Below are 72,089 nucleotides of genomic sequence, written 5' to 3'. Positions count from 1 at the left end.
CTAACACCACCATGTCTCGCTGTTGGTCCACAAAGCAGTTACGTTTATGCCAGATGCAAGAGTTTGTCCACAGAACGTTTTCTCAACAGTCTTGGGATCATCAAGATGTGTTCTGGGAAAAAAATTGAGATGAGCTTTAATACTCATTTTGCTCAGCAGTGGTTTTCGTCTTGGAACTGTGCCATGCAGGCCGTTTTTGCCCAGTCTCTTATGGTGCAGACATGAACCTTGACCTTAATTGATGCAAGTGAGGCCTGCAGTTCTTTGGATGCTGTTTGCGAGGTCTTTTGCGACCTCCTGGATGAGTCATCACCATGCTCATGGGACCACTACTCACCACCATTTCATGTTTTCTCCATTTGTCGATAATGGCTTTCACTGTGGTTCACAGGATGCCCAAAACCTTTAGAAATGTCTTTGTAACCCTTTACAGACTGATGGATCCCAACTACTTTCTTTCTCATTTATTCCTGGATTTCTTTGGATCTTGGCATGATTTCTACCTTTTGAGTCAGGCAGCTCATATTTAACCGAGGTCTTGATTGAGAACAGGCGTGTGGGTGTGGCTAGAGAGAGTGGACTCAGGTGTGATGAACCACAATTATGTTTTAACAGGACCGCGTGGGCTGGAATCGTTTTCTCCCTTGACAATAAATATCTTCATTTGAAAACTGTATTTTGTGTTGACTTGTGTCGTCTCTAAATAATATTTAAAATGGTTTGGTGTTTTGAAACACTTAAGTGGGACAGCCATGCAAAACAACAACAAAAAAAAGAAGATCAGGAAGGGTCAAAGACTTTGTTGCACCAGTGTAGGTGGGTGATTACACAAGAGTTGAAAAATAGTCTTAGCAAAATAAAAAAAAAAATCCACAACCAAAATTAGACTTTGACCTCAATTTTTGTCACTCACATAATAAGACGTGAAATTGTCACATAACGCAGTTATATTTCCGCATGAGTGCTGTGCCAGGTATGTACGCAAATATATCTGTGCATATTTAAATGGTTTTCTTAATGTGACTTTTGTTAATTATCCACACATTTTGCACTGTAATCAAAAATAACTGATTAACAAAGATTTATCAAATATGAAACGAAATAATTTGCACCAATCAGAATTAATCTAATCTCTCTCGGTTCACAGGTGTCATTTCTTCGAGTTACAGCTCCTCAAGGCTGAGCTTTCTTTAATTTTGTCACATGACCGAGGCTGTTCACTGGTTCAAAATTAGCCCCTGACACGTCAGTTGGGTACAGTATATCACCAGTGCCTCGGACTCTCGAATAGCGCACCCCATGCTGTGAATGTGTCAATGTTATGAAGTGCTGTTATCTGATCTATTGGGGTCCATGTCAGTGGACAAGCTGTGTCTGCACACATTTACACACACACACACGCACACACACACACAAGTGAATGGGAAAACTAGTTACCCTGCCTATTCCTGGTTATTGTTTTAATGAAACTGTTTATCTGCTTGCAATTTGTTGAATGCTGTTTTTCTGTACTGAAAATACATCTGACTTTATTTTCACTACTACACGATCACAGCTCATAGACACTCAAGCTCTGTCAGCGGTATTTGCTTGAAGCCCCCCGGATGTTGCTCTAGTTCTGTTGACTCAAAATCAAGGCCGGAAGGTGTAACGTATCGCAGCCAGTCCTTGACTTGTCTGACGTTTGAAATAAAACATAATGAACACTTGGAACATAGTGTCATTTGAAAAAAAAAAAAAAAAAAAAACTGGTATAAAATTGAAATCTCCTAGCTTCTTCTGTGTTTTCATACTTTCCTGGGCTGTGCATGCAGCTAAATGCCAAAAACACACAAGAGCCATTTCGGGTGAATGCTCGAAGGTAGCCTGTCTACATGATTTCAGCGCTGACAATATTTACAAAATAAGTAGGAGAATGGAAATCCACTATTAGTGATGCTTGTTTTTACTCCAGCTGATGTCATACAGTGTCTGTCATTTATGTTGGCTTACAAAAACTTTCTTTAATCTTTAGGATACAAATCTGTTTAGCTTGGGTGTGGAGGATTCCTTTGGGAGCTTAAAAGAATTTTGCCTATGACCTCATCCAATTTTGACACTTGTCAACTGAAATGAGAGTGTGACAACTCCATGCAGCACATTTTGCTGGAGCATTCTTCATTAAAGCAGATGTAAAAAAAAAAAAAAAAAATGTGAGAAACTTAACAAGGGCTATGTTGACAAAAGAAAAAGGCTGTTTATTTGTATTTGTATTTTTAGAAAATGATGCTCATTGAAGCAATAATTTTGCTTCCATTTAAAACTCGAATGGAAGTTTCTCAAAATATATATAAAGGAGCACCAATACTGAAAATAATAAAGTTATTTATTTTTATTTCAGTAAAAGCTGGTGTGTCAAAAAAATGTTTACAACTTCTGAACAATCAATATAGAAAAATATTTTTTGGGATTGTAGTAATAAAACCAATATTATCATTAGTGGCCGGCTTTTTGAAGGTTTTCCTCTTTGACAGTGTATCTTTGGTGATAAGCTCCCAGTCTTTGAGGTTGGAAGGCAGACTTGCCATCATCCTAATCTTTAGTTCTCAAGTCTTGACTCTGGCAAGGCCTCACCAAAACGAAAGTTTAACTTCCAATCAGAAGCAGCATGTAGATAAATTGAAAGGATTACATTAAATCTAATGCTGGGTTGAATCATTTTTATGTTAGATTTTAAAAATGATCTTTTTTTTTTGTGCTAATTTAGAAGTATGGCAGCTTTAAAATAATACTTAATGCGTAATTGATAACTTTAAAATGGAAATTTGTGGGTCAAACTGGGATCGGGAAAGTCTTTCCATTCAAAAGAAAAGTATTTAAAACCTTGAATGTAAAAACTACTCTAACGAGAAGACAATTTTATTTACAAGGATAGTTTGTCAACATTATGAACACAGTCTAAAGTATAAAACAAGACAAAAAGTAGAACAGCAAGGATTTAGCAATGGGTTCCAAGCCCAGCACATCCTGCCAGGCATAATTATTAATCTATTTAACACAAGGGCAACCTCAAATCTGAATGACATTTGCAGTACTTTATGGGCAGGATGAACTCCTCTGAAGCTCCAGCTCCTGCTGAGCTGCTGGAGCTTTGACTCTCCCAGAGAGAATGAGGAACTGGACTCATCAAAATGCTGCTCCTGGTCAAGCCAGAGGCGGAACTTATCACACTCTTAGTATTGGGTTGCTATGCGTGTTTCTCTTTGATTAGTGCGGAAAAAAAATGCTGAAATGGGTGGATTCTATGGGCTTTCTAGGAGTTTTGCAATTTACTTTTTTTGTGAAGTATGTAGTGTTTGAGTCAGATTTTTTTTTTGCATTTTGGGATCTCAAGTGAACAAGACAAAAATTGCCTTTAGGCCTAACAATCCTAGGCTCTAAAATAATTTATTTAAAATTTTGAGTGAGTGCTAAACTTTTAGACGTTTGATCCTTTTTATTGGAAAATAATCAATTCCTTTAGGGAATTTTGATTTATTTAAAGAATGGGTAATTTCTTTTACATTAGAGACTCTTGTAACTTATCAACAGTACACTGGGAATCAACTCATCAAAGAGGACAAAACTGCTTCTATAGCATTTTTAAGCTTGACTTCACTTACAGTGTCTTTGAAGAATTGCCCAAAAGTCTAACAATCCAATCAATGATTTGCGTAATGTCTGAAATTATTAGACATAATTTAAATCCATGTGTTATTCAAATACAAGCACGCACAATCTTACTTACTCCGCCCGTGTCTGGGACGCGGCGAATATTGCATCGGGGGAAAACCACATTAAAGGTGAGTGTTGTTATTCTGCCTTTGGTCCTGCTAGACTCATCAGTTATCCTCTATGGCCTCCAGGACGTCTGCCATCCCCTCCCCTCCCTTGTGTTTGTTTTAAGAAAAATCCCGCTCCAAGATGGGAACGCGGAGTCTGACACAAAAGTAAAAACACATCTTTCATGGCTAAATAAATCTGACAAAGAAATGCTTTATGGACTGCCACCTGAAGGTAGTCCTAAAAGCCGCGGTGAGCAAAGTGGCCGTAACGTTTAATCCAATTGGCTTCCTCACTCCAAAACAGTCTTAGCAGATGGTAGGGTGTAATATGAAAGTTATTCACCCACTCACTACTGCAGCGCGTCTGTTATATCACCATGTCCTGTTATTCTTTATGGGTTCCATAGGCACTAAAGAGGAGAGAAGTTATTTTCTTTTCATTACTCCTCTCTCTTGGGGACTGCAAGACTTGGTCCAGCTCTTCCCTTTCAGTCCAGAAATTCTTTTCAATTAAAGGCCTATCCTACCAGATGGTAGAGACATTAGACCAGGGCTCTGCTGATGTGCAGTCCCTGCAGCCAATGGACAGCCATTTCATTTACCAGGCAGTAAATCTTATGGCACCTATGCGCCCAGCCGAACAGGCAGGCGGCAACCCGTCAGCTCGCACCAGCCTGACAACAGTGTCACCGACTGAGCTGAACTTTTGCTGTGCAGATTTCCTTGCCCTCAATCACACATGTATTGTCTTTGCTACGGATCAATTAAAAGGAGGAGGTCTAAAAAAAGGGTCCATTTGTAAAATGGACGTCCTCTAAGAACTGAAACAGCAGCAGAGAGCATTGGAAGCGTGAATAATTTATCCCGAAACCCTATCACAGTGTTTGTATCAGTTTCCATCATAAAGCTTTGGCCAGGGAGCGGGGTGGAGGGGCATACATCAGCAAGTGTGACAGGCTCTGCAGGGAGGGTACAGTAGTGGGTTCTTCTGGGCAACCACATACGCATAAATCCATTTGCTGTCACCGGAGGAAGAGGATAGGAGGAAATGGTGCAGTGAAAGTGGTCTTGGCTAAATCACATGCATTCAAAAGATCTCTTTATATAGATAGCTGTTTTACAGCGTTATGCACTGCATGTAATTTATGTTGTCAAGACCTTGGCGTCTGTTATATTGTTTTACTTCTTAATTTTTTTCTTTTTTGTTCATGATCATAAACTATTGCCTTGCAAAAGTGTGAATACTGTGTAAACGTTTCCCCATTTTAAGTCACAACCACAAACATTAATCTGTTTTATTAGGAGTGTATGTGACAGACCAACACAACACAATGCAGAGTAGTCTGTGTGTTTTGTTCAATGTCCGTGTCTTGACAGAACAGCTGGATTTACACGAAGATTAAATTACACACTAGTGGCATTTAAAAGGAACTGGTTGCACCGGATCTTATTTATTCATAGCAGAGTAAAGGGGACACGTTTTAAATTTTCATTTTCAAAGACGTTTTGAAAACAAAGCATAATTTTCTATTTCCGTAACAGTTATGCGCTAACTGTCATGTTGGTCTATCAAATAAATAAATAAAAAATAAAAATAAAATCAAATTTGTGTTTGTAATATGGCTACATTGTAAAAAATATTGAAGGGAAGCAATACGTTTGACACTGCACACATTTACCCGTATGCAACTTCAACAGCTTGCACTGTGTTTTTGCATTTTAAAAGTCTGGGTTCAGCTATAGCATTGCACAAACATGTAAAGGAAGTGGAATCACTCGTCACCCGTCTTCTTTTTGTTTGTTTTCCCTGACATAATGAAACTCAGAGTCAGGGATCAAACCTGCTCCTGCGCCAATTCTGACTCTATACCACTTACATCAAAAATACTGCTTATCGCAGGAATGCGCGAGAGCCGGAAAATTATGCATGTGTTCTGTGTTATTTTAGTTTGGTTAACATTATTTGTGTGTAATGAGAGACAGGCTCCACCCCGCTGGGAAGAGGAAATTCAGTTGGAAGGATTAATGATGACATTTTATTTTCTTTGGCTAAAATGCAATACGTCTGTCAGCTATGCCTAATCTCGTGGTACATCATTACCCATGCTCATTTTTTTTTTCTAAGTAGCCCACATGGTGGGGAATGGTGTATGTCAGACTGAATCCTTATCTATTCTAAGAATAACCACCGCAATCTCCTACCACTCTATCACATTACAGTGGCAAGTTTCACATTTCCTTGGAAGAATCATTTAAAAGCACATTGACACCCATTGACTTGATTACCAGATTGATAAATCTTTTTTTTTTTTGTATGATGATAACTGTGGTTTATCCAGACTATTTATCCCTGTTTCTCTTATTACAGTTAATAGGATCAATCACCATAACTTTGCAGATGACAAACTTCTTTATAATAAAATGTCATCAGTTGACTATGAACCTATTGAAGCACTGAGCGGATGCATAGAACAAATCAATGCTTGGATAAGCCTTCAACTGAACAGGAACAAAACTGAAGTTATTATTTTTGGACAACAGTCAAGAGTCAGCACACACATCTTCAGCTGTAACAACTAAAACTTGCTGATCGGGACTGAAATCTTGGAATAGTGACAGTTTCAAACCTGAACCCCAACAGACACATAAAGGCAATTACAAAGTGAGTCTTTCATCACCTAAAGAACATTTCCAGGACGGAATGTTGTTGATTGTGTTCCCGCTAAATCTAGTAAAATAGAGCACATCACCTAATTTGACACACTGCAGTGTGAAAGTGAACTGCACCAATTGAGTTTTCTGGACTTTCAGGTGAGAAAACACCCTAAAAAACTTTTGATAGTTTATAAATCTATTCTGGCTTAGCAGCAGAATAGATTAAGGATCTTTTGTTGTATCAACTTCCCAGAAGTTGATACAACAAACCGCCTAGGTCTTCTGGTTCAAGTCTATATCCAGAAAAAGAACAAAACATGGAGCAACATCATTTAGTTTTTATGCTCCACTGACCTACTGAAAATAAAACTGTCCAACTGTTTTTCTGTGACTTGTTTGGACAAGAAACCCTCTATTAATATATTCAATGTTTTCATTTTAAGTTGATAGTAAGTCATTTTGGTAACATACTCTATGTGGTCGTTAAGAGTTACGTCAGAATCCAAAACTGTCATACTGAGTGAGGCAGTTGGACACAGGGAGAGCTGGAGCCAGACGTACACTTGAATATTTAATAAAGATACTAAACTTACAGGCAAGAAACTTTATTATCAGGTATAAATCCAGGAAGAACAAAGAACAGAGTGACCCATCCACCTAATCATGTGATGGATTCACTGAGTTAGTAGCCATCTACAGAAAAGCTTTAACCTGTGAAGTTTAAAACTATTCATACTGCTGCCGGTGTTTAAAATTAGCTAATAAATTTGTTTCTGATTAGAAATGACTCAGGGATTTGCTTTCCTCACTTTGTACTTTGAAGCATCAGTAAAGTAAATAACCAAAATGTAGCAAATTACAAATAGCTAATAATTAATGTTTATTAAAATAGCTTACCAGATTTCAGTCAGGACTTTGAAATAATCACAAGGAAAGATGCTTCATGTTAAAATGGTACTGGTAGCCATAGAATGACAAAATACCCCCAAAAATATAAATACTGTAATATGAGAGAGATATGCACTAGCACTGCTTATTAGATTGCAAAATATTAGTACAAATATATAGGAAGTAACAGATACTTGTTCTTATGGTATTCCCCTCAAATGGAGGAACCAGCTTAAGATGCAGATTCATTCTGCTTCTAGTTAGAGCTTCCTTATGACATAAAGCATTTATATAGACAATTCTTGGCTGATAGCTTGGATTGGAAGTATACAAATGAAATATTTTGGCCTTCAAAAAAGATATATATTTGGTCTGAACAGCATCGCAGTTCATTTGCAAAACTGTTTGAGTGTCATAGTTGACATGTTGTAAAAACAGAGCTCCTGGTGAGCGAAAAGCAACTAGTCTGAACTCACATCAGCCCGATCCCCGCCGGTAATCTCAGACTGTAACTCCCACTGGTTTCAGCAGCAGGAAGAAAAAGAGAATAATGATTCCAGTCTGATAGGCTGCTGCTGCCAGAAAACTCTCAGCGGTCAGCATCTGAAGTATTGGCCAAAATTGGCTCGTCTCAGGGAAAAAAGGCTTTTTCTGTAGAACTGGGTTTACATATGGTTTCAAAAGAGAAGCCAGCTTGTTAAGGAGGTGACGTTTTTTTTTTTTTTGCTCAGGTTGATTTACAAGACTCTTGGAATATTTGATGACATTCTGCAGAGTTGAAAAAAAAAATTAATGGTCTCAACCAAAATATGCCGCAACTATTTTCCCAGTGTCTGCAGTTATTTCATTTATACCAAGAATTTATAGACAGGGTAATGAAGGGATGTTTCAAAAGGCACTAGCCTGTAGACTGGTTATATATTTTATATACTTTTGTTTCGCAAGTCCACAGAAAATGTTTCCAAAAAGTGTTAGTGATTGTTTAAGAAAATAGGAAATCTTCATATTATCTTTAGTTAGCAGCAACTTTTGCCAATAACACACACCATAGTTGCTGCTTTTGCCCAGTTTATTTCTTATGATTGAATCATAAGAAATTGAAAAAGCTGCTATTGGAATTTTTGGGCTGGATGTTGAACGTTACCAATAACCGACAACATTTATTGGCTAGAAAAAAGTAGAAAACAAAATACATCTGTACAAGGATGAATACTTATTTACAACACTGTAATGTCCAGGGTTGTCCTTTCAAAAATAGCTTCCTGAATTTATGACTTGACCCATGTTTGCATGTTTCCCCAAAATGCCAGTCAGAATAAAGAAACGTACAAATCCATCCACTGGAATTTATACTCAACCAGTTTATCTTTTCATATATATATTAAAAAAAAGAGAACAGAAGATTTAATATATTTTCTAAATATTCCTCTTTTATCTACTCTGGCTGAATATTTTTTGATGAGCTTAGCACTGCTACGTACGCAAGAACAGCTTGAGTCTGATTTCTACTTCTGCAAGGCTCGTCCCAATATGTCCCACATGTAACATGTGAAACTGGTCTGCATTTCCCCCCCCCCCTGGTTCAACAGCACATTTTGACGGTGAAGTGTCATTTTACTCTACATCCAGAAATAGAACATGCACAGCATATCCCCAATGGAGGTGAATGCATATCATGTTAGCAGGGGCTGAGTAGGTGCTAACCTGCTGCTGGCAACCTCCACGCTAAACAATACTTGTTACAGAGAAACACAGAAATTGGATCACTGTTGTGTGAAAAGTGAACTAATGTTATGTGGAGTAAAACACAAGAAAGTGTAACGCAATCTAATGCTTATTGTTGTCAAGTGCTAGCTCCCTTGACGGAATTATGTTACAAGCAGAAGAAACAACACGGATGTTTTGGGGTTGCACCGTGGGACGTATGTGATTGAAGATAAAGTAAAACTATGAGCGGAAACTGAAAAAGTCACATAAGTACTGGGCTGTCTGGTTTTCAGCTGTGGTCTTTGATGTCAACGTCAGTGGGACAACAGATTGATGCCTTGCCTCATCCTACTGGCACTGCCAGAAAAAAAACGTATTTAAACACAAAAATGTGACATTTGCTATACAACGCAGCAAATATATGGCCATTATAAAGTACTACTTCATCAAGCCTGTGCTGATTAACTCTGGAGAAAAAAACAATGTTGAACTGGCATCTAAATTTTTTATGGGTATGAAAGATTAATTCAACGAGAAAAAGGTATATGCATATGTACACATTTTTTCTAAACAGAAAGAAAATCCATATATATCTGGCTTTCAGCTTTCTTCAATAAAAAATAAATTATTATTTCATGAATCTTAGATCTCAATCCCTACATCTTGTGTAATCTTGTCCATTTTTTCCCCTTTCACTTCAGACCCTAAACTAAAAATTTAGGCTTGTGGTTAGCCAAGTAAAAATGTGTGAGCATCTGATGCAATACGGCAACTTCAATTATAAATACCACAAAATTGCTTTTAAAATAGAGCAGAGACAGCACCATTTTCCATCTTAGACAACACACACAAGCAGGTATTCACCTGAACTACTATTGGAAAGTCATTCATAGCCCAAGATGTAGCCTTAGGCTTAGAACAAGCTGCCTGCAAAACCACAAACAAGTCTGCTTCCTTTCTGAACACCGTCTCTTACCCAGTAAAAGTTTCCAAGCCATTCCACTGACAGAAAGATGTGATAAGTAATATAGTCTTGGCTACCCTAAGCATTCCCAGCAATCACAAGCCTATTGTTGTCACGCTCTTTTGAAGCCTGGGGAAAATATCAAAGTGTTGGAAGCCGAAAGAGCTGTAAACAATTAGTTTCTGGCTGGATGTCAGCAAAATGTTAGACAACGACAGTGAAAAAGAGTGAAACTGGCAGCTGAGGAGAGAAAAACTTGTGTATCTGCGGCAATTTTCTTTTCCCATTTCTGACTGATGAGACGAGGCCTGGGTGTGTGAACTGAGATATTAGCGTCCTAATGCGTGACAGCTTGACAAGGCAGTCTTCAGTTTAAGCTTCACAAGAAGGAGCATGATGTTCACAAGCCCTGGCACATGAGTGGACCGCCACAGATGCAAACATTCAATACTGTCGCACACCAACACACACATAGGTATGTTCAGGAATTTGTCTTCGTATAACAGTATACCGCTACAAGATTGACTTTTCTTTAATGTGTTAAGAGCAGACAGGACAGGATGGATGCCAAGTACCTTGGTTCATCTTGTTTCCAGAAGAAACATGTCTGCCAACTAGGTATCCATCTCATGACAGAGCAAGAGAAGAAGAGGAAGCCCAGCAGCTGAGGAAGGACTGGTCTAGCTGAAGCCTGTGCTGCAACCTGGTTCCCAGCCAGTGCAGGAAATGAAGAAATAGGATCACACCAAAATATGCAAGTGCTATCATCCTCAGTACACGTTTCCAAAGGCCACACACAAGCCAGGCACTTTTAGTGTTTGTCCAGATGAAACAGTTTTATACCACTTATTGAGAAATGTGTTGTACAAATGAGCAAAAATCACTGTCATGATGGTATTATAAACTAATTTTTTCAGTCAGCTTGTCAGAAATGTCCATGAATATTTTTAAATAAAAGGTATTATGAATGGTAAACAAAGAACCTCAGACTGAACATTATGACTAAGACATTTTCAAAAACTTTAGTCACTGAAATCTGACTATAGCTGATCTGAATTCAACGCCAAGTCAAACCAGTGACTTTGTAAAAGAGCAATGGATAATTGTTTAATGTTGTTGCTACGAGCACAAAGTTTTACTTCTATTGAATCAAGACTATTCAACAGTATTATAGCAGAAAGACCAAAATGTACATTAGTCTGAGCAATAAAAATGTTTACTTTAAAAAATATTACTAAATATAACAGTTATAAAAGTAACCTGGAACATTTCTGAAAAAAATGTAAAAGGGGCCGGTTGGAACCCAGCGTTCTGATGCTGGAAATTAGCAACGATGCTAAGGTGAACTAAAATGTAGTCAATACCATGTGACTACATATCATCATAGTGTTCACTAACATGGACTTGCTCCGTATGCCAACATTAGTGTACAAAAATTAGCCCAAATGAAAAGGTTAGCTTGACCGTTGTTAATAGCAACATTTAAGCTAACCTTAGCATTCAGAATGATAAACATAGCTAATAAATTAGCTAAAAAGCTTATTTTAGGTACAAAACTAATGTTAGCATTAGGGCAATCACCAGCATGTAGAGTGAACAGCATGTTGACACTACTTCTTTTTCAGTAGGATGTGAAATTGAAAAGGCATTTCTGGAAAAGAATATCATGCTAACAGTGTGGCAAAGGTGTGATGTTCTGGAGCTGCTTCAGTGGACGACTTGTTGTTCATGGTCCATGAATTCACCTACAGACCACCTCTGAATGGCAAAAAATAAATAAATAAATAAACAAACAAAACAAAACAAAGATGTCATAAATGGCTACTCAAAGTATGGCTTTAAATGTAAGGTCAAACCACAGCATCACAATTAAACATGCGCTTTATAAAACAATTTCATAAAGTGTCTAGATTCCAGCAACAAATAAAACTCATCACCAAATCTCGCAAACACTGGAAGCCAGTTGTTGTCAACAGCAACACAACTAAATACCTTCCCTTCTTTTTACATCGGACCAGGTCAGTTAAATTTTTTTGCACTGAATGAAATTATTGTCAGAACAAGGTATTTTATATGTAACCAAAATATTTTTGTCTGATGTTAAAATTTGGTCCCAATAAAACATTTATCTATTTTCAAACTAAAATCTTTGTTATTGACATTTTTTTGTCAGATTTAAATCATCAGCAAGAATTTGACAGGTTTCAGGACAAAAGACGAAGTCAGTGGAAGGAGTGGTAAGGAGAAGGGTGTGGGGGGGGCACAGGAGATGAAGATGTAAATATATCACTCTGAAGATCTATGAGAGGAGGAAGCTGCATGGAGCGGAGAAGGAGCAGAGGGCTGGGAGGGGGGGGGCTGTTTCTCTCTTAGTGTGCAGTGATTACTGTTGGCTGAGGTCCACCATGCCTGCAGCTAGCAAAACATTATCTATGGCTTGGTGAATTCTGTTTTATTCAGTCTGATTTATTTATTTTCTTTGTCTTGAGGCTAAGAGATGATTTAGCTCCAAGGCAAGGCAGACAACCATGATGCTAAACTTAGAAGTCTATAAGTTCAAAACAAGACTTTTGGTGCTTTCTTAAACTTTCTATCACTTGTAGACAATTGCTAGAACCAAGGGAGCTAGACACAGGCCCCTGATCAGTTTACTGTTCATTAGGAAACACTTACATCCTTTCTCCTGAACATTATCTGTCAGTTCGTGACACACATTCGTAGAACATTTATCAGGATTCCTAATGTCTCCCAGAAGAAACAAAATCTCAGTTGGAGTCCTTAAGCTTAAATATTTGTTATTAAATCCTTGGAAACAATAAATGTTGTCAGGATAAACCCCTAACGGGGTAAAAACTGAGTCATGGGTATCAGCCAGGCTCCCTTCTTCCCCTTTCAGTCAGTCTCTTCATTGAGATGTGGGGAGCTCATAAAGAGACAGCGAGTGGAGGATCCGGGTGATGTAATTTGCTCTTAGCGTCAGTGGAGGAGCAATCCGGTGATTTAGCGGGAGTGCGCTGAAGACATGACAAAGACTAATTGCTTTCATTAATCACGTTTCTACTGGGCCCATTCTGAGGTAAACTAATAGAAATCCTCTTACCTGTCAGGATGCCAAGCATTGTGCACCCGGCAGGAGTCACGGAGGAAAGAGGGGGGCAAAAAGGTGCAAGGGAAAGAGTGCAGCAGAAGGAACAGACAGGAAATGAAGCTCTAACTACAAATAAACCCTGTCTTTGTCTAGACAAATCTCTTTTCAAGCCATAATGCTCTCTGAAATGTGTTAATGTCATGTAAAGTCTTTCAGGGGGCTGTGGAGCTGAGGAGAAGCCAAGCACAAATGTGGCTTGGGAAGAAAGGCTCTTTTCCAGCATAAAATACCAAATCAAATTATTCCCCTGTTCCAGCTGCCAGCGGCAGCGGGAGAGAAAGAGAAAGAGGCTTTAGGTCTTAATACCTTTGTGTGTGACAGGGGCCATTACTAAGACCCCTATATGGAGGAACACAACAGAGACGTCAGGACAGGCAGATCTTAGCAGACAGATGGAAGGTAAGACAGGCAAGACAGAGATGGAAGAGAATGCATTCCCCGGCAAGAAAAGACTGCAAATAGCCTCCAGCAGGAAACTACTTTCACCATCACTTGGTACTTAAAATGAAGCACTCAGAGTGGCTGACTGGTGTCTACGTAAAACGTGAAGAAAAACAGGTTATACATTGGCAAGGACGCATCTAGAAAGAGTTGCAGAGCAAGAACATCATGTGTGATTGGAATGGAAAAAGTCCCTGCATGCTTAAAAAAAAAACAGCTTTAAGAGACAGAACGGGACGTGATGTTACAGGTATCCAGTAGACTACCTTATGATCGGAGAAAATGACTTTCTTTTTTTTTTGTTGTTGATGTGTGCAGTCTGCAAAGCAGTTTCTTTTTTTCACTTTTTTGCCACTATTCTTCAGAACCTAAATAACCAAATCTAATTCCTCAGATCTAATTGAAATTGCACCTTCAATGTAGCAATAACATTAACACATTTGGCTATAACTGGTGCAAATGACTGAACAATAGACATGCCTAACCTAAATCGAGCACAGCATGGATGAGAGGACCAATCACAGCAGGGAAAGGTGTGTTTTGTAAAGTATTGACATGACGCCACCTGTCAATCATTCTAATGGGTTTGTCAGCAACTGACAAATCAGTGGTCGCTATTTGTCCCGAAGTACACAACCCTTATCTGGAACTGACCATCCGTCAACCTGTTGGTTCTCATCGCAGGCGCTGTAGTCATAAAGATTTTGAGGGAAATGACCATGGTAAGTCATGATCAAACGTTGCCAGCCGTTAATCAGAGCGTGTAGAGGGCGGTATATAATTTATTACATTTCCAAAACCTAAATATAGTCAGGAATAATGCAAGAAATGGATCGAGGCCAACACAGCGTTCACACTCACGTCCAATGAGGCTGTGCCAATCATTCCTCCTCTGGCTGCGATAGACCTGGGTTTTAATGTTGATTTCTTCTTCTTTTTGATTTTTAATGTAGGTTGGCAAGAAACGTGAAGCATTTTAGAGTTGATATGTCCGTTTTATCAAATGACCTTACAGACCTGACGTAGGACTCGTTGGAAAATTTTCTTGCCTGTCGTCTTTGCCTCAGTGTTGGCTAATAACGCAAAAGTGACTCAAAAAATGTCTTGAGTAACTAATGGAGTTTCATTACCTCTGCTACTTGTTAGCAGCTTGCTCTACTTCCGCATAGGTTCTTCTTCTTTATTTTTATTGGCGGTTGGCAAAAAACGTGAAGTAGCATTATCGCCACCTACTGGTATGGAGTAGGTACCTACATACCTAACCACCCATCTTAGATAACAGAAAGGTTTATTCCTTCTGTTTGAGTTTGTCCATTTTTGTTTTTGACTTATTAAGAATTATTTCCTTATTCTTTTAAAATAGGCTGTAGCTTCTGCTTATTTTTATGAACAATTTACAATTTTTTGCATTGAAAATGTGTGACTTTGTTGTGCTGTCACTTGGCTAATATGCTCCTACTAATCAAAACAATGCATTCTCCTACACAAGTTGTAAATTAAAAAAGGTACCCCCACCTGCATATGTGTGCACTCTTAGGCACACAAAAAGACACCTTTTTGTCTGGCAGTGGCATTGAGGAGTTGCGTGGAGGACAAATGCAGTAGTGATTGCCGTGTGAAAGGCCCTCCTCCTGCCTTCGGAGTGCGTCTCCAGTTACGAGGTCACAGACAATTAGACAGAAAGGATCAGACAGCTCCAACGTTGTCATGGTGCTGCGTTGTGACTCTGCTGCAACATACTCATGTGAACCAGCAAGCGTGACCATAATGCATAAGCAGCACACAAGCTGACAGCTATTTACAGTGACTTCAGCACTCTATGGTTACACACGAAACAGGGTCATACATGACCACATGAGCTAATATGTAAACATGCGTTTTTACTGTTTGCAACTACTGTCAGCTCACACCATGTCTTGCATTTCCTCTTCCTACTGCACCAGACAGACATTGCCTGTGGCTTTGTGAGGCTTTGAAAGGTGACTGTAATATAAGCATCAGGAATGATTTTATGCACCAAAAAAAAAAAAACATATCTGCTGATTCTGGGGATGTTCCAGAATCAGCTTTCCTCTGAACGCCTCTTGTCAGTAATGTGGTGCCTTCCCTGCTGTTGTACAGAGGTGGAGTAGGGCCTGCAGGGACACGGGCAGACTCAAGATCTTATCGCTGCTACCATCCCGTGTTGGGTTACATCCATTTTTTAATTTAGCATACTGGGAGACAAGTCAGCATTAACAATGAAGCCTTTATGATCCGTGTCACCTCGGTACTAGCTGTGAGTAGCTCTCCTCGCAACCTGTTACTCAAATTATTTAGCTCTCAATCTTGGAAATAAAAAAAAAAAAAAATCTATATATACAAATTTTTGTCTTTTTAAACAGTTAACTATTTCACTTACTTTCTAGACACTATTTACTGATTAATTGGATTGAAGGATATTCAAGAAAAGAGTCACCTTTTGATGATGTAACTTTTTCTCATCTCCTCAAAAATAAATGTTTATTCGCAATTATGTTTATTTTAGAATTTCAAAAGAGTTTTTAATGCTATCAATTGTTAACACAAATCCTATCAATTCTTAGAAATACCCTTGATTGTAGAAGACAACTTCCATCCTGTTGGCTGTTTCCTCTTTTCTTCGTTGTAATTTCTAACTTTATGCGCAAAACTTCTGGATATGTTTTCCAGAGCTTTTAGTCTGATAGGTGGTGATAACATGCTGATTTGCCAGCTGTCCATTTAAAAGTGAAATTCTAAATGATTGTTGAAAATCTGAACCAATTTTTGTCCTTGGAATTGATAAGTGAAAGTGGCGTTAAATCTTCTTAAAGTGTTTTTTTTTTTTTTGCGCCTTTAGTACCAACGTTTAGGTAGAAGTTTCATCACGTAACTATTGAATTACTATACATGAATTGATTGACAGTTAATCCATTTACATTTCAAAGATATAATCCTCTAAGATTGGTCTCAAATCCAAATAAAGTTTTGAAGATGTTGCTTGGCCAACGCTCAGTTTTGTGAGGTAAGACTCAAACTCTCATGCCATCCACTGTAGACGTCTACTTTTATGTACGCGTCAGTGATGAGTTGAACATAAGTAGACGAATAAGTTTATGTTATTAATTATTTAAAATGAATGAATAAATAAATAAATAAAAACTTTCTTGTAAGTGACCTACATTTGCGTTGCCACTGGGCCATCTGACTACCTCCAGTAAGCAGGGCGGAGGAAGTGTCCGGTCCAAAGGAAGCAGAGACTGAGGTGGACAGCTCAAATCGACAAACCACTACCCCTTGAGGCACTGTCACCTTTATGAAAAATGACCTTGATTCACACTCTGTCTCTTACAATGATTTTGTATTAGAAATAAAATACGCCACTCAAAAATTCTTGACTGTGGTCCGCAGGCGGGGTCTATTTGTTAGAAGGTAAGTCACTGATCTGGGGAAAACGACGGAACAAAGTAATGGTATTTGTTCCATGATATTTTTATTATTAGATTATCACTAGGGAAGGGTAAACATTCAGGTGAGTGAGAATAGGTAGATTTTTTTATTTTTTTGGTTTATTGCACACCAGGAGAAAAAAACAGAAATTATGAAAGATACTAGAAGTAACTTCTAAGAAGGAAACAAGGAAAAAAACAACAACTTTGACACTGGACTACTGACATCAAGAGGTTACAGTCTGGTAGAGTTGGAGAGTCCCACTGGTCCTGTTGCTCCATGAGCTGATGCTTCTTAAAAACATGACGCATCACCAAGGAGACCAGAGGTACAGTAAGTCAAGGGAGGAGATAGACAAAAACATTAATATGGAATCACCTCAAGCTCAAAAACATTTATAATAAGAACAGGAAACGTAATCAAAGAGAGATTTCTGCTGGTCTTACATTTCTACTACTTAATGACTTTCGTGGTACTTTTAGTTGCCCTGTTCTTCTCCCACAGTTTCTTAACATTACACTGTATTTGTAGTTGGCCTAAAAGCATTTTGCCATTATTAATCATCCACTAAGGAGTAAGTTGAGGTGAACTGGTGCAGTTTGTGTGACTCTACAGTCTCGAGCAGCTCATGGACAACACGGTCCAACAACACGGTGTTGGTGGTTCAGAGACGATTACACTGAGCATATGGTCACGTAGCTGCTGTATAACAATCCTCAGTTTATTTAAGTGAGGTCATGATGCAACACATGTATCCTTCACAGTTAAAAGTAGAGGAACGAGCCGCCCATCCTCTTATCATCTCTACCTGGATGTGTGTTCTGTATGACACATTCCACTGTGTGTTCTTTCGCAGAACTACAAATGATCGGTGAAAGGGTTTAGCATAGGGTGATGACAGAAAGAGGGCACCACATTTGGTGAAAGTGGGGTGTGTGTTGCAGGGCAGTTGGGGGCATGGGGAATGGGACTGGGGGGGAGTGTGGGGAACAGGGGAAAGGGGAGGGGGGGGGAAGCAGCCTTGGTTTCCTGTTCCCCAAATTCCCAGCTCCTGTCTGCGGAGCAGGTACACAAAGCCTCCCTTGAAAGTTTTTGGAGACGGGCGGCGGGATGAAACGCAGCCACTGATGGTTAACAGATCTGTCCCCCTGGACTCCCTCTCCCTTCCTTACACCCTCCCACTCCGCAAACCAGCACTACCAGTTTGTTTACTCTCCTCCGAACCTTTTTAGCATTTTCTGGCCAGGTCCGTTGGTCTTGGCGCGGCTCCATGCTGCTGATTGCTATATTCCCAGACCAGAAATGTCACTTACCACTTTCCTCTCCTTCATCCGCCAGTAAAACCCTTTGTAATCCCCAAGAACAGCAGAGTCACCCAGGATATAGAATATTTTATCCTGTCCCCAGTGACCCCCTTCTGTGTCCCCGGCCCAGCTAGAGGCAGAGCAAACCTTTTTCAGCCAATTGGAACAGAACATTAACATTCCTACTAAACCAGTCAAGACAACCTAAGTCAGACAGGAGAGGGCTGTACAGGAGAAAAATATGGTGTAATACAGTGATGGTTTGTCTCGGTAGGAAAAAGTGTGCTTCCTCATTTTTTTGTGCTTTTCAAAGCCGAGACAAAAAGATAAATACCTTTTACTGTTCCATTCAAGATATTGATCTAAGTTTATAAACAAGTCAACACATTTCTTGTGAAATGAATATTTACATTTTGAAGCGGTTCTACCAGAGTCTCAGCTTAAGTCTGTGGAGAAGGCTAACGATTAGGGTGATGGCAAGGAGGCCCTCCAACTAGTGGAGATATGCAAAATGCTCGTCAACTGGTTGAACCATGAGACAAAAACTCTGCTGTTCTTTGTAAAAAAAATAAAAAATAAAAAATAGGTACTGAGATATTGGATGTTTAGAGGAGGAGTCCTGTTGTTGGATAGTTGACTAAAGTTGGAGTGGTCACACCATCTAAAGGACTAATGATTCATTGAAAGGATTTATATAGAAAATGTTTTGGGATTTTAATGGCCGCTCAGACCGGTGGTCCCCTGAGCCCACAGTCCTTCAAATTTTAGATGCGTCTCTGCTCCAGTACACCTGATTCAAATGATTGAAATACCTCCTCAGCATGTCGTCAATGGTTGCAGAGGCCTCTTGATTAAGCCAAGAGTGTGTCAGAGTTAGAGAACACTGTTTCAGATCATCACATCTAAAATAAGGAGATGCACTGTGGAAACAAATGTATTTTGGCCATTTGAAGAGAGGAGAACTTTTGATGGTGAATTTTGATGATCTAAAAACATTGAAGTGTGTGAAAAGAAAAGATGAAAAAATTTCATAGCATTGTGCAGCTAGATGAAAATATTCTGGAGTACGCAACAACACAATGTGTTAGCTGAAGTTAATGGTATTTACGTAGGTCGGGGAAAAGATATGTCTCTTTGGACCTGCACTTGGACATATTCAGAGGGAACTAATTCAATTTCCTTTCCATGATAATAAACAGCAGCAGCCGTTGCAAGCCTTTCAAGGAAATACTCGTAACTCAAACACAGCAAGTTCACCTTGGGACTAGAGCTGGTGTTTCTTTTCTATTTAAACCAAAATATGGACAATATTCCTGCTTATCTATATTAAGCGAAAACAAATTGAGCTGGAACACGTGTGCATTAGTGACAGTTCGTTAAAACGGCTCCTTTAAATGCCGGTTTGAAGGCGAGGGAGGGGAGAGGGGCTGCCTAAGGGGCGGTGTTCCAATTAACAGCAGAGAGGGGACAATGTTACAAAGACACTCACACATGCTCACACACTCAACGCAGGGAGGTCCGAGGAGACTGCAATTATAAAACCTCAGGGACCTCGTAGCTCACAGCTCATGAGTTAGCGGGAGAAGTCATGAGCGAGGACACCGACACACAGACGCACACACACACACACACACACACACACACACACACACACACATTCTCACTGTAGTGGGGTGGCCTCGGCTCTCCTTATAAATCTTTGCCACTCACCTTTAGACGGACCGGTGCGGTGGGCCCTGTAAATAGCAGGGTGTGTGCGTGTGTGCGTGTGCGTGTGTGTGTGTGCTTGACCGCAGATGCAGGTGGAGCCGCGGTGCGGTTGAGTAGACGGCAAGCGCCAGTTCAACTCTGGGCTGAGCGTTGCCACTCAATCTCGTAACAACCCAAACACTGCAGCCTCACAGCGGTTGTGCACTGTGGGGAGAGGTTACATAAAAGTGTTGCTGAGTTTGTTCAGCCAATTAGTTTTTGAGTCCAGACAGAGATGTACCTTCTTCTGTATAAGGAATACTTTGTAGGAGCAGTTGGAGGGGGACTTTTAATTTCCAAAAAATACACGAAGGGGGGGAACAACTTACTAGGCATCGACATAAAGTCCAACATCTCCAGTTTTTTCATAAATGAGCACAAGCTGGACAAAGGGACTTTATTCGTCCATGTTGCTCATATTGTGAGATCTATCCTTTTATTTGAATCACAAAACTGATTTTACAGATCCAGATCATAAAATTACAAAGTCTTTGTTAGACAATGTTTCTTCCCTTCTTACAATTCAAGTGTTGACGCTCTGTGGCCACACACTTTAATGCAAATAGTTTTAAGTTTATGTAATTAGACCAGCGAAAGTATAGCGCACAGTTTTGGGAGTAGTGGGACTTAATTACAATTCTTAAAAAGAGTTAATCTAGTTAACCGCAGAATTTGCGATCGATTAATCACAATTAAATCTTTTCCTTACTCTTTTAAGAGTGTGATATGGTTTTAACCCACTTGAGTTTGTCACCTGTAAATAAAATGGTGTTATCAATTGAATAAGCATTTCTGTATAAATGAGAAATTTATTCTCTGAATAAAATACAGCTGTTCTGTGAAGGCGCCATTATGTTTTAATTTTTTAATTTTTTAGAGAGCTGGTTTAGTGAACCAGCAGTGTCATTAAAACCAAGGAACGCACAAGAAACAAGACCAGCGCTATAAATTGGTCGAAAGAGAGTAAGTGGTTAGTTTTTTTTCTCCGTCTTTCTGGCAAATGTGATGTTTTTTGGGGTTTTTTTTTTGCATTGTGTGATGTCACTAATGTCGTGTTATAGAATTTTAGTGGTAAAAAAATGTACAATAACAGTTCTCAACTTGTTGATCCCGGCATGTGTAGGGTAGCCAAACCTTAAAGACCCATACGTGGCTCAACCCGGCTCTCCGGCTCTATTAACCCCAAAGACCACAACCATGTTGACCCCATCAAACCCTCTGCCAAAATACATTAATAGCATTTGACAATCCTAACTCATTTGGGAATGCCCAGTCTGCAATGGACAGGCATAGCTGTGGACACAGGCCCACTTTGGAGCTGGCACTCCTGGCTGAGATCCCTGGCATCCACGGCTTCCTGATGACCAGCTGTCCCTGCCCAGCTCCGTCGTTCAAATCCCAGGAACTGAGAAATAAACAGACGGTAAACAAAGGGTCTAGTTTAGCACCACCGACTGCGACAGCATGACAACAGGTTTGCTACCGTCACCGCCTGCCACGGCTGACTGAGCGAGCCGCGGGCTGGGATCTGCTCAACTGGAGCAAGAGGCCTTTCTTTTGTTACTGCAGTCAGTCAGTCACATTGGCTTTTTTTTTTCTCACAGGGCTACAAGGCAAGCAAGATGAGTCAAAAACAAGAATAAAGAAAGGGATTGTGAAGCCCCGCAGCTTGAGTTTTGCAGCTTGAGCAGAAACTTCTGAGGATGGTCTTTTTTTGTCTAATTCTTCCTTTCCGATTCCCGCTTTTTGCCTATTGTCTGAATCTGTGGACAGCTGCGCTCTGCAGATGCAAATTCCCCTAACTTGAGACACATTAGCCACCAAAAGAACACAACCCTATTAATAGGCTTCCCGCTCGTAAAAGAGATGTGGCTCATGTGCATGTGGATCAGGTTTTTTGGGGCGACTTTGATACGTGTGTAACGCGATACCAGTTCAATTGCGATGCATCGTCAGAGGGCCCCTTCTATGGAAATCTGCATGAAATCACTGTCTGGGCAAGGTCGTAAATCACCGATGGCAATGTTTGTTATTGCAGCACAGTTTTATGGAGGGTGGGCACTTTGGTGGGACGTCACGGAGAGGAATGACCAAATCAAGACTTAAGAGGGAAGAGGTGCTGTATTTTATTTTTTTTATCCTGTAAATGTAGATGCACAGGAGAAACCACCAATAACGAGCATAAAAGCCAACCGTCCGGCGGCTGCAAATATTAAATCGACGACGATAAATCTCAGCAAAAATCAAAGCTACGACAGAGAAATTGAGAGAAAGGTAAAAGATGAGTTGAGCAGAAATAATCTGGCTCCCCTCTGTTCTGCTAAAACAGCCAGAGCGGCTGGCTGGCTGGCTGGCGTGCATCGACACCCACTCTTTTCAAAGAAATGTCTGGTCTGGTCCTGTCTGGCTATTTCTTCCAGATCTCCAAGCATCAGGAAAACTTATCAGAGGGAGAAGACATTTAGTCTGCGACAGAGCAGTGCTTCCCTCCAAGAAGGAAAGCGAGCCAGGATCTCAGACACTTTCACCTGTTCAGAATTTGGGAAAGCACGTTTAACAGTCGTCGTGATGCCGACTTCCGATGAGACGATCCAGAGTTTGCTCGGCTCAGTCTTGCAAGATGTCGTTCATATGTTGACATAACTGCTCTGGATATTAAAACAGTTTGTGCGGCTGTAATAAAATTCCATGCATTCTTAATTATTCGTAGTGGTTCAGGAGGCCGGAGGTACGAAGCACAAGTCTTAAATATCAAGACTTGTGTTACATACTGAACCCTTAAAGCAATGACCACCTCATTAAAACCTACCTCGCATGCATTTTTTTAAATATACATATTGTTCAAACAGTACTTAAACCAACTCAGCTCTCTTTGGATTTGAGTGGTTTGGCCATTTTGCACAGAAGACTCCAGACATAAACAGTGATTTTCTTGCCTGGGTTTTAATATATTAGGGATATTAGGCAGAGTATTTCCTAGCTTCTTATAGGCATTATGAAAAATATAGATAGCAGATGTGGGACTTTAATAAAATTGCTTATCCAGCGGATCAAAGATGTATTTTGAATAGTCGGTGCATATTTGAGCATAGGGTAAGTGCGCTCAAACAACAGACGTTCTAATTCAGATTTCTTGAAGCGTTCAAAGGTGCAGAACAAGTGAGGGGAAAACCCTTTTCATTAAAATGAAAAAGAGACAAAGACAAAAAAAGGCACCTTATTCCTGGTGCAATTGTTTGTTCATGAGAGTAAGCTGCTCTTATTGCTCTAAACATTTTCTAGAGCAGCTTTTTTTTGTCTTTTGTGTCCAATTACCTGGATAACTTCATTATTTATTTTTCTTATTTTGGTGTTTAATTTATGATGTTTCACAAAGTTAGCAAATGTTTGTCCTAAAAATGTTTGATCATATATTCGAGTGTAAATTTGAACGGCCCAATAACAACAAAAAAAAAGAACAGAAAAAAGGAAAAGAAACATTTATTGTGAATTCTTTTTTTTCTAAAACTGTTAAAAATCTGTCAGAACCTATAAGCATTTTTATTTTACAGTAAAAACAGGACAGGTGTTGAATACGCATCAAGAGTAATAATCATTTTAGAAGGTGGTGAAGGTTTGCTGAGGTGATACGTAAACATTAGCTTGTTCTATTTCTATTTGACCTGTTGATAATCTGGATCATAAAACGTTTAACGGTGGTTCCAATTAGTTGTGTGGACGACACTTTGTTGCTTGCATTATTTATAAATTAAGCACTATTAAAAGCCAATATTATTGGCCTTATTTGTTACAGTAGCATGATCCATTGCGCTCAGGTTTGTCACACGAAGCAGCCAGTGAAGACTCAGCTGAACATGTCCTAAAAATAAGGGGAGTCTAGATTGACTTGCTATTTGGTCCACATCCAGGTTTGAGTGCAGACTTTATAAATCGATGGTGTATGGGATGATTTCTTGCTGCTAAGTATTCCTGGATTAAGTTCTGGGCCCTCAGATTTAGTCTGAAGTCCAGAAAGATATCAGTGAACCTTTTTAATCTTGTAACCACATTAATTCACATTTGAAAAATGGGAGAAAAAACACCCCCCCCTCTATTTTAGCACATGCTAAAAATACGCTTTTGCATACCAAAGAAATCAGACGACATGCAACAGCTCACAAATCAGTTTTATTAATTTAAACACAATCAAATAATAATGTCAAAAACATCTGTACACATATTTTTGCAGACACAACAATCTTTTGCGTTTTCACAATGAGGCCCGTGAAGTGTAAATTATTTCCAGTTTGCATTTATGATTGCAACATAATAAAAAAAAAGCGTGCTGTATGAATCTATAAAACATTTTCTCTATTTACCTACCTTTACCTTGATCTAGCAGCAGTATGTGAGTGTGTGCGTGTGTATGCGTGTGTGTGTGGAGGTTGTTTCGACACAAAGGGGGGCTCTGTTCGAGCAGAGAGGGATCCGAAGTTAAATGCGAAGGCCAAGAGTGAACATGTGCAAAGGAGGGAAAAATTAGAAACGCAACAAGTCGGTTTCTATTTAAGAAATTCACAGTTGATAGCACATGTCCTGTAAGTTCCCCAATCCCTTAAAGTTAGTGGCTTTTCTTTCACGGTTAATTATGATTACCCCGTCGAAGTCAACGTTGAAATAAAAACACTACATCATACAAAATTACGCTCACTGTACAAGAGTTCTTATAGTGCTTGTATAAAAGATAATAAAACCTATTCAAGCTTGCTTCTTTAAATATCAGATTTATCCGAAATGCGGTTAAAATGCCCCACAGGAGGCAGGAAACTGCCTTTTGCTGCAATTCTTTAAACCTTCACCAGAGTTAATTTTGTCTTTTTTTTTTTTTTTTTAATATGTTGAGATCAGGGTTGCAAGCTGGTGAAATGCCATAAGGACACAAGTGGAGAGCTACCTCTCTGAGTGACTAAAATAAACCCTTTTCCCCTTCAAATATGGAACATATAGTAGAGGAGACAAGGGTGAGACACAACTCAGAATCAAAAGAAAGCTCCTTGACACTTTGATGTCAACGATTTTGGTCTTGACGAACAGTTGATCACACGATCCCAATATCTACACCGTTTTAACAAAAATTCAACTTGAACACGTCCAACACTTTCAGGTGTCCTCCACAAGCTTTGTGGGCAGTTTAATTCCTTTATAGTTTTACTTCAATTAAAAAGCAAAGCCACCTTTCAAGAGCATGTACCTAAATGATTATAGGAAGGAATAGTCCAGTGATTACAAACTTACACACAGGAAAAAAAAAAAAAAGGATTTCCTCTGTACACGATTGTCTTAGCGTTGTAAATAAGTTTTTTGTTAATTTTCTTAAATTATTAGAAAACCCCCTTTCATTTTCTTTTTTTTTTTTGATTCTTCCATAAGTGTCTTCCTCTCACCGTTTCTTTGTAAAAGGCACAAGTCTTATCGAGGTACCTTCTCAGTGGCGCGGGGGGCCACTTCCAAAGTCTGTTCATAAATAAGAAGCACAGGACTCCCACGCTGAGGCTGGACAGAAATCGCCTCGAGTCTGTCTGTCCGCTTTACAGAGAGAGGAGACGTGAAAGGTGGCGATTCGAAAGGAAAACCGGTAAAGAGCAAAGTACGTGGTGAAAACGGCGGAAAGCTTGGCCGGCAGCTGAAGCTGAGTTCTGCGGCGCAGAAGGCGAGGCCATCAGTAGCTCTGCTCTCCTCTAAGGTGTGAAACCTGACGGAGCCCCGGCACAAACGGGAAGGTGTGTAGGGGCCGTAAAACACTTTGGCAGCTTCAGAGAGCAGCCGATTCACAGTAACCAGGGCGAGCAGCTGCTGCGCCATAAATTCACCTCTCGCTCCCGTTCTTTGTGTCGCAGAGAAGAGAAATGAAAAGTTTCAGGGTTAAGACAATGTGTGACTTTATGTCAGCACATTAACCGCGTGCTTCTTTTTTTTCCCCCCCGCTCTCCTCCTCTCCTCTTCTTTTCTTTTTCATTCATTGTAGCGAAAGGCAGACAGGCAGACGGGCAGCCGGGCAGCACACGAGGAAGAGCTGGGGTTTGTGTGTGAGAGAGTATTGGTGGGGGCGCTTTTCCTATTTTCTGAGCTCTGGAAGCCACGGCAAAGCAAAGGATAGGGGCTAGAGGGCAAAGGTGAAAGGTCGCTCGATGTCCTGATGTGCAGAGAGGGGTTTACTGTGGTGTTGGTGTAGTGCTACAAGTACTCCAGGTCGAGAGCGTGGTGGAGGGCCATGAGGTCCGAATGACTGGAGATCCTCCAGAAGGGCATGTTGTGCTGTGAGACAAATGGAAGCATCGTGTTAGGACTTCATCGAAACATTCTGTCATGATGCACGTCTCACTATTGAAGAGAAAATCATCAGCTATTAGCATTGAATAGCTATGGGAAATGTTTAATATTGGACATAAATGTCCAGAAAACAACGCTTTCAAAAGCTGGGATTGAGACACACAGTATAGCCTTTGAGTTTTTTTTTTTCTTTTGCATTTTGTCACATTACAAGAACAACATTTGGATGTAATTTATTGAGATTGTGTGTGGTTGACTGACAAAGTAGTGCATAGTTGTGAAGGAACACATCTATAGACAGACATTTTTGCTTTATCTTCACAAAGATTCAGATTGGATAGAGGGGGACGGTGAACATAGTATCTCACACGTTGCACTTCGAGGATTGATCTGCATTTTTTTTTTTTGCATGGCATGATGCTGCCACCACCGTGCATGGTGTTTTTGGTGTGATATGCAGTGTTAGTTTCCTAACATGGATGGATGGTAGCCAGCTTCAACGGGACTTCCTCTTGCCACTCTTTCGTCAAAACCAGGTAAGGGGAGTATGTGAGTAATGATTGTTGTATCAACAGAATCCGACTCCAGAAATGTGAATCTTCGCACCTCCCTCTGTGTTCCTGGTTACGCAGTATTGTCACGCTCCTTCCACTTTAAGACGGCCGACTGAACAGTGCCTTATGAGATATTACACTCGAGATTTTTTTATTTGTAAAAAGTTTTGAAAATGTCCTTTCCTTGTTGTTGTATCCCATAAAATCCCAAATTAAGCACATTAAAAGGCGAAGCTGTAACATGACAAAACATAAAAAGACTTGCAGGGGTGTGAATACTTTTGCAAACAATGAGCACCACTGATGTATAATTATAAACCATGAAAATATTTATTGTAGATTTCATTTTTTTTATTTTTATTTAAGGCTGTCATTAAATAAACGAGGAGCATATTGTCAACTTCCCAGAAAAACAGTTGTAACTCTAAACACACATCACACCTCAAAATTACTTTTCTCTGCAGCATCAGTGAATTGTTCAATAGCCCCGATCTAAGCCATCAGCTTTTTTTCAGACATAACAGAAGTGAACTCCCCATGGTGTCTTTTCACCGAGCTTCCTGCTTGCCGGTGTGTTTTTAGGACAGTGCAAATGAGCTGTTGTTCCCGAGCAAAGGACGGAGGAGAAACCCGAGTCGCAGAGAATGAAAGGAGCTTGTCAGGTAGAGTCCTCAGCTCTTCAGTGTGTGGAGCCCATTACCCTCCCCTTATCAAAGGTATGGCCTCTCCCAGGCGTATGTTCCGCTTAGGAGAGCCTGCACTGACCCTTAAAAAGCTCTTTGCTTTTTGTTTTGTAAATTGTCTTTGCTTTTAAGTTTAAAAGCTGGAGATGTTATCTCAGCTTTTTCTCCCAGGCGATGGTAATAACCGAAGACAGAATTGTTTCGGGGATTTTTTTTTTGTTGTTTAAAAGGTGAAGGAATGAGGACTTTGAGACTTTTGCTTTTGTAGTTCCACGCGGTGTCACGTCTGATATGCGGCTCCTGACGGGTGAAATTGTCGTGTTATTCCATGTCCTCTCTGATGTTGACACAGAAACCTTTTACTCTGCGCCGTCTCACGGGACTCGCACCACTCATATGGGAAAAATAACACCTTATCCTTCCATCAATGTCACACTCCAACAACTCAAGACTGAGCAAAAATATTTGCATCTATTTCAACAATCGTCTCTCAAGATTGGATTCCCAGAGTGTGTTCGCGTTTCATAATATAGAGCTATTGCTTTATACTTTAACTTGCAGTAAAAAAGTTGTTTGCTCTCCTCTAATCACTGTCCATCTGCCCCCGTGATTCTGCTTAGGGTTTCCTGACAAACAGGTGAAGGGACAAGGAGCTGGAGACGTTTCAAAGAAAATGTGAGTCTTCAGCCTGACAAAGAGCTCCATGTTAACTGCCAGGAAGACACGCTTCAAAGCCACTAATAAATTTCATAATGAATATGTTTGCAGCAAACGGCCTTTTGATTTGCATCTAAAACTTGAGAGAAATGCTGAATATACAACAGAAGGAGCAGAAGCCAGCTGGCAACATTTAAAAACGGCAAGTCGGACTCGTCTGGAGAAGGAAGAAGAAGAAGAAAAAAAAAAAAAAAAGTCGTTTCCCCGAACGGCTTTGAGCCCAATCCATCTCGTGCTAACAGGCCTGTCATTGCAGTAAATATTCTAATTTCATCAACAATGATTTAAGTCTTCTTTATGTGCGCTCTATTTACGATGCGCCTTCAACATGCCTGAAAGGGCTTGTCTAGCGTTACACATGCAGCTTTCACACTGCTCCGAGCAGCGAGCAGGAATATATAATTATGCCATCTCCCTCCTCCCCGGCTCTGTAAACCTGAGATGGAGGAGGAAGAGCGCTGATTACAGCCTACCAACTTTCCTTCTTGTTCTTGGACGCCTAATAAGAGGATAAACGGATGAGATTGTGAGGGAGAACTGGAGTGTTAATTACTTTCTTTGGAGTGGCATGGCAGGTATGTTTTGTGTGTTCTCTGAGTGCCTATAACAAGCTTCTGGCACTATGGAATGGAAAGTTGAAGGAATAAGCCGTTTTGTGCCTCTCACCTTTTTTGAGCCTTGCTCTTCTTCCACCCCGTCTCCGATAACAATGTAAACAACTTTCCTCCCGAATCTTTGAATTACTCTCTCAAAGCAGCTTTCCTTCCCTGCGAAGAAAGTCAGGATGTTAGTGGAGCGTTGCATGGATGCAAGCAGAAACGCACTCCCGCAACGGCCACCGAGTCCCAGGTTGATTCAAAGGCACGGTGTGACAAGAGCCCCTTTAAAAACGCCACACACTCAAAAAACAAGGAAGAGTGTAAACATTGAGCTCAGGAAATAGATGTGATAAGATCAGCCCTAAAATAGCCTTAAAAGCATTAAGGTTTCCTCATTGCTACTAGAATTTGGGACAAATGATTAAACCCCTCTTGAGTTTGGTCCGGAAAGAGGTGAGCACAGCTAGACGTGGGTTAATAAAGATTTTCTATGTTAGAGACTTTAAGTGTTTTATGTTGTTTTTCTCCTTATTGTTAATTCCCCAGTTACCCTTTTCAGAGCACTACATTCTAGTTAGTAATAATTATTTTATTAAATATGTTTGAATTTTGTTTTCTGGTTGCTTGATATTTGCTAGATTTTTTTTTTTCCTTTTTTGAATCTTAGTAAAACACTTTTTGTTACATCTGAAACATGAATAAAATTTGATTGATTGATAAATTGATGCTATTCATTCCTTTTCAACTTCAGTATGAAAATAGTCTTAACTTAAATGTGATGGGTGGCGCTCAACCTATGACAGCCTCCCGCAGAAAAAAAAAAAAACTGCTTAGTTTTTCCTTCTTGTGAGCAAAATGTGTAACACCCTGCAAATCTGCTCCAATATTCCATAAAAAGGCTATTTTACCTCCTTTGCGTGGTTGGTACACAATGTTCCAACCATGAGTCAATTAATTCCCACTAGGGGTGTCATAGCTGGCTTGCCAACCGATGGTGTAAAGTAATTTGCTAGATTCTGCATATTTTCTACTGTAAGAAAGTCATATAAACTTTTGAGTTTATATGACTTAAAAGTTCATTTATATTTGGTTTAATCTGGGGTCAAATGCTGAACCAAATGGTGATTAAAACCATAAGGTTTTTAAATTATAATTTCATTCTAATTATATGTAAGGTGTCAGCGTCTTGATGACCATTTAGCTCTACAGTTTATAAAAATATTACCTACAAGAAAAAACATTTACATGAGTACATAAGTACATGAGCGTACAGTAGTTTGTTGGTGTGTTCAAAATGGAAAGGACAAATTTAAACTGTACGCCTAAAATCAGGATTTGAATTTGCAAATGCGTGTATTGATCCATAGACATTGGAAAACCTCCCAAGAGGGGAGTTCGATGTTTATTTTTGTATTCGAAACAGTGAAAAGGGGCGAAAGTGGAAGGAAAATTGGAGGAATAAGAGGAGGAGGAGCAGGAGAGGGGCTTCTGTTTCTCTAGAATGACATAAACGCGCAGAAGTGGTTTCATATGCAGAGGCGAGGAGCAGAGGCCCAGCATAGGTCCTGCTCCAAGAAAATAATCCCAGGTTGATTAGGACTATTCCCTCACTGAAGAACATCAACCCTCTCCAGTGACAAAAATCCACGCCTTCCACCCCATCCACCCCCCCAGCCGGAGTCCTGTCACCGAGCGTCTCTTGGCTGCTTACACTCACAATGCTAAAACAATAAGCACGTCCCACAGCAAAAGGCTCAAAAATAATGAAGCGGATATAGGAAAGCATAGTTTACCTATTTTTGTTGCGCTATAAATATTCTCTATGGGGAAGACGACTCCCAGGCCGTAGAGCAGGACCTTCGCCAGGGCTGGGATGAGCTGCGTGGTGGTCACAAGAATATTCACACAGTTTGACCTGAGGAGGAGAGTGAAGTGGTGACATCATTTCAAATCACTTTGAGAGAGGAGAAAAGAAAACACAGTGTGCTGCATAAAAGACAAAGCAATGTATCAAGTCCCCAAAACATGTCTTACATTGAAGGATTGGCTCGTATTTCAGCTCAGATCTTTTAGCACACTTATTTGTCAAAATTAGAATAGGCAGGCTGTCCAAAAAAAAAAAAAAAAAAAAAAGATCCACAGCAGTGTTTCTTCTTTTTCTTTCTTTTTTTTTTTTTTTAAATCGCCTCGGACACACTTGGCTTATTTACACCACATACAGGCTTATAGATGTGCGGTGTGGATCTGGGTACTATTTTGCTCTCTGGAGTCCTACCTTGAGTGGATTAATGTTAGTGCTTTTAGTGCCAGTGTTAACCAGGAGTCCGTCAAGGCTTCAATTTCTGCTCGCAATTGCAACCAGGCTTCCCTTTTGGCAGGGCCCAGCAGACCTGAAACGCAGGGTAACAATGTTTGGGTTGGACCAGCCATCCGAATACCACTGAAATTTTCAAAATTTGACCCCCCCCAAACACACGTAGGCACTCGCATAAACGGCCACACAAAGAGGGAACACAAGCACCCACACGCATATGCGCAGACTCATTTTTGCCTAGCAGAACTGTGCATGCAGCACTGCTTGTTGGGGATTACCTCCGACGTTATTTTTGTAGGTGGTGTAGATTTCTTTTACTCGTCTGTAGCGGAAGGCCAGTTTTCTCATCCAGTCCACGCCTCCGCGAACGCCTGTGGCCAGACACAGGTTGGCACTCGTAGCTGCTGCGTGGAAACCATCAGCGCTGAAGTTATACGTACTAAAATAAAAACCAAGATGAGACGCGTTAGCTCTAGCTACGCCACTGTTTTTGACAAATCATCAGACATTATGAACCTTAGATCCTGGCCGTTATCATCCGACGACACATCATCAATATGTACCTGGTCACATTCCTGAAACACACAAAGCATTCATCTTAGATTATGAGACTATCAAGACATTTTTGATTTTACTTTTTTTTTTAATCGGAAACAGTTTTGTTTTCTTGTGAAAATACTTGATAGAGATTTTCTTTTGTTTAATCTGGAAAGTGTGCTTTGGCTTTATAAGTCTTTCATTAAGCTAAAAAAAAGCTTTATACTTTTTCAAACCACTCTTTGCATTTCTTTGCTGAATCCTCAAAGTAGCCCCAATCAAATCTCAAGTGTCAAACTCTTCCTTTTTTAACTGATTGGCTGGTATTGAGGTCACTGGGTGCACCTTAACTCTTGATCGCCAGCGGTTTACATAAGCCACACTTTAATACGGCTTCCCCAAAGAGTTGTGGCAGGAGGTTTTTTTATTTATTTATTTTTATGTCTGCTCAGTAGAAATATGTGAAAAACAGGAAAAGTTTTCTGGTAATGTTAAGAACTTGTGAAACATACCTGAGCAGAAAGTAGCTTCAGAGTACTCGCAATTTGTTAAAGTAGAGCGAGAAAGATGCTAGCGATGGTAGTTAAGTAACAGCTGTTAGAAACCAAGACAGGCATTTCTAGCATTTTTTTAAATGCCTCATATCACACTCCAATTTCTGCATGTGCAGTTTCCTGTCCGACATTTTTACGTACAAAAATGAGTCATTTTCCACAGAGGGTATTGTTCAGTCATTTGCCAATTTGTCCTCATGGGCTGCTTTGTACTTATACAGACAAGCAGAGACTTAAGGTAACTTTCTAAAATTTTGAACTCAAGGTATTAAATATTATAAAGTAACATAATTCAAATATATAAAATTAAGGATTTAAAACTTTTAATGATTACTGACCTCTATCGTTTAATAAGAGAAATAAATTGAACTTAACTGCAATGTTAAGTACAGGAGGATGAAATGGTTTGTTAATGGATACAGACACTGATTTCATTCCTTAAACTTCAAATAAAAAAACAATAAAAGAGACTTCAGAAAAGTTGTTCTGCCTTCAGTATGTCAATGCTGGTGCATATACAAATAACCTGTAACAATATGCAAAGAACAATATGTAAATTTTGTTGATAAAATCTATGGTATGCATTTTTAATTTCTTTCAAAATTAGATCAGTGTCATTCTGAAAGGAGTAATTCTTCGAGAGAGGTTTAAAAACAAAGAACTTTCATATGAACATCTGTTATAAACCGCAGACAAACACACAGATGTATATACAAAACGTTTTAAAAGAAGATTCATAGTTAATCTGGTTTAGGGGTTTTTGGGGTATAAAACTTAACACTAATAGACTACCTCAATGTGTCCCTGTCTGGATTTTCTAAAGACTTGCACGCTGGAGTTCTCCTTTGCGGTTGCCTGGCTCGTCTTGGAAAGGTAGAGAGATCCTAGAGCTCTGCGCTGATTCCACCGTTACACAGTAACACAATCCAGACTTTCTGGTAAATGTAACCTACTAGAAAAATTGAACCTGATGCTAACCGCCAATGAAATTATGACCTCTGATTGCTGCTGCGCCACACACCAACACTGCCCTGGGGCTAGTGAGCCAGCCAGCCGGCCGGCCAGCAGAGCAGCACAGGATGCAGCAGGCAGAAGAAAAAACCTATTAGTTTTCCATTTATAGGAGTGCTTTAGTGCCTATCCCCTACTTTCACTCTCTCAATACCATCATCATGTTTGAAATGCGAAGTTATCCTGCCTTGAAATTCAGTTCAACACATTGCATGTGTTGCAGAAGTAATGCAAGATAGCTGAACTATTTATTTTTACTAAATGTTAATTTAAAAAAAAATCCTCATGTTAATAGAACAGGAGGTTGAGCAATGTGTTTGTTAATTGTGAAGGATGGGAATTTGTGAAATATTATGTTTTAAATTTGTTTCTGGCAGCTGGCAAATGCTGTATTGACAGAAAGAGTACTAGATGTTACAACGATGCAGTTTATTTTCCAATTTATCTAAAAATCTACAGCCTTTTTAAAGGTAAAGTAACTGCCAAACATCTCAGTTTCACCTGTTTAACATTATGTGAGAAATAGTAATTTCTCATGGAAGTTGATACTTGAGCAAAAGAATGTCCCTGGTTTAAAGTATGAAAAATCCATTTAAATTTTTTGAGTTTTTTAATTAAGTTTCATCCGGTTGTTAAGACACCCAAACACAAAAAGGACTTCCTTGTTTTAGGTCAGTCTAAGCGAGGCCAAATGCTGACGTTATTGCATTCCTCTCTAATGCTCGAGCAGGGTAAGGGTAAGGGCTTTGGACCGTAAACCTTTTTTATTTTACTGGTTCCCCTCTGAACAAATTTTTCATCTCCCTGGATTTGTGGAGAGAGGGAGGGAATAGCGACGTGAGGAGAAACTCAAACCAGCTGTTCTTTAACAGAATTAAAATCTTGACCCCCAACCCCGGCTCTAATGCAGCCATTCTCTCGCCAAGTCTCTCCCAGCAAGCCCTAAGATCCAAAGAGGAAAAGACTTTGACCCTGTGACCCCTAGCCCCTCCTCTCGGGGGTTCTGGCACCCCGATAAGGGAGGGGGGAGCAAGGGTAGAGAGGAGGAAACGGAGGAGCGCAACGGGTAAAATGCTAGGAGTCCGTGGTGACCTCACATGGAGCCAGCACACAGCACCGCGTTCCAGAAGATGGACTGCCAACTAACACTGGCGGGGGCTCATTGCTCTGTTGTTCTAACATGTTTCCACTCGCTTGCAGATTGTTAATAGTTGAAGAAAGCTGTGGTCGGTCCCATCTCGAGCATCTTGAGCAAAAGCTAACCTTGATGTTGTGCGCAATTCCTCGATTGTGAAGGCAAACCAGTTTGTTTAGAAAAAGAAAAACAACTCGTTGAGTTAAGCCCCCAGTAGAGAATGCCTCGAAATACACCCCCCACCCCCCCCCCACCCCCCATTGTGGTGCAAGCGACTGGAATGCTTCTATTATCAAGTAATTACCTGCTGATGAATCAGACACAATCTTCCAACAATCAGCTTCCACCACGTCTTTCACTGCGTTGGTACAGAGCCATTCATTTCCACTCATTTGGCACTGGATCCAAAATTACACGCTGTCTCCTTGTGCCCTGTTGACAATAGCTGCCCATGTTTGTTCTCCCCATGTAATTTGTTTCTTTCAGAGTGTGACAGCCAGCATGGATCAAAACAGATATTTGAGAACAATGTTTTTCTGTGTGTTAATTATAGACCCATTTAAGTTCCTACAGCCAAAAGAATCCCAAACACATACATATGGCTCAGTAATTAGGCCAAACACAGCCGCCATAACTGCAGCCCGATTATGAATGACTTTTTATGGACTCAAAGCTAATAAACACAGCAAACCTCAACAAATGTAAAGCATTTAAGACTCAAAAAGGCCAAGAAAAATATAATAGCTTGAACCTACAACTTGAATGTCTCCTTTCCCCTACTACATTGTTTTTGTATGTTTATAGCATCTTAACTATGAAACAATGCCCGATTAAATGATGGACAGGGTTTTGGGACCTCCAACAAAGAATTTTGTCTGTTTGTGTGCACATGGAAAAAAAAATGGGGGGGAAACTTGCTGGAAGAGTGAGCAAGACTCCAGGAATTACTATTCCCAGCTGGTGCTGGTATAAACCTCTGCACCGGCTCCCTGTGCGGACTGGAAAAGCTAATAGAGGAGGTGGCTGCGGGGAATGTTGTACAGTAACCCTTACACGTACTCATTAGGAGCCACTTCTGACGCCCTCGTAAACACCACAGAGCCATGAATGGTGCTGTAAGAAGCGGATGCAATTGAAAGAAATACTGCTGGGTGGTGAATTTTACTGTTCAGACTATCATTTGGAATTTGACAAATTAGCACCTGGTAGAGAACCTGCAGGTATAATTAATGTTGTAAATTGTAGAGAGAACAAAGTCAGAGTTCCTTTTGTAGCAAGGTGTCCGATGCAGATAAAGTTATTGGAAGAAATGCACAGGTGAGAATTTTGTGGTCAATTTCCATTCAGGTTTTGGAAAGCGTTGTTCAACACAATGATTTTTAACCTTTTCTTATTTCTCATCAGCAACATAAGAGGACTTACGAACCATAGGGAAAACCACCATTCTTCTGACTCTTGTTTTTATTACCATCATACAATGTCCCCAAAGCTTCCATGAACTCCAGTATTTAAATTATCAAATTAAGGCCAACTAGCAGTATGTTCACACAGCAGGAAAATGCAACCCAAATCCATTTCTTCAGGGGTAGGGATCCATATCTGACTTTCTCACTGTAGACTCAATTCCGATCTTTTCACCCAAAAAGAACATAGGATTTGTGCCACTTTCATATGGTGGTACTAAACAGGAGACATAGCTGGTAGTTTTCAAGGCGTCTCAGATTTTAAGTCACTGACGTGAGACATGCATCATAATTCATAATTCTGCATGTTAAATCCGTATTTAAACAATGACTGAAAATTTAAATGATGAACATTAAGAAATTATGAAAAGTCTGTGTCAGAGACGCACATCACATCCCATGGTGCACCATTCCTGGTTATGACTACTCATCCAAATCTCTACAGAAATTGCAGTGCATGCTCCACAAAAAGCCCATCACTGTCATTTCTTTTTATCAGCTTCCTTCATCAAGATCTTCTGACAATACTGTCAACTCTTCAAAATCAATTCACTGACAATAGGATCCATTATTTCTTCCGTAAACAGTGGGCTGCTTTGTGACGTCTATGTTCTTTTGCGGATGCGAGACACTTTGGAGTCGTAAACGGTTCACAGAGAAGGCTGATTGTGGTCACATTATGTAATATGTCTGACCGTGAAAAAAAAAAAAAAAAAAAGAGCTTAATTTACACTACAAACATCTTACCAGTGCTGTACCCAGGCAGCCCTTTAAGATTTCACTATTGCACTGATTTTGTAGCAGTAACAATATATATTCCCTGGAATAAAATAACTTTTCTTAACAATTAGATTTCAAAAAGGCTTACAAACATTTCAAAATAGAGCAGCTTTTTTTATTTATTTATTTTTTATTTTAAATCTCGCTCTGGTTGCCTGAATAAACCAAGTGTGTGTCCTCTGACTTCAGTATTCTCTCAATGATACTGAGATATATGTATATATATATAAATAGATAGCAGAGAATGTTCTTCTATCAGTAACAGCATCCACACCAAAAAATGTTGACAGTACTTATGCTTATGTACATTATGTGCGATCAAAATATATTTTTATATAATAGTGGCACATTAGAGGGCAATCTTTTTCAATTTCTTAGAACGTTTTGAATTCCCTTTTATGCTCCTCACCAAGCTCTACAATTATCACTAACTAACGCCAGATGTTCTTACTGTACCAAAGAGTGAAGACCCTCTAACAGAAGCCATTGCTTCTGGTCTATCCAAACACTGAGCAGCTTTATTCATTACATAAGCAACATTATTTTCTTTTATCTATGTTCATTTGACTTTCAAGCAGCTCAAGAAAAAAAAAAAGAAAAAGCCAACAAAAAAAAAAAAATCCCACAAGAACTCAGGATGTTCACTGTCTTCCTTTTTCTATCTCTGTCTTTCCACTGGAGTGCTGAAAGCCTTTCACTGAGGAGGAGGCTATCAGAGCCCTCTTTGTTCTCTCAGCATCTGTCATTAAGCAATCAGCAATGACGGCCAGAGTCTTCCTGTAGCTCTCGGAAGAGCTCAGAGTGGTGACTGGAACAGTCATAGGCACGGAGAAGAAAGACAGGGCAACTTCGCCAAAATACATACAAGGAAGGCCATGTTCATTTTCTTTGAGAGTTGTTTTAACTTCTTGAAGGCGTAGTTCACTCACTGACATACAACGGCGTCAGCTCTTTAGAAATAGCGCCCTCTCTTCCTCTGTTTTCTCTATCAGGTGAGCTGCAGCTTTGTCAGGGTTGGGGTGGGGAGCAGCAGCCGTCATGGCAAAAGGTATTGTGACCCTACAGGCTAATGCCATGTGAACATGGCTCATCAATTGTTCGCAGGTTCTCAATACCGTCACTCTACTGGCAAGAGGCTGTCATCCAGCCCCCCTCCCGCCTCTCCTGCCCCTTGTCTATGACCCCCAGCAACTTCCTTGTCCGTTCCCACCACAGGGACCCCTGTCCAGAGGTGGGTGGAGGAGGGTTGTGATTATCTGGGGGTCAAACACAGGATGTGGGTAACAAAGGGAGAGTTCTTCAAACCCTCTTCATTCCAATCCACAATCTTTGCTTGAACAGTCATGGAATTCAAACAGCAGTGCCAAACAAAGCACAGGTACAGAGACGTCTATGCTGGTTTTACAGGAGGGGGAAGAGAAATCCCACAGCTGGGCATGGGGATACGGGGAGGAAAACTGTATTTTAACAAAGTGGGTCTTTGATGCCTTGTTTCTGAGAAGTTGGGAAAAGAACAGCACCCCACGCTTCATAGGTAGGCAGTAAATTAGTTACATCTGATAGATGAGCTGCTGCTCATTATTTCCAAATTTTGGCATTTTACATCCAAACCACACCTCAAGGCAAGCAACACTAAGTGCTATATCAAATCTCAGTCACATCAGCATTTTCTCCTCACAACAGTGAAACAGTTTTTTTTTCCTGCCAAGTAGAGCAAATCTGTGAAAGTTAATGCTCATTTTTCCCATCAAACCCATGTTGAACAGGTGTTCTGTCTCCCGTTTTTTGAGAATATTTTAATATAATTTGTCATCAGACAGTAATGCAATATTTTCTACACACCCTCAGCACTGATTGGCGTGTGGCTGCGAATCGGTGCTACAGAGTGGATGTGAAGTGGAGCGCCGCAGTGTGATGAGTGACAGGGTGGCTTTAAAACCTCCACCTTCTGTCTGTAGTCTTTCCAGAACACATCAGGGGTGCAACCTTGAGACTTGACGGAGGAGTATGACAGAATTCCTGCATCAGTGGCCAGGCAAATACTCAAATGAGTGTTTGGAGTATATCTGAAAGAACATAGCTCCTTGCAAAGATGTTTGTAACCCTTCAGCCTCTTCACATCTCGTCAAATCACAACCAATATTCGGAGACCAACCAACACAAAGAACTGCTTGATTGTAAAGTGAACAAAATAGGAGACACTGTTATTTTAATGTTTTTTTTTCTTGCTAGTAAAAAACATTGGAAAAGCTTATGTACTGTTTTTGGATTCAGAGCAACGCTGGAAGACAAATGTCCATACTATGTTCCAGACTCCTATCTGGTGAAAATCTTAATGATTTAAAAAAGGTATTGGTCTTCATTTTAAAATAAAAATAAATAAGGCTGTGCCGTTTTAAGAGCTTATTGGTAGCTAATCAGTAGAGCAACTTATTATCCAAATTCAAAGAAAAGCATCAGGTTCCACCTTAGGAGGAAAGAAAATCACAGAAAAATAAACCATATGGGAGAACATAATTAAAGCTACCACTCTTATGGCATGGCAAGCACAGGATCTGACTCTTGGCAGTGGGATGTTAAACTAACAGAACGGCTCCAACCTAAGAGGCTCAGGAGGACCATTTCAGCCACGAGGCAAAGGTAACCGTGCATTTCACTGCATCCCTCATTAACAGTCAGCCTCTGGGTGAGAGTGACAGAGGAGGTTTCAGCCCTGCAAATGCGGACTGGGAGCTATAAATGGGAGTCAGCATACAGTGTTACAGGACTGCTACACAGATATGTGTGCGTTTGTGTGGGTGGGTTCACTAGCGTGTGTAAAGTAAGTACATGTCTGCATGTGTGACTTTGCAGCACCACATGTTTTCAGGGCATGTGCTGCAAGTGTTGCACATAGAACATTCTATTTAAAATGTTCCCACCTTTAAAGACCTCTTACCCTCTCCCTCTCTCTCTGAGTGTTTTGCCCCCATGCCCTTTTTTTTCCAGACAGGGAGGGTTGTTTTCTCGGCAGCCCTCGTACCCCACTGAGAGGGGATCACAGGGGGCTCGGTAAGCCAGAACGAGGCCCCCGGTTCCCACATACTGTTCAGCACTGGAGTGCTGGCTGCAGCAACACACCTATAGTAAACCCTCCACCCTCCAATGACCTGAGCAATGGCAGAGCTGTCAGTCTTCCCAGCAAACTCAACCTCAGTGGGCTTCATTATAAACATCACTTCAGACCATCAGTTAACTCCAACGTGTCACAGATTTTCCAGTTTAGGTGATTTTAATAGATTTCACAATGTGGACAATAAATCCTCTTAAGAATCCCCTCAAATAAATCAGTTACATGTACATAGAGGCAATTACAGCTTTGTGCAAAAGTATTAATGCTGCTTTCGTCCCAATTTGTTCACATTACTGTAGCTGTCAGTGAATCCCAGACCTTTGGTAATTATTTAAAGCCATTTCTGAAATCTTTGGGCTTGGTCTTCATGAAGCTTTCCTTTTTTGTGTCTCAGGCCTCCAGAAAATGTATTTATAGTGGAATTAAACTATATGCAGGTAGTCTCTATTTTCTATTCAGGTGATTTCTGAGGGTGACTATATTTTATTTAGTGGTATTAGAGTAAATGGGATTGAATTCATATTAACGTCACGCTTTTAAGGTTTACATAAAAACAAATGAAAAAATTTAAAACCAAGTATAATTTTCCCTCCACTCCAAAGTTATATGGTACGATCTGTTGTTCTGTCGCATAACATGATAAAATATGTGGTTGTAACATGACAGAATAAAAAAAAGATAAAGTAGAACAAATAATTTTATAAGACACTGTAATTACATAATTCATATTAATTTAGCATTATTATGATTTTGTAAAAAAAAAATTTGATAGATCATTTTTCAAAGCAATTTGCTTTGCTCATCTATGATGCAAACCTTGATGTTGTAAAAATAATACAGAGGGAATCACATCAGTGAGGATCATACTGCCTTCAATTACTTTTCTCATGGCTTCACTGAGAGCATTTCTGATGGTAAAAAGGCCCCCCAAAACAATTATGCTGATCATATAATACTACACCCGTCCTTTAAAGGGCTGAGCGGTAAACGGTTTGTGTCAGACAATCAATAAGAGATCTGCAGGGGAATGTGCAGAATTTTTAGGAGTCTTTATTAGGAGTCTTTTGGTGAAGCTGTGGTATTTCTAAGACTCACCTTAAAAAAAAAAAGCAACCTAAAAAAAGTGTGCCGATCCAGAAAAAGTCTGAAGAAAATAGAGGGAGAGAGAAAGAGAGACATAAAGGTGAAACTGATCCCTGTTGACCCCTTCGGCATGCCCTCTTTCTTTTTATGACTTTCCCCCGAATCATCACTCACCAGCTCTATCAACACGGGCTGGCCTCCACTCACACACATCCACACTTGAACACACGTAGAACATTAGCTAATATTGTGCCTTTGTGGTCTCAGCAGACCGGGGACGTTTTTATGCTTTAAGGTAACGGTAAAAAAAAAAAAAAAAGGCTCCAGAAAAATTTAAAGCTATAATTTATCTTTAAAAAATATTGCAAAATTCAAACTGTGTGCAAAATTTAAGAACCTTATCTGATGTCTTTGTGCAAAGGCTGGCAGTGTTAAAACTTGGAAGCACCATTCAAACACTATTTGGCCACTAACTCTGCACCTGTGTCCCTGCACAGCCTCTGGGGTCTCCCTTTATGGCTTAGACTAAATTAGATGGACCAAATGCATTTCTGCACATGCTTAAATACATAACTGCTGCTGGCTGCGGTATTTATAGTGCCACTCTATTTAGTTCTGTTTGAGATGGTGGACTGTAAATCAGGAAAGAGGAAACACAACTGGTAAGGCATTGCTGAGAACTGGTAATTAACACTCAGATAGACTGGGCTCAGTTTAGGAGAGAGGATGAATATGCCTTTGAGAGAATGTCACCCCGTCTCTGGCATGATTATTAATGACAATCAGTGCAGCGTCTGTAGAGTTTGGTCATCCTGGAACGCGTTCCTTGAACTGACCACAGCGTTTTCAGTCATCACAGTTTAAAGTGGAAAAAACGCTGAATCTTTAAAGTGTCAAAACAAAATCTAACAGTTTTGTTCCTGAGAAAGAGCAGAAGAAATACACATGCGGGATTTTCAAATAATTTTTAAGTAGTCTGAGCTGCCAATTCATCTATGAGCACATGAAAAGAAATCAAAACACGGGACAGATGTTGAGCAAAACCACATTTAAGAGTTGTCACAAACTGCCTTTTTTTTTTTTCAAATGATTGGGGCACATCTATTAAATAAAGTGCAGCTAGATGGATTCTACACAGCCACAGCATAAGGAAATATTTAACCCGCCAATTGGAGCCAATTAACTTTGATCACAATGACTGCATTTGGAATCTCAGTCACTTGTCCGTCTAAAGGAGTTTGCACATATTTTCCCGTCTCTTGACTCTCTGTTTGAGGAGTTTTCTTTTTATTATTGCAGGACAAGCTTCGAGTAGCAAAGCCGAACACGGTGGTATGAGACTTGGCAAACTGGCTACAGATCTCTTCGCACTTCATTATCAAGGAAAACATTTACTCTTTTGTGATGTGAGAAGTAAGCAGGACAATCAGGAAAAGAGGGGAGTCAATGTGATAAGACGGAAGAAGATAAAATTAAGACAATTCTAAAGCAACAAAAGTAGAATCAATTACTGCTAAATTATGTATGCAAAATGATAACGGACAGGTGCAGGGACAATGTTCAGATAACATGTGTATCCACATTTCAACAAATGCAACATACCGTGCACATTTCTATTAAATAAATTTCAGATATCCAACACAGAAATTACAGAGCCTTGCAAAAGAACTCAGTGCAATTTTTTTTTTACTTTTTACATTTCATCAACTTAAAACTACACACTTCATTGTATTTTTCTGGGATGTTATGTGACAAACAAACATAAAATTACAATTCATTGTGAGGGAATAGGACTCAATACATGGTTTTCAAAAGAGGTGCACTGATAAACCGACCAGTCGATAAATATGCCCTAATTTTCTTACTTTTGGGAGATCGGTGATGGGTCGATACTTACAAGTAAATCAATTCTTATCCAACGATCTCATCTACCTCGACAAATATCTAAAAATCAACTACTGTCCTCCTTTGCTCTGCGGTGAGAGCGGTTTGACTGACAGACCCACCCACCGGGTTATGACTCCCTATTTGCAGTAAACAATAGTCTCTCCACTGTTACCAACTCAAAAACTTTCTTGCTATATTGAACAGCATTTCAGACAAAAAAATCAGTATCAACCAAAATCATAATCAACAGGTGCACCCTTAGTTTTCAAAAGTTTTAACTAATAAAAATCGTATAAGTATGCTTAGCTTATAGTCAGTGCAACTGCACTCTACTACTCTTATACTCTTGCAGTGTATCTCTCTTCCTATCAACTCTGACTAGCTTCACTGTCCCTACTGAAAATAAACATCACCACAGGAAGATACTGATACCATAATGTGTTTAAGGAGTTGTGCTGTGTTAGCAGACTACCACACAGCATTTTGCATGTAGTCCAAACTGTTTAATAGTATTCTTTTCTGACCAAAGCACCTTCTTGCTGTTTCATATTTTCCCCTATATGGTTTGTGGGAAACCATAAAATGTTCTTCTTCAATAACTTCTTCTCAACACAGGCTCTCTTCTTGATACTCTTGACACTTTATTAATGCCTGATTTGAATATTGCATCACTAACAGTTATCCTGTACACATATTGTCACATCTGAGCTTTGAATTTCTGCAGCTCTTGCAGAGTTACCTTCTTCAGATTGCTCTCCTTGCCCAGATCGTCAGTTTACGTGGAAAGTCACATCTTGGGAGGTTTGCGGTTTTGTATTTTTAAAGATTAGGATATTGTTTCATAACCTAAGTCAGCTTTACACTTTTCCACAACTGTCCCTGACCTTTCTGCTGTGTTCTTTGGTCTTCATGATGCTTATTAAAAGATTTGAAAACCATGAATCCATTTCTCCCAACACAATTGCACACTACTTTGTTTTGGTCTACCACATTAATTTCAATTGAAATACCTAGAAGTTTGGAAAGTGAAAAAGTTCAAGATACCTTCCTATCATGACTCATGTATTGATTTTCCCCCAGGGGAAGATCTTACACAACATGAATCAGTGAGGCAAAGACTCCTGAGAGGGATGATGGTAGGGAATTGTGTGCCGTGATGGTGGAGTTTTTGGAGTAGGAGGCCAGTGACACCAAGCACACAGCGTGACACACCGGCAGACAGGAGAGCAACAGAAACACTAGAGCCTGACAAATTGCACTTTCGGCCATTAGAGTGGGAACGGGCTGGAGGTGGGGGCAGGGCTGGAGACCCAGAAGACTGACAGCACATGTGAAATTCATGGTATCCCTTAGGGACTGAGGTTATACTTCACTGCAACGGGGGATAACTGAGAGAAAAGCTCTATGAAATACTGCAGTTGTTGCCTGCATTACTACAATTGGACTTATTTAGCTTCCATTCAGATATGTTTATGCCTCTTACAACCAGTAAAATCAACTCAATGTAAATGGAAGAGATTTGTACATAATCAAACAACAGGAGAGTAAAATAGAACCAAAGAAACTCACCTCTAAGTCGTTAAAGAATAAGTGTGTGTCTGCCAAGTTGAAGATCATTTCTTCCATCCTTAGTCCTAATGATACAGATGTTGGAGGGTCCTTAAACACACAAAAATATCTAAATCAAACAAAGAATTATTAGGCTTGAAGTGTGTTCTGTTGCTTTGTTCAAAAAAGCACATTAGGCAGATCTGGTAAACGCAGTAAGTTACGATTTTCACTCTGAGTCACTCAATTAACACACAATCCCTTTAAATTCCACGGCAGGCTTCTCCCATAAAAGAAGACTTGAAAGTTTCAGCCTCTTTTTTTATGGCCCTCTCAAAAGGACCAGAATAGTCATCAGAAATGCCACAGACTTGAATGAAGGCCATAAAAGCATGTGTCTTTTCAGGAAGGGTGGTTGATTTAGAAGAGCCGAGGTCACAGCCCAAAATCGTAAACAGCCTTGTTCTCCGCATATTTGTGCTAATGCATCATTTGACTATATGTGTAGGTGATATAACTCTGTTTGCTTAAACATTTCACAGATTGGAGGTTCCAAGTACGGCAGAGAAAATAAGCTGAACACAAAATACAAACTTCAAGAATTTTCATTTTAATTCATTAAGTTATGACATGTCAGTAATCTGTTTATTGCTGTAACGGCAAAATGATCCCACCACCTGTGAGGTAAGACCTTTTAAAGGTTTACCTAAATAGTTATTGAAACTGCGACAACGTGAGCATCTTTATTTTTAAAAAGATCATTTATTTTTAGAGATTGACATGGGAAAAAAAGAATGACTTCAAAGATGTGCTTCTTATTCAAACCATGTTTTTGTCTTAACGCTGTAATCAGCAAATTGTCTTTAGTAAGTAAAGGATGAAGGAAGACAATAGCTGTCTTCCCAGGCAGCTGGATGAGATCTGCCTTTAAGTCGGGCCAGGCAGGACCAGAAGCAGGGATTACCGAGTTAAACCACCAAAAGACACACCTGAGCTCTCCGCTGATTAGCTGTCACACCCCACAATCCTTATGTTTTCACTAAAATGACAGAGTGCAAACCACACAAGTAGAGCTCAATCCTCCACTTCTCCGGGCTTTCTCCTTCCTCTCAGCCTCCCAGTTTGAATCAATCTTTCAGTAGGAATTCATCAAAAACAATTACCCCCCTCCTTACATCAACAAGCTACCTCCCTCTTCCCAACGTCTGCCGCTGCTGGGAGATTTAGCGTTACGAACGGGATCGGTGGGAAAAGGCGATCCTCTCTGGCGCAAGTGAATCCTTTCCAATTAAATCTAAACAATCAGTCAGTGAGGGAGTTAAGCATACAAGCAGGCCAGAAGGCCAAAGTGCTGCTGCTGTCACTGCTGCAGGACCACCTGTCCTGAGATGTCACTGCCTCCAGGGGGGTGCCAACATCCACCCCCACTCCCTCCAAACCCCTTAGCAATAACACCACCCCCACCCACACACATCCACTCTTACCCACTTTGAGCCTGAGCTCTAGCCTGCCCAATAGCAGCACAGCTGGCCTCAGCCATCAGCTTTATGGGGGTGAGTGTCTTGATGCCAATTAAAGGGCTGATAAAAAGAGCAGTCTGTTTATGTGTGCATGTGGGAGGGAGGGGAAGAGTTAGAGAGTGGCTACGAGGTCACAGTGAGTAAGAGAAAGTGTGCATGTCGACTTGCTCAGATACTCATCCATTTATAGTAAGTGCAGAGCAGCAAAGAGAAAAAAAAACTGCTTTGTAACTTTTTTTGTGTGTTACACCCCTAAGATATCAGTCAGTCAAATAAATCTGACTGACGGATACGGAGGAGGACAAAGAGGGAAAAGGCAGGTTGATGAAGCAAAGTGGTGGTTGGGAGTAGAGATGCACCAAGAAATCATCGGTTGACTAAAATCTGACCCACTTCTTGTTAGTTTGTAGGTTGGTTGTATGTTAAAAATCTGTAAAAATAACCATTGTAGTAAATGTTACTAGACTACTCCACCAACAGTAGTCTTCTACTGAGTAAATTCAAAGCTAGCTATTTTCAGTGACTTTAAAAGCTATTTCTACAAGATAGCTTATTCGAGCTTCAAAGAACAAGAACCACGTTTCCATCTAGGTCGATTGGGGACAAGGACTCAGATCTTTCCAATAACTCTTAAAAAAAGCAACTGGCACTAAATCTAACCACTTTTGCTGGTGTTATTAGGGACTTTTTGAGACTCACACATGAAAGCATGTGTAATTTTTAGTAGAACACGCACCACGCCTTGCCTCATTAATTTAGAAACATCAATTGGCACATCTAAAACACGTCAGATGTGTTGTGCTAAAGTGCGCAAAAGCAGATCAGATTTCTGGACGTCTAGTGTGTCTTGTTTCATAGTATAAAATAATAAAATAATATATTTTAAAGTGCATCTGATGTCACCCTGGTGCGTCAGATACACTACTGTTATTAATGGGCAGTGGGGGCTGCAGTGGGTCCCACTACATCCTAAAGAGCTCACAGGCAGCCCAGTCCTTGTGAAGCTGTACATCCCAGCTGGTATCAGAAATGAGATGTTCACCTCCCCAAGTCTAGGCTACAAATAAATCAAGGTTGCCTTTGATACTTTTTTCTATTGGCCCTGTTTGGTCAGTTTATTTTATATAGATTGCATAGAGAAAAAAAAAAGATAAGGATGTTCATGTTTACTGTGAATTGTCTCGGTTCCTGATCATGAGAGTTAAAATCAAACAAGGCTTAGCTGAAAATAAGAGCTAAAAGCCTAAATAAAAACACAAAATTAAAATCTAAAGTAACTCAACCGGAGTGAATCGTTTGGCCCTTTCTACTTTTCCTAGCTCAGACGAAGAAGGTTTTTAACTGTGACATAAAAGGACATCTAATATGAAGGTCTAAATACATTTAGTCTTTTTTTTCTCACGTTTGCTTTCCATGATTTGATTTGAGTATCCTAAAACATCCATTACAATTATGTGCTAATGGTTAATTGTGGAAATAGCTGATTATTTTATTTAGCGGCTTCTAGTAACCTACAGGACAGCTAATATCTACTTTGCTTAGAAATTAGGATTGATAATGTCAACAGACTTTTGGAGGTCTTAGCGTTCAGTCAAAGGAAGGCAAACAGAAAATGTGCTTTTAGTATTCTTGGTTGCAATAACTGCCAATATAAGATGTCATAATCATTTTGTCTTTGTTTTACATTCATAAAACCAGTTGAACCCTGATGAAAAAAGCGAAAAAGTGACTAAACTGTGTTTGAAGGAGAAAAAGAGGGAACAAAAGGGAAAACAGGGAGTGAGAGAGGGGCTTTAGTGGTTGTCACATCCCATATGAGCTCTGATGGAATGGGCCCTTATGGAGTTAGGAGTGTTTCCTGTTTCAGAGGAGCCCATTGGAGAACCCTATGGGTCTTTGCGTGTCTGTTCGTGTGTTTGCGTGTGTGTGTGTGTGTTTGGTGTGAGCGCCCCTCATCATGGAGCCAAAGCTCCTGAGCTTTAGGTCTCCCTTTACCCAGCATGCAGGCCTGAGAATAAAGTAAATAAACAGTGGAGGGTCGTGGGGCAGTCCTCCTTCACCCCAGAAACAAAACACTGCCCCCATCAAACACCCCCTCAATACCAGAACAAAGGCATAGAGCACTGGCTGCAGACACTAAGCTTTCTGACACTTGAGTAGTAATATTTCACATCTTGACTTCAAAACCAGTCAAACTCATAGCCAAAACAGGTGACAATTTGAGATGGTGCACACAGGCTAAAACACATCAAATTTGGATGTATTGATGACTTTACCATAAGCAATATCTCTATTAGTGTTCTACATGTACAAGGAAAAAGCAGAGAGATAACCTGTGACCTTAACAAAACCATGAGAATATAATTCTGCCTTATTTCCCAAATAGTTTGTTTTGAAAGTTTAAATTTAGAGGAGCAATTTAAATGAAACAACAAATAGCAAAGCCTGGAAAAGCAAATTCTTTATCTTATGAGAATACACATTGACCTGGGTAAGAAAATGACCTTCTTCTTCAACAATAAATAGAGAGGCACCAAAATAAAATCAGTTCCTGACCAAAATATGATAAATTTTATCCTGATCAGCCTGACTGGTCACTGGGCATTTGGAAAATCAAAATTCTGCTTCATTCCCCCCCAAATTGGTGAACATACTGTCAAGAAAAGTCAGTGTTGGCAAATTTTCAGATGTAGTGAGGAGTATAAAATGAAGTCATTGGAAACACTGAATGTATTTTCTAGGATACGTCAAGGCAATGTCTGTGGTTCATTTAGGCTGTCAGAATAAAAGAGAACAAAACTTGTATGCAGATTTTGCATAAACCTAGTGAGTTAACTTGAATTAATTCAAAATCCAGAAAGCTGATGAGCAGTCAATAACTGAAAATTACTTTTCTTTGGCCTAAGTCCAGATTTAGGTAGGAAAGGGTCCTAAAATAATTTATGTCAAACATATTTTTCCACTCAATAAAAAGAAGACCTATTCATAAGTCTTTCTAATCTGAATAAAAAACCCTCCCTTCCAACACTCAGGTCTTCTTTGCTCCCGCGTCATAACTGCTAACCATGCTAATTGCAAATAAATATGCTAGAGAGTTTAAAAAGTCAAAATTGTAAGTGTTTTGCCCTTGTTTAAAATTCTGTTTGATATTGTCAGATGTCTTATATACTTCATGTTTGTTAGTCAGATTTGCTCTTAATCAAAATAACTCTGCTCACAAGAGAATGGCCCCCAAAATATTTGAATGCTGATCTAATATCTTTTTATGTTATAATTCCTAAAGAGGAAATAGAATTGACAAAAAAATAAATAAAAATCTGCATCTGAATTATAAAATTTGGAGCTCAAACAACACAATATTAATTAATACATTTCTAATAATAGATTTGTTAGGATTTATCATCCTGAATGTTGAAATAAGCCACGTTTAAGATAATCTCTCCATTTAAATTTGAATGAAAGCCGTTTGTTGGACTCAGCCTGGTACGGTCTCCAGGGAGATCCTTGCCTGAAAGGAACGGATTGAGCAGCACTTAATTAAACTAACAATGTGGCATTTCTGAAGAAGAAAGAAACACTCGAGATGTGTCAAGAGACAGTCAGAGTGCAACTGTTACGAGCTCCTACAACCAAGCCCTGACCAGCCATGCATAGCTCCAACAGCTGCAAAGAGCAGTCAAATACTTGCCAGGCCTCGTTGGACGTATTAAAAAAAGAAACAATTATCTGTACATTCAGTTCCACTCTGTCGTCTTACTACTACCAAAAGTGAACTCTACCCGCTGCTCAATGGTCATTACCACTTGCTGGATCTCGTTCTCTCCTTTCAATATTTAAACTTTTTTTGCTGATAAAGTGCACTGCTGCCGCCACCACAGACTTGATGTCACTCACCCGTCCATATCTGTTGGCATAAGACCCCGTGAGCAAGGAATGGAAAACTATGATTGTTTCATCCAGGTCCCAGATGAAAACTCGCTGGAGAGATGGCATCATGAAGCGGGGTGTGGGGTTGGGAGAAAGACACAAAGAAAAAAAAAATAGAGAGAAAAGAAACAAAATCAATGGTGCACTCTGTAGGGTTGCAAGGTGATCCTGCTGGTCAATAGGCCAGGAGCGTGTATTTGCGTGCCACAGGGACCGGGATCCATTTGCTTGGACTGGTCACCGCAACACTTCTCTCATCACCCCGCTACACACATTCCACCCTGTTACCCTTTACATTAGCTTAATCAATACTGACAAACTAATTAACTAGATATGTTAACACGCCATGATGTCAGCGCTATAATAGCAGCTATTATCCTTATTCAAATTAATAAGGTATTAATGAGATAATTCTGAGTTTATTTTGACATATGGTTCCCATCAGGTAGTAAGCAGCTCAGAGACTACAACATATATTCTCTTCACTGAGTGATGACTTATCGAATTACAAAGCCTTATTGTTTATTTACAAGTTATACACATGAACTTTATATATGATATGCGTTGAGTCATATATTCCGCAATGCTTTTAATAATTTATTGGTAGTTAAGGAACACAGCGTTAAGATTTAATGCCCATCAAGAGTTTAAGTGGCAGCCATAAAGTAAGTGGATTAACGTCTATGCACTTCAGACAGGGCGAGGCCGTCTGTCGCCAAGGTAGCGGGCTCATCCTACCTCAAGGTCAGAGTCGGGCGGTGGTGATGGGTTGTTGTTCCTTCTTCCACGGCCACGTGACTTTCCATCCGAGGCCCGGCGCAATCGATCCGAATCTGAATCTTTAATGGGGGTTGATGGACTGTGGATGGTGCTGTACTCTGCTGAAAGGAAGGAAAGGCCGAGGAAGGAGATTATAAAAGGGAGCACATCAAAGATCAGCTGGTATTCGCTCTTAGAAAAGATGTCTGATTGACCATTTGTCTTTATGCAGGACAGACTGCATCCTGCGTGAGACATTTTTCAGAAAGAACTGATTTAGAAAAAGCAGATAACATATGATAATTCGGTTACGGAACAGAAAAGCTATTGTGCACTGGTCTGATTAAATAAACAAGAGGTAACGGAGTGCAGAACAAAAAGACATTGAAGGGGCTTCTTTTATCTTAATTGGATGAGTGCGTGAAACGATGTTAAGTTAAAGCTGGCTGTCGTCTGTGTTGTTTGCTGACAATTTCAAGTGCAGTCAAAAAATCTGGAGTGACTGGCACAGATGCAATCTTAATTGCCAGGTCATGCATTAATGTCACATGAAATTACAATGAATTCCACATCTGATTTCAGTTTAGATTCTTTGCTTTCCCTTTTTTATGCCACAAAAATGCCTTCTCTATTTCCTAAAATGTAACGTTTAGTACCGCTATTTCAATCCTATTCTTGGCACCGTTCAGCCTGAATCGGGAATGATTCTTACCTGCAGGGTTGTCTGTGAGGGCTTGACTGGTGATACCAGCGGGAGGCTCCTGGAGAGTGTATGTGGTGGTGGTGGAAGGCGTGCTGGGGCTGGTGTTATTACTTGTCATGTAGGGCGAGGTATACGGGGAACTGTTGTAATACTGAGTATACTGGCCCTGGCCAAAGCCTGGATATCCGGGGTAGTCCTGTGGAGCAAGACAATAGAGGAATGAGAAAGTTTAAATCTGGATTTGGACAAAAGTGAATGTGAGATGAAAGTTCAGGCTCTTCTTTCTTGGCATTCTAAGTATTTTGTAAAATAGATTTGAGTCCAGGGAAACAGTCTTTCGTAATTTTAGGCTGCAAGAGAGAAAGTCTTAAACAGAAAACAAGAGGCTAAACAGAATACAGCAAAGCTGCTCTTCTTTAGCTATTTTGTGCTGGGAGGACTTTGTTTTGATGTAAGCTGATTCTTCAAATATTAGACCCAATCTGAGCAAAACAATGAGAAACTGATGAATTTGGATCTCAGAATCAGGGTATTTGTAAAGATTTTTAATCAAAAAGGTGGAGAAAAAGAGAGAAAATGTAGCAGAGTAGAAGAAAAAAATAAGTGGGTGGTTTGGCAACGTAATCTGAGATATGCCCTGCACCAGTGTTGCTACTTTACAGAGGAGATTCCAAAAAATAAATGCAAACACATGTCTGTTCGCCCCTACATCTGGTCAACGATATGTCTTGTTTTTTTCTCTCTTTTCACTGTGGCATAATACATATGTTCAAGAGGTACAATAGATAATCCTTTTGTCATTCTGAGTGATTTATGATGACTGAGTCATGGCTGAACTGTAACACACTGCGTTTGCTTGTTTCAAGAAGATTTCAAGGTTTGGAAGTTTTAAACACAAACCTCAGCTTTATTTTCAGACCAGATCAGATACACAGAAAGATAAAAAAAAGAAAAAAAAAGATGTGTACACATACCTGTTGTGTGCTGTTAAAGCCTGTCGAGTTTGTCAAAGAGTTGTTTCCTGCGTACAGCCCTGATGTTGTTGTGAAAGAACCACCTTCAGGGACAAGAAAAAAAAATCAGGTACATATGCAATCTCAATGTGAATGGAAAGGAATGCAATTGTACATATAAAATGACATATTGTTAAAATATGCTATTTTTTCCCCTTTTTAAAAAAACATTTATTCGAAAACTTGAACAGAAGGAATCCTCTGGGAGTGCATCTAACAGTGGTCTTATCTTTCTCCTCTTCCTTTCTTATCAGTGATTGGATCAGTTCTGATGAATGACGGGGTGGTTGGTGGGGGTGCAGAACCAGCTACGAAGCCCGCACAATGCGAGGAACAGAGGAGCCTGTTGTGTGCGGACTACTGAAGGGTAGCGTGGGGTGGAAAGAAAACAGGGTGAAAATGCTGGGAGTGTGCATGAAGAAGAAGGGGACAAAACAAGCAAGGCCTGAGCTTGAAGTGAGTGGGGTTGAGTGGGTTTGCTACTGAAATCTGGTCCTAATGAATATGTAGGCTTTTCTTTTCACTTGCTCGAGGGGTGGTCCTCCTGGGTAATTAAGTCATTCGAAAGGGTTGATAAAATCTAATGGCTTAATTATACAGAGCTATGGGGTAAACAGAGAGTAGCTATGTCGGGCCTTTGGGACAAAATATCTCCTTTGTAAACTTTAGCGAAATATTTCAAACATCAACTTTGTAGCGATTTTGTCTTTGGTTTCAAATAAAAGTCATTAACCTCTCTCACACAGTGTGACATTATATTTTCTTGTAATATAAAATAATAACCACTCATGGCGGGAAAGATAGAAACCAGTAGTTTGAATACTATTTTTGTATCTAACACTGTAGTTGTTAAAGAGAACTTCTTATAAGGGGGAAAAAAACCCCCAAAAAACATGAGGTCAGAAATTGGCCAAGAAACTAACTGGTGCAACTTAGTCAAATAAGTTCTGAAGCTACACCTGACACACAGAGCTCGGGTTTTCCTTCTAATTCTTGTGCACAGAAATAAAGACATATAAAGTCACATAAAGACACATAGACATTTAGCCACGTGGGACAAAAATAGGCACTTTATAAAGACCATCCTCCCGTTTCATCGCAGCAGAAAAGGTATCCCACAGTTACAGTGAAAACCATTCAGGAGATAAATTTACTGTTTCTAAATGAGGCCGTAATTACACCTTTGTTGTCAGAGACAAACAGAGGGAGCTCCTTTCATCCTCTGGTCATTGACCCCATCAGAAGGGCCCTCCCACACCGTGACAAATGTGAAGCAGCTTTCAGAAAGAGGGAAATGATTTGGGAACGCTTTTGGATTTTTTTTTTTTTTTTGACCTGGATAGAAGGGGCAGTGTGGCAAGCGCTTGAATGTTTTGTATAGCAACATAAAGCGAAGACACAGTAGTGTTTGGCCTTGTGAGTAGCAGCTAGAGTCCAAGCATGAGATAACTCCGTTAAGAGTTTGGTCTCTATCAGCAATTTTATCAAAACGCTTCACTCTCCGTGTTGTTTGTTTAATTGGTTCAAGATGAACTGGGGATTAGGAACAGATTTTTGATCGGTGCTGAAAGTTCAAAATCAAGTGAAAGTGCACTAGAACAATAAGAGCGAGAAAAGGAGGAGTGATGCTGTGAAGGACAACAAATTAGCCTAATACACAGTTCAAACAGTCATAAAAACTCTCACTGGGAGTGTTTGAGGGTTGCTCTAGGGAGACTAAGGAGCCACATAAAAGCTTCGGGGACCCCTGCTACCCAGTGAGAATGAACCCATGCTGTTGGGAGGGGTGGTGCTGGTTATGGAAGGGGAGAAAGAGGGAGGGAAGCGGGACTGCTGCGGTTTCCCGGGGGGCATGTTTTCTCTCCCTCCCCCTGTCCTGCTGTAGTTAGTTCACTCACTCAAGACCAGACACCATCCCTCCCTCCTATCCTCCTTCCCTCTTGCCTTCTGGCTCCACAATTGGAAGTCCATTTGCTTTGCTTGATCAGTCCCTTTGCCACAGGCTATGTCTATCATCAGTGCACAATATTTGTAGCAGAAGTTTGTATGCTCCACTTGGGAATAGACTATCAGGACCAGATGGGGGTTTTACTTTTAGAAAAGGTAACTGAGGCTTCAGCTTCTTCAGTTTGCTCAGACTTTGGGAAAGAATGCTGGGATCCAATTATTCTCCTAATTAGCATCTGCATGGTCTCACTTTCTGTAGCTGTTTTAAACTAATCTTAGGTTATAACCTTTTATTGACATTTAAATTCCCAATATGAAAAAAAAAAGGATTCCAAAAGTGACTTTGCCCCTTATATAATGTTGGTTTTGGAATTGCATAAACTTCTAGCAAGAGCTAGAAACATTAATTTGATCATGTTGTGTGTTGACAGCTGGCTGGTTCCAGGGACATTGATAGAAAAGGGAGTATCAGATGTGGAAAAAGTCTTTGGTTTGGGACACCCAAGCCTGAGGCGCATCGCCCAGGCAGATCAATAGGCCACAAAGAGTAATGATGATGGTGTGGCAGTAGGCCAGAGCCACAGTTAGAGAACCAAGGGCCAGAAGAGTGGCCAATCTGTCATCTAACATGCCTGTCAATTACTGGTGCACTTAAAACTAACAGAACATGCAACAGTAAGAGATAGCTGGAGAGAGTGAGGGAAACAAAAACAGGAGAAGCACAGTACTTAGAAGATGAATGAGCACATACTTCAGTCATTTTAAGTCAAACCGCCAAGAACAATATGGCAACTTTTGTATTTCCCTGTATTTGTTCTCACTCTTGAGTCCAATTTTAGCTACTTGGATGCACACTGCAAAACTCTTACAGTGGCCAACTGTGTTTGCTTAAGAGGTGTGGAAACAAGGTTTTTCCCTAAGACAGCTGCTGCTGAGCTGGTGTTACGTATTGTGAAATGCTCTGGAGGCTTTTCAGCAACATGTAGAGATATTTCAAATGTGACACTTAGAGATATCACAGGAGAGAAAATAAACATGGAGCTAGCTGCTCGCTAACTGTGCCTGCACAGTGAAAGTGAGACGGTTTACCTGAAGTTCAGGATAAGCAGAGTCTGTATAAAATTGTTACATTCAGCAAATATTATATCTGCTTTTTGCTTGGTTTTTGTCATTTGGAAAACAGATGGAAAGTGAAATGGTAAATGGTCTATGCAGTTGCACAAAAAAGTGTGACAATTAAAAAATGAAAATTACAGAAGAAACACATGGATTGTTAAAAACTCAAAACTTTTGTCAGTCCCTCTTTTTAGCATAAGCTGACATTTACCCAAACAGAGAAACGACAAAAGGTGCCTTCAAACAAACAAAAGAATAAAGATTAAGATTATATCACTATGTAGTTGTTTACATTTAGATTTCAAATCTCCTATTGTCAATTTCTAACTGGATGCCATCCAGTGCAAGTGGAACAAAATTACTTTCATATATTGCTATGCTGTTGTTCTGAGATGGTAGAAGTTCAGTTCTCAGCCTTCAGGACAAACTTTATTGAAATGAAGTGGAAACTTCAATAGAGACTCTTTTCGACCCTTTTAACAGAATCCTGCTTCATAAGTCTTGAACTGTCCCTATAAGAACTGATCAACACTTAAACAGAATGCATGACTGGACAGCAAGAGGAAAGAGAAGGGGGTGGTCAGAGTGCCACAACTCATCGTTATTGGTTTCAAGGCTATAAATCTCCTTGGTCCCAGCGCTTAAACAAATACAAATATGATCACAGGGAGAGAGAAAACAAAGGATGAAGAGCACTATGGCTGATGTCTCCTAAGTGCCTGACATTTTTTCATCTGTGTTGATTTTTTTAAGAGGAGAGAATAGGGAGGCAGTCTTTGCGGCTGCACACCGCACTCCTGGGATGCAACCATCGTCCCGGGTGAGGACAAGGCCTATGTCTTGACTCAGTCTGGCTGTGTGCGCCACGAAATCAGAAACAGAGGTCTGTTTCTTTTATCCTTTTCAAAACAATACAGAAAACCTAATTTAGTTGGCCAACCGGGGGGATGAATATTTATACAAGGGACTGAAAAACTACAGATGCCCAAAGAGATAGACCAATTAGAGAAAAAAACAAATTCAACAAGAAATTAAAGCCACCATGTCTTCCGATTTTTGGAGAAAACTGTTTTTGCACAGATGTCATCATGTTAACCATTTTATACATGCTTATTTTAACCTCCTGACAACAAAGCTTTCTCCTCTGAAGACACATAGCTAGATATAAGCAGAAGTGACAAAAGATGTCCTCACCCTGCATCTGGTAACTGTAAGGGGCCTGTCCCGTCTGTGGTGTGGTGAAGCCAGAGCCGTAGCTCAGGAAGCCCGTCTGTCCCGGGGACTGGGACTGGCTCAGACCCCCCTCGGTCTTTATGCCTGCCCACAATGGACCTAAATCAGTTAGTGACACCAGATCGGTTTGATGCACAGACAACAGTCAACACAGGTTTAAATTACATTGGACAGAGCAAAGGGACTCTGACTCTGTCTGTTAGCATAACACACTAATCACAATGGCTGAACAGAGATTAGCTGATAACTGATTTTCACTATGCGCCGCTGTTTAGAAATACTATCTCGCACACATAAGGAGCTACTTGGCTGTAAAAACAAAGACATGTTTAGACTATTCTTGTTTTATTTAGTAATAAAATATATTATTATCATTTAGGTCATAAGTGAAATAATGCACAAGTAATAAAACATGTGGCATGTGTTTGTGACTTGCACTGACCACTGGCTTGGCTGAATGAGACAGAGTGTTGTTTCTGTGCAACAGTAGGTTGCAGGGCTCCGCTCAAATAAACAGTGTAAATTCCTCCACATATTGCAGAATTTTCTGGGGTCAAAACGCTCCAAAGACTTTAGACAAATAAAGACATTTATTCTTTGCTTTCTCTTACATTGCCAGAGGAAACCGGTTTCTGTTTTCAGATTTATATCACTAATCTTTCTGATCTATCTGAACAGCTTCACAAGCAAATCTTGCACTGACTGCGAATATACAGGCACTAAACAACAACTCAGCATCTCTGCTGCTCTTGCTCTGCTGGAGAAATTGTGGGAACATGAGTTCGTTAGGAGCCAGGTGTTATTCCTGACCTTCAGCAAAGAAAAAAAAATTACAATATCTTATTTAAAGAGTACATTGTTTGATGCTACGTAGCAGAAGTTTCCCTAATCCCATAGGGAAATTAAGATTTTCTGTTGCTCACACATTAATTCACATCCACACAGCATTAAAAATCATACAACTGGAAACATCTATAAAAGGTACACAATATACATACATTAAAAAGTGATCTAGTAAAGAGCTTAAATACATCAAAATGCTAATTACTCCGTCTCCCTCCTTTCCCCTAATGTGTGTAAATCTCACCATAAGCAGGGATGCCATAGGGCTGGCCTGGCTGAGGGTAGCTAGCATATGCTGCGGCCTGCTGCATTCCTGTGGTGTACTGCGTCTGCCCATACGCAGCCATGTTTTGAGACGAAGGAGTAGGCAGAATATGTGGGTATGTCCTGCTATTAAATGGCAGAAACAAAACATGGAAGTGGAAAAAGATGACAGGAAGATCCCTAGCGTTATAGCTCCAACTTTACTAACAGACAACGTCTTGTACTTGTTGTCCTTTAACTAAACAGTTAGTCAACACGTAAGACTGATGGCATACCAAAGCTCATATACAGAGAAACAACAATAAATGGGAATAGGAAATTTTTACAGGATAACAATTACAACAGATTTCAGAAGGTGCAAACTGAAGACGTTTAGGCAATCAAAGCCAGTCAGAAAGCCTCAATCTAACAGAAGGATCTGATTAAAGATCCAAACGAAGCTGGATGCTGCTTATTATTTTTTTTAAAGGAAAAATAAAAGAAACCTTACTTGGACGGGTAAATCTGCGGAGAGAACTGGTGAGTTTGTCTTGGGCTGAAGCCACTGGTTCCAATAGCTGAGGAGAGTTAAAAAAGAAAAGAGGCAAGCGCATATTTAAACATTAAGAAATAAGGTAAATATTATCTTCTGCCAAAAAGAACTGCTGGACTTCAAGAAAAGAGCAATAACAACGCTCTCCTCTGTTTATTGTTGTAAACTTATTCAATGTTAAAAACAGGGGAGCAATAATGGAGTCAAATAATTAGGTAAGTAAGAACTGTGTTTATTTCTGGGGCACTTCAATCACAATGACACCCACACAACTGTCTACATCTCAGCCCGCAATTTAAAACACTTACAATTAAAGATGCACAAAGAAATTGGATGCTGGCCAGGATTGACCAATTTTTAGCTTCATTTTCCAACCGTTAAACAACTGGTTGGAAAATGAAAAAAAATAAATAAAAAAATCTTGTGCCAATCAATGCACGCAATATTTCAAAGCATCACTCCACACGCTGACAACTCGGGGTTTAAAAAGAAGCAGAGCGATGTAAAAGGAAACATCATTACTAATGACTCATAAAGACACACCTGCTTTAAGGTTTTGATAGTGTGAGAGAACAAGACTTGCAGTGAAAAACATAATGGTTAAACAAAGTACAGCAATGTAACTCAGTTGTATTATTTTAAACTTTTAAGTTGTCTGTATTGGAACACGCTGAATTTGGAAATGTTGGAAGTCTTTTGGAAATCCTTGAGTTGAGCTAAGGGTCTACATTCTCTGAGTAATTCACACGGAGACTGGATTTAGCATTGCTAGCCACAGTAAAGGTACTAATTTCTAATTTAGCATGTTGAGGTATTTTTAAATAATTGACTTTGCCTCTGCTCTTAATTAAAATAATTCATGATTACCCATGACACAAAGGCTAGAAAGAATTTTTTTGTGTGTGTTGTTCCTCATCTTCTTAAAACTCTTGAAGAGAAATTGGAATCGGCTGATGAGCAAATCTTTCACATAAAAAAAATATCAGTGCATCTCTATTTATAAGCTTTCAGTAAAAATGGAAATGACAACCCTGACACAATTTTACATCCACCTAGTTCCACACTGCTCTTTTTTCACTGCCGTTTTATCCATATGTTAAAAAAGATGCATGTTTTTCATGTGAAATTATTAACACAAATTTGCTTTTTAACTATTACATTGCTTCTAAAAGTTTTACACTGTTAAAAAAAAATATATATAAAGATTTCTGTTGCTCTCTAAATACTAATTGAATGATTTTGCCAAAACACTATGTTTGTTGTGGACAAATAAGAAAAAACTAAAAAAATAAAATAAAATAAATAAATAAATTATAACTTGTTAAAATTACAAGAATTTCAGCTCACAAAATATCAGCTACTAACTTACAGATAATTATAATATTAATAAACAAAACCAATTCAGTCTAAGTATGAATAAAAAACCTGCATGATTACATACATAAAAAGAGTGATAAATTAGAATATCTTTGATTTCTAAAACGTCATAAAGATTCCAGGATGCTGCAGTTTTTGTCGGTGCAGTGACCTGGTGGCAAAGTTTAGAAATATCTAACTAATTGGTCATGACATGTAAAATGAGGGATTTTTCTGCGGGGGAGTGCTTACTGTATGAAACTGTATGCCATAACCCCTCACACGTTATTAATACTGAACACTTTTCCCACATCGGCAGCACCTGCCACTGGACAACACTTTCTCCTCTGAACAGAGCTTTGGGTTTCCCCACGGAGGATACGGGGTATAAGATTACTAAATTTCATTAATATTGTCAGAGACAAAAGTCATGCAGTGATTTATGCTGTTCTAGCGTTAAGTATCAAGTACTTAGTTAAATGGTTGAGAAAATACAGGAAAAATTTGCAGTAAGTTAATACCACACACTTCTATTAATGAATTTTAACACAAAATGCCTCATTCTGCGGCAAAGTGATACCACAGAGCGTGGAAGAAAGACGGCTTCGGCCTTAGGTAGCAATGTGTTTGTGTGTGTGTGTGTGTCTGTATGATGTTTCTTTACTGAAAGGAAGGTGTGAAAACACTGGCTCTGACGGGCCGATAGGGTAACAGCCCATGGAGAGTGAGGGCCACTGGGACGCCGTGTCACTCCACTGGACAGACAGACTTTGGGCTCAGCAGGTCATAATTCAGCCCTCACTGACATGGGAACCAACAGAGTGAACAACTACACCCACACATGTAAGCAAGCGCAGCATATAAATTTGCTGACAAAGTCAGGAAAATGTATTTTGTGCCTAAACACACAGGAATACAAGCACACACATTAGATTAGACTGACTGCTGGGATACGTACTAAGGCCTGACTTATCAGCTGCCCATCTCTGGGCTCATCACATCATCAGTTTGCGTGTGTTTGTGTGCGTTAGTTCACACATACTCAAAAACGTTCACATGAGACAATGTTTTCCCCTCACCTGATCCTGAGAAGCTGTCTAAAGCGGAGTCTGTGACTGAAGAGGCGATTTCGCTGCTGCTCATTGGCTCTGTTTTAACTGTAAATAAAGAGTCACATTGTCACCAAATCAAGTTAGGATGAAAAATGGACATTATCTTCAGTGCTAAAAAAAAACTTAAAAAAAAAAAACAAAACAAACTGAAAAGATCTGAGAGGGACAAAAAGAGCAACAGTTTGCTTCTGAATTTCAAGATTGCCAAATTTAAATTCCTTTAATATTACTTTGTCATCATTTCTCATATGTATAATTAGAGACACACAGATAAGGCTTCTCCTGACTAATACCACTTATGTTTCTTTTGTCTCATCCACCGATTCTGATTTTTAATCTCTTCAGAGTATTATTTATTTGTGAGGAGGGTAACATGTAACAAATAAAAAAATAAGGTGGTAGTTTAGAGTATAACAGCAAATTAGGAAATTACAAGAGTATTTGCATTAAGTAGCCAAGCCTATTTCTTTAGTTTCTTTTTTGTTTTTTAGTTTTTTATCAAACTAAAAAAGGTTGTAACGTTGGCTGATGTACTTAAAGTTGTTTTTTAGTAAATATGGAAGGTATAATTCTCATTTTTTTAGTGTTTAAGCAAATCAAGTACAAATGAGCTGATTCCGATCTCTGGCTGATCGATCAGAGCAAGTTATTTATACTAAGTTTTGAAATAACTATAAAACTGTATTTTTGCAGTTCTGAAAGAGCACAGTCGACCTGTCATATTTGACTAAGAGATGCATTTGAAAGCAACAGAGAAAAAGAATGAGCATAAGACATGCAACTTCAATTGAAGCGTCCAGAAAATATATAGTATATAAAATCGTTTTAAGAGTGTAGCTAACACGGTTTGACCTTGACTCCATTATATAGCCCAGCAATAGATTTGCAAAGACAATTTCACAGCTCTCTGACAGCTCAGGAATCTTTGAAATCAATCCATTTCACTTCAGGCGGGCTAAGGGATTTTTTTCCCCCCCTTTTTTTTGTGGCACAGCAAATTGACAATGTGGGCAAAGGAGTCATGCTTAGTAGAATCCCTCATGGTTGAAGAAGCCATTTGCTGTCATGTTATACATGTTTCTGCAGTGCTTGCACACATGTTGATGAGGGGTAACACCTTTGAACAACACAACGGTAAAAAATATGGTCACATAGTGCATGCATGAACTAGCACACACTGGGGGTCACATAGCAAACAATAACCACTGTGTTCAAGAGGCAACATGGAGGATCCCAACAAGAAGTTCACAATCTGACCACTTTGTAACAATGAACTCAAGGCCAGTTGGTGTCAAACCATGCTTGAAACAAAATACCAGAAAATCCAAAGAGTTTCTTAATGAAAGGCACAATAGTTGAGGCAGTTTTGTACTTTTGGCAACTAATGAACTTTGCATTTGAGGGAGATTTTGATGAGCACAAATTACTTTACCAAGAGGGATAATTGGGGATAAAACGAGTACTTCTATTTGAGTTTGGGAAAAACACCAAGTATTGTCCTTTCATCGTGTCACTAAAAGTAGACAAACCTGCTGTAGACTGTAAGTTAGAACCTAACAACCAGTCTGCAGTGGTAAGCATTGTGATGTTATCTCCTATGGGAAAGACAGAATGGCAAAAGGGACACATGACAGTCTGCAAGGCGAGAAACAAACTCTGAGCCCCGGGCTAATATAAAACATGGAGATTACACGACAAGGGATCATTTTAATAATTTGTTGGGTTGTGACTGCTTCACTAAACAAAGGCTCAGATTTAAAGCACAGGCGAATCACCTGAGCAAATAAGTATGTACAGAGGAGACCACATTCAAAACGCAATCATTTCCATGCTGCGGGCTTTGAATAATTACATGGATGCTTGAATAAACAGCTAATAGTCACTGAGAACAACTACTGTGCAACATACAGATGTACCAGCAGGAAATAGAATTAAAAGCTTCACAGTAACAATCAAGTTTAAGCTACATGAACACTTCCTGGTCTCAAAAAGATTTTGCTGCTTCCATTCTAGTACGCATATCTCTACATTTAAATAGCTAATTTCTATAGTAACATTCTAAAATTTCAGATTAAAACACAGCAAACGCACCTTCAGTGCCATTGGGTGTCATGGAATTGTTGCTGATATGTGAGTTGTCGAGGCTGGGACCATTAGGAGATTCGCTGCTTCCACTTACTCGGCTGTGAGGACTGGCTAGATCCTGCATTTCCATAGACCTGAAAGGACACACACACACAATCACGCACACACACAGCAAATCAAATTACACAAATCATTGTAGTTTCAGCAAAAACACAAGACTCTGACGTGCAATGCTGAATATGAGGGCCGTACATTTTTTTAAAGCACAAAGTTAGTGTAAACTACGGACAGCTTTAAATATGAAAAAATATATGTGTAACTGTGTGTGTGTTTGCAGTGGTTTCGTCATCATTTTACAAGTTGTTTTACGAAATGTTTACTGTCTAATTAATCTGTTTCATGCGACTAAAATGATCTTAAGTGTATATCGCTTTGGGGGTGATGATGAGTGCAAACAGATGTTTTGCTGGTTTGAGGCAATGCTTAATGTGTTAGGAGCACAGCATTCTGCCTGATTGTAAGAGCCAATACCTCAGTGATGGGCGGATGAGAAGTTCATGAGGCGTGTGTTTGCTCTGGCAAGCTCCTTAATTGTTTCTGTGTTTATACAAAAGACCACGCCACAGAAAACATTATTCTATCTTCTCATCTGTGCACTCAGAGAATTTGATCGTCCACAGACAACAGTGTAGATAGGAGGCACAAGAGATTAGAAAAAAAAAAAGACAAGAAAATAAAACTACTGTTCTTATCGCAACGGTTTTGGATTTATTTATTGTTTTGCTTCAATTAATTTTCAAAGTTTCTGTATGTTTGCTGCTGATAAACAAATAAGGTTCTATAAAGGCCTTGTTACAATAATACCGGGGGCAAAAACCTGATATTAACTAGATGAAACTATAACTATTAACACTACATTTTGACACACACATGCACGCGCACACACACACACACACGTATACACGCACACATATGTACATATATGTATGTACATCCACCAACACACACACACGCACGCGCACACACACACACACACACACACACACGCACACACACACGCACACACACACACACACACACACACACACACGCACGCACACGCACACACAATCAATTTTTGAAGATGTATATTTTATTTAAACTTTCTAAGCAAAATTTTAGGCAGAAATGGGTGTGTGTGTGTGGAGTGTATATATAAACATACACACACACACACGTTATATTTTATAAAAAATAATAGTTACATGGTTGCCACATGTTTATTCTGACCAAAAATAGTCTTATCAAAAATCCATGAACGGAGCTACACATTAAGGTCATGGCAAGGAGCTCATCCTCACAAAGAAATGATCACAACACCAGTGGAAACATACATCCTGCTGTTCAACAATTATAAGAACGGTTTGATTGCTGTAGTGCCACTACAGATTTTTCCAAAACTTCTTGATTACGATATAACTAATCATTTATCTCCAACTCATAAAAGTTGTTTATAAAAATGTGTACTTCTTTAATTATTTTTTGAGATGGCTGTCTCATTTTCTATCATAAGAAAAGAAAATCTGCCACGGGTTTAAATAATTTTCTGCTTCATTGTTTTGAACATTTTACCAGAGTGAACTCAAAAAAGCTGTGTAAAAACATGAAATAATGAAAGAAACAAACAAAACAGAAAAGCAACAAGAAAAAACAAATTACTTATGGGCACACAAATATGTTTTTCTCTTAGGGTATATTAGTTTGCTCATGTTAAAATTATCACAACCTACAAGCCTGACGAAAATAAAGGGACACTAAATCTTTTCCTTGAAAAAACTTTTCCTGCAAAGTCTGTATCTCCTATGTGGGCCAACATTCACAGTCATATACTGCAAGCTTAAAAGTCTACTGGAGTTAGGAAACAAATTTAGCAGAGAAATGCCCATTTTTGAAGCATTCCCTGATGCCACACAAAGAGCTACATTTCTTTGGCGCTACTGGAACGGACACAACTTTGCTCTTACCTGGACCTAGACAGCTCTGAGTCCTCACAAACCACACTCCCTTTTCTTTAGTCTGCCTCCACCTGCCCCAGGCAGGAAACAATGTCAGTCCTTGTTACTGCAGCTTGATGCCACAGTCCGGAGCCATCCATGACACAAAAAGGCTTATCAGAAAAAACATTATTGTTATTCTGGAGCAAAATGGGAAGAGAGGGCTGGCGAGGGAACAGAGGCTCACATTGTCTGTCTCTGAGCCGCAGCACTACTCCACTGTTGTTTCCTCCTCCAGGTCCTCCCTCCTCCCTGAGTAAGGGGAGCATGGCCAAATGACGGAAAGGTGATTCATCATTGGTCTACGACAGCTGCAAACTGGATTAGCCCTCCCCCAATCAACATGCAAAGCAGCTTAGCCAAGGTAAGCAGGAAGGGTGGGTGGGGGGGAACTGTGTAGTGGGGCTAAAGAAGCGAAGGTAGGCAGCAGGGTGAGGGGTTGGGGGTACAAGGGGCTGAGGGGAAGCGGAGTGTGGGAGAGTCTTTCTACTTTCCTGCTGACTGAAAGAAGATGGGACTTGTTGAGCAGAGGCAAGTCGACCGTGACACCCCTAGCATCTTCAGCAGATCTTTCATCTGCAATTGACACTATCTGAATTTATCAGCACTCCTCCTCCAGGCATAATGACAAGTCCTAATGACCAACGGGGCCCCTTCCTACAGGCCTGCCCCAGCCTGTGGCTATTACACAGGCATAAACTATGAAACAGCCTAGCTCTGAATCCTACAAAACAACACACAGAATGAGCATGCACACTCCCACTATCAAGGCATACCAACATTTTAAAAAGCTTAAGACTGCTAAGATTTTCTGTCATAATGTTCCTGTGGTTTAAAAGCCGTCACTCTTTGTTGGAGTGACGGGCAAAGAGCAACGCATCGCTGCCCCTCACCCAACTGTTGCTACACACTTCCAGTCAGCTGACTGAAAGAGAGCTACTACAGTCTAATGCTAACAGGAAAGGTTTGAGGAGTGTGATAATAGTGTAAAATCACTGCAGCTTAAAAGTTACAAAAAAATATACATAAAAAAACAGTACAGCATGATCCCATTGTTTTTATTTAAAACGTAAAGGAAGAAAAAATATTTCCACTGCCATAAATTATTGTAATAAATAGACTACAACAAGAATAGTGATGTTTTCATAATATTCATCAGTTTAATTATGATAGAACAAAAGTTGAGCTCTTCTGATTCGTAGTTTACCAACTGTGGCTATAAATTTAAGTTTCTTAGTAAGAGCAACAGGTGGTGCTCATTTGGTTTGTGTGTTTTTTGCAACCAAAAATAATTCCAAAAAGAGAGTTTGTCTTTTTTCTTTACAAGGGAAAGTGCATTTCATTAGAAACAATATAATTTTTAAGGTAAGATATTTTTGAAACTAGAACCATTTTAAAGCAATGCTCTGTCTTGATACCAGTAACCAACCAATGCCTGTTGGAAATATGAAAAAAATTTACAGATAAAAATGTAGTTAAAATTATTAGTGTAATAATTATTATTATGCTATGTGGACGGCAGAAGTAAATGCATTAAACTATATAATTTATTACATTTTGTATTAAATTTGTGTGGAACTTTCCAAAAAGTGTGGTATTTTGACCTAAATTATTAAAAAGCGATAATCTACTGCCTTGATATCCACAATTACGCTAACCCCAACTATTTGTGTCGATGGCTTCCCTTTTGCAAACAAAGGCACATAACTCATGCCTGTTTGCTTGCATATATCTTGCGCAGGGCACTCAGGGGCCCCAGATCAGAGTGGTGTAAATGCACACACACACACACACACACACACACGCACACACACACCAATGCAAGGCACTTTAGAGGCCCCCAGATCAGTGGTGCATCTCAGACAATGAAGCAGACTGGAAACAAGAACATGGAGAGCATATGGAGCCACATATGTTTCCTATGACGCTGCGAATGCCTCTATTACTCTCCTTTAGCTGACAGTTACATTTTGCTGTCCACTCCTGCTTGGGCCTGCCTCTCTGCAAACATCAAGCGGGGCCATATACTTGCATGGTTATGGCTCTATATTAGACTTTAATCTGACCCTCCGTGGGAATAGATGGTCCAGAAAAAGGTCAAAGGTATTCATCTGTTCAGGAAAATAAAAAAAGAGAGATATAATGTTCTTTTTTTTCCCCCAAATTGGAGCAGGATTTTTTTTTTAATGGCCCACTGTTTACATGAGCCAAGGTAACCTGAGCTCGATGGTCTTAAGTTTTTTTTTTTTTTAAACAGGCTTTGCTCTTCACACCATAGCAAAGCCTTCATGAATATCGTTCTATCTTTACAATTTGCCTCCTCTCCCATAACTCGCAACAGAACATAACCATTATATTCCATTCTCACGTTTAAAAATGCAAAAAAACACCAAAAAGTGGGTATTTTCATTCAACACCAATCTCTGTTGAGGGGCATAAAAATAAAACAATATTTAAGAAAAAAATAAATCACAAAGTAAAATCCACAGAGCTAAAAACTATAAAGAAGAAAGAGAAACACATTCTGCCACAGCACGTTAAGAGCGATCACAAGGTTGGGAGGGGGCTCCTGTGGTGGACTAATGTGGTATTCTAAGTGGTGAATGGTGCAGCCCAATAAAGCCATTGACTTGCTGGTGTCTCCACCACCTCCAGCAGGTGAAAAGATGAGGAAAGTAAAAACGAAGGGGAGAGGAACGAAAGCATACATTAAAAAAAAAGGAAACCTTTTTTCTTAACCAGAAAATATTTATCGTGTAAAGAAAAACGGCCACATTCAGCATCTTTGATGTTCATCGTGCTTCAACCTGAACTGCCAAGTCTTTGAAGCCTCAGCAAGAACAAAGAGCAGCTAGATGAAGCAGTAGAAGTGTCATTAAGAAGACGAAGTGCCACAACAAGCTTCATTCACGGTGGTTTGCTAGCCTTTTAGTTTCGCTTTACTTATTTCAAGACCTGCATTGCCAAAGGTAAATATAGCCCGAGCCAAGCTTTTAACATAGATCATCACAACATGCACGGCGTCTGATCTGTGTGACCTGTGTCACGATGCATGCGAAGCCCTTCTCATTCACATTGATGGTGTTGTTTTGGATGCGAAATCTGGGGACTAAACAAATTCTTTTTTTTTTTACATAAATAAAAAGAGAATACACCTAAAATGCAATATACATACTATTAGATATTTTATAGTGTATATTTGAAGTGTGGTTTGTTATAACATTTTCAGAACAATTTTTTAAATCAAAATCTGAGTTTAAAACATCTAATCCCCACTTAAACTGGTCAGCTGAATCCACATGGTAGCCCAGGAAAAATAAATCTACTCGCAAAAGAATGTAGATGTAGACAACAATTGGACACAGATGTTAGGGTACAGTTTACAAAAAAGCTGTGATTCACTTGTGATTGTTTTTGCGTAAAAATACTAGGTGCCAGAAACTCAATATTAAAATATTTGGATTTGTATTTAATATTTTAAAAAGTTATATTTCTGAATTTACAGTGTGTTGATTTGAAAATTGGCCATTACATATATATCCACCAAAAAAAGTTTACTTGTTTAAATTTTATTTAAAAATTTTATTCAACAGTGTGACTTTATTTTCTTGTCTGTGGATAAAAACAGAGTTGTCAGCAGATGCGTGCTGATGCGCAATTTGTCGCTGTAATTTGGATTTAATCTGCTATTGTGCCTCAGCAGGTCTTCCGCAGCCACGTTAAATCTGTTAATACCACCGTTTTCAACCCTCCAAATTATTTCCAGAAGGTGGTTCTGCCTTTGAGAGGCTATCAAATAAGATTTAAGGTGGACATTTTATCACAACCTGCCAACCACTGTGGCCACTGAGGGGCCAGGAGATATTTTTTACAAGCCAGAGCAGAAAGCAGGTCAAGCGACAAATGTTAATGATTTTGTATGTGTGGCGCTTTTGACTTGTACTTTTAATCCTTTCAGTCATAAAATATGTTTTTCTTTTTTTAATTATTATTTTGAAGGAAATATTAGGATAAAATACCTAGCACAAACAGTTTGTGTTTAAAATAATACAATATGTAGTGCCTGGACAATAGGAGAATTCACAATGATCCTCACATCAAGATATTTAGAAGTAAATACAGGAAAGATTTTAGTGATTAGAGATCTGTAAGGCAGTCATCTAAAAGCTCATTTCCTGCTCTTTCAACCACATATTTCACATCCAAACAGTGGCGTGTTAAGAAAACAACATCCCACGGTATTTAGTAAACACCCCCAGCCCACTAATCATCTACTACAGGCTACTTAATGGAGGGTCCCTATTACCTTCTTCCTTCTCTTGTGCCCTGTTTTCAACTCCCCATTTTTCCTCTCTACTTTCTGAATGAAGATGGATCAATTAGTGCTCTGTGTCTTTCACCGTTTTCAATCTGCAGGCCAAAGACCCGGCCGACTAGACGCATCCAATACGAAAGACATCAGTCCCTAGGCAAACAATGCCACCGTCACCGGCGCACATTGCAGCCAGACATGCGTGGAGCGCTAAAGCCAGGGAGACCCTAATCTCTGTCAGTGTAAAGCAAATAGGCAGTGTAAACAGCCTTTAAATCAGCCTGCTCATTATCTGTTAATTGAGTAAATACGGTTATTGTTTGTGTGTGAATAGCAGCAGCAGGCAGTCACACACGCTGTCACGCTTGTCTTCATGGCACAGAGGACAGGCAGGCTGCCTCACTAACGCTCATTTCCTCTCTTTCATTAACACACAAGAAAGAGAAAGAATTAGATGCCGAACAAAGTCAACAGGAATAAAGGCCAACCTCTAAAAGATATGTTCCTATCACACATACTTACACTCCGAACTATAATTTTGTACTTTATTTTTTTCTACTTTCAAGGTAAGCAAGGGCTCAAAGGCAAGAACATTAAATCCGAACATCCTTCAATTAGCGAGGCTGGTGATTACAGCCGGATGAATCACCATCATCTTCCCTGCACATGAAATGATGGCGAGCGGAGACGCCGCTCAGCCGGGAGTCGAGGCCTGTCGTCCTGGTGAGACGTTCGAGGGCTCTCGGGTCTCCCCGCGGCATTCCTGGCCTCAGCAGATGGCATTGGGTGTCAGCTGCTTTGACTGTGTTCGTTTTCTTGAGTCTGCTTGGAGAAAATTAACTACTGCAGTATAAAATACGCCTTCTTTCTCGAATAAAAAAAAGCTGAACTGCACCTAAGAAAAGGACAGGAAAACTAAATTGGCAAATATTTACACAAGGATATTAAATTTGATGTCACTTAAGCAATTTTAATTTCTAATTTTATTGACGAACAATACAGGTTATAGATTTTAGAAGACATCTAAATATGTTTTTTTTTTATTATTTATGTATTAATTTGTGCATTCTAAACCTTTTGTGTCACATGTAAAATTACCTGAAAAAGTGACGTACAGTATTTAATAAATATTTAACATGCAGGTGAAAATTAATACCTAAGTAACAATATTTTTATATGGTGTTACCAGATTCCTTTTTAAATTAAATATTGCATGTAATTTTCTCTTACATTTTAAGTTTTAGTAACTGTTGTATTTTTGTAAATGTTCAAGAAGGCCTTTATTTTATTTACTTATAATTAATTAATTTTATAAATGGCCAAAAATCTCTTAAGTTTTGGATTTTGTTTTTTAATAATTGCGATCTTGCAGAGTTTCTTTAAATGTTGATAATATCACAATATTTGGCCAAAAATTAAGAGAACAAATAATACCAGATTTCTGGAAATTTGCAGCACTTGGGAATTACGTACTGTAATAGTAATTTCTGTGATAAAATAACTAATTGCGGAGTCAGTCACACCAAAAGCCAAGACAAGTTAAGACAAGACAGTTAGTTACGTCAAACATGAGAAAGAAATTAAAGTTATACTCACTGCTATTACAGTTGAATCCCTGTGCGTTTATCCCCTCTTTTTATCTTCCCCTTTAAAAAAGAAATCTTCTGGAAAAAGGGTCGGGCAGTCCAGCAGAGAGGACAACACGCTGTCTTAAACAGCTCTCAGAGTGTTGGTAGAATCTGTAGCGCAGTAAATGTAAACTACAGGACTACGTTTTTTCCTTCTCATTTTAGGTGTTGGAACCCATTGAGCCCGGGTCGGTATCTCAGGAGACTGTCTTATTGAGAACGAGAGTTGTCCGATTACTGCTTCAGGCAGTGACTGGTGAGTGTCTGAGGAAGAGGGGGGAAAAAGGAGAGAGAGGGAGTGTGAGGGCAACGCAGAGGCAGGGAGGGAGGGAGGGAGGAAAGCGGTGAATGAGTTAGAGGGAGAGAGAGGCTGCTGCTGCTGTTTGAAAAAGCTGAAAAGTTGCTTGGCGCTCTCACAGGAAGACTTTGGGGCTGGAGGAGGCACAGGGGAGTTGTGCCGCACACAAGCTCCTCCATATGTCATTCACTCCCAGCTTTAAGAAAAAGAGTCCTCTCCAGATTGTATCAGTGCAGACTAAGACAATGCTTAACAGCAGGCTCTGCTCACACAGCCTGAGGGCTCAAACTTTTCTTCTCACCCCCCTCCTCTTTCTCTCTTGTTTTTGGTATGCTCATTTTTTCTCCCCACCGCAAACCACATCTTTTTTTTTTTTTTTTGGTTTTTGCTTTCTCTTGCGAGCTCAGGGTCAAAGATGGATTTCTTTCTGACACAGAAGGACTTCAGAGAGCAAACAGAGGGCTAGGTCATTAGCTTATAGGTGATGGGGAGCCAGAGGTTTAACAACGGCCGAGAGTCTCGCCTCTGCCCGTCTCCGCAGCACTCTAGTGGAAGTCCTCCGTCAACACATACGCACAGCGTCTATGTGCAAGGTAATGATTGCCTTCTGTCTGCTCCAGGTTATTATTTCAACTGAGCAAAGCTGCATCGCAGGGCCGCACTGCTACCGATGAGCTGAAACTGGTGATTTATTCAAGCTGGTGATGAGGCCTGAACAGATTTAGCTGCAAAATGTCATGACATTATTTCTAAGGATATCATTTGTGTGTAAACTGGTCAAAATACCAGTGAACCATTAAAAATTTGTTTAATTTCCATGCCTTAAAAAGAACCTGCAGATGAAAAACCAAATGTAATACTGACAAATGATTACGAGGAAAGAGGAAATCATACATTTAGTATGGTAAGGAGGTGGTGAGAGAGAAAAAACACCCACGGCTGGAAGAATAGTACTGCTGTGTTTCAGTCTGGACTTCTTTTAAAACTCTGTTACCTCCTCGTCAGTTCTTTAT

General features: G+C 39.7%; 1 protein-coding gene and 1 long non-coding RNA gene across 21 annotated transcripts; one reads left to right on the top strand and one right to left on the bottom strand.

The window, feature by feature from the left end:
- Positions 1–12,376: 12,376 nt before the first annotated feature.
- Positions 12,377–28,551, top strand: LOC145549346 (uncharacterized). Its single transcript, XR_014085281.1, has 5 exons — positions 12,377–14,328; positions 26,879–26,954; positions 27,555–27,634; positions 28,276–28,330; positions 28,424–28,551. It is a non-coding gene; the product is annotated as an uncharacterized LOC145549346 (long non-coding RNA).
- On the bottom strand, positions 24,258–71,419 carry eya1 (EYA transcriptional coactivator and phosphatase 1). Of its 20 annotated transcripts, XM_081601473.1 has the most exons (20): positions 70,747–71,419; positions 65,026–65,090; positions 64,809–64,951; positions 62,812–62,939; positions 62,250–62,315; positions 60,688–60,765; positions 58,211–58,277; positions 57,701–57,846; positions 56,575–56,712; positions 52,279–52,361; positions 51,314–51,500; positions 50,581–50,723; positions 49,810–49,893; positions 44,417–44,506; positions 31,802–31,860; positions 31,564–31,724; positions 31,247–31,361; positions 30,765–30,886; positions 29,039–29,139; positions 24,258–26,403 (listed from the first exon to the last, which is right to left on the bottom strand). In XM_081601473.1, exons 4-20 carry the CDS (start codon positions 62,933–62,935, stop codon positions 26,323–26,325), a joined length of 1,845 nt encoding a protein of 614 aa, XP_081457599.1. In that variant the 5' UTR covers positions 62,936–62,939; positions 64,809–64,951; positions 65,026–65,090; positions 70,747–71,419; the 3' UTR covers positions 24,258–26,322. The 20 variants fall into 20 exon arrangements, with proteins under 20 accessions (XP_081457599.1, XP_081457600.1, XP_008394581.1 ...); XM_081601474.1 differs by lacking the exon at positions 70,747–71,419 and adding an exon at positions 63,337–63,402 and having other exon boundaries at positions 64,809–65,090; XM_008396359.2 differs by lacking the exons at positions 64,809–64,951; positions 65,026–65,090.
- Between the last annotated feature and the right edge of the window lie 670 nt (positions 71,420–72,089).

The sequence above is a fragment of the Poecilia reticulata genome, chromosome 20 (genome assembly GCF_904066995.2).
Source record: "Poecilia reticulata chromosome 20, P_reticulata-male-v2, whole genome shotgun sequence".
Lineage (NCBI taxonomy): Eukaryota > Metazoa > Chordata > Actinopteri > Cyprinodontiformes > Poeciliidae > Poecilia > Poecilia reticulata.
Note: the sequence above shows the minus strand (reverse complement) of the source record. Positions and strands in the feature narration are given on the sequence as shown.

Coding starts and splice junctions, on each gene's coding strand:
- eya1 (XM_081601473.1), bottom strand. CDS start 62,935: ATGGAAATGCAGGATCTAGCCAGTCCTCACAGCCGAGTAAGTGGAAGC. Junction 56,713..57,700: donor CTATGGCATCCCTGCTTATG/GTGAGATTTACA, acceptor TAACTGATTTAG/GTCCATTGTGGGCAGGCATA. Junction 52,362..56,574: donor TTACAGTTACCAGATGCAGG/GTGAGGACATCT, acceptor TTGTCCCTGAAG/GTGGTTCTTTCACAACAACA.